The following is a 72,089-nucleotide window of genomic DNA, read 5'->3' as shown; positions in this document are numbered from 1 at the left end:
TTCGGGTTATGTCGGTTTTGACCGTTTAAGCCATAAAATGAGTTTTACACATCCTTTTGACCCGAAACCTTTTTCTACTGATTTTAAATGTTAAATAAATTATTTTGAGCCTTCTGGAAATATAAAAATCTCAGCTTTCATATATAAACCCGGAAACGGCTCTAAATCGCATATTTAGCGTTTTAAGCGCATAGTAAGCGTTATACTTGTTTTAAACATGTAAGACTTATACCTACTGATGTAATTAGCATATTTTCATATAATAACAGTAAGTATAAGTATATGATCTCAGATTTCCAGTTTTGGCATTTTTAGCCCTTGTGAATTTACTAAAATACCCCTACGGTGCATAGTTTGATTTTAAATGATAAATTTGATATATGGGTCATACCCTACTGATATAATATGTTATATTAAGTATATTTACTGTATGAACCAGACCCGAAACTCAGATTTCTAATTTTACTCTTTTATTATCTTTTAAATGACCAAAATGCCCTTCTAAGGCATAAATTGGGTTTAAAATTATTCCGGGCAATATAGAACATAACTTACTGATATAATATCATATTTTAAGCATATTATCTCAGGAAACTTGCATTTGACTCTTTTGGCTACCCGTAACGCCCTTATTGCGTTCGGTTCGGTTTACGTAACTAGTTTGCGTAAATTGACCGAAACGGGTCAAACGATATCATTTTTATTTCAAAATCCAGAATGTATTTAGTATACCCATATTATACAAGTATTCAAACTTGTCGGGTCTAAATCACATTCTATCCGGTCTTTCGCTTAATCGTGCGTAAACCGTATCATTCTTAAAACTAACCGGTCAAAGCTTAGGCTTAAATAAAAGACCCGTTAGGAATCTAATAGGTTAATTATAAACCTTTGTTCCAGATTAGGAGGCCCGGTAAAAGCTACCGCACTTACCGTTTGTGTTACATACTTGCTCAGGTAAATACATTTTGACTTATTTTCCCTATACGGGCTTGGGGTACGGTATTTAAAATACCGCTTGATCGGGCGCACAAGTCCTGCTCCTTATGGGTGTACAGTCTTGAATAGCTTGTGCTACTTCGTTTAAACAGTCTTGTCTTACTTTAGGCTTTGAGGGGTTATTGACCGTGTCCCGGATATCCTTGGCATTATCTTACGAGATGGCCACGACCAGAGCACGGGGTGTAGGCGTACACTCGGCGTGTATAACTCTTTAATGTGGTGTGTCATTTAATTCTTAGCCCGGACAGCAGATCCCGGGCCACCAAAGATACGAGTGCATGCAAATCGTTCACAAGTTTATATTATATAATTATCCCAAGTTAATAAAAACATTTATGCCTTGTGCATTTAAATCAATTTTCAATCATTTTCAAAATGAGTCAGTCGATTTGTATTTACCAGTGTAAACTGACGTATTTTTCCCAAAAGGTTAAGTGCAGGTACTATACGAAAATAGGCTGGCTGTTTCCTAAGAGCGTCCACTATAGTCTCGCAAGCTCGGACGACAAATATTGGTTGAACAATATTTTATCTTATTTGTATTTGATCCGCCTGTGGATCCGTTTCAACTACTGTGATATTTATTATTGCAATTTATTTAAAAGTTGAAATGTATCTATTCTGCTTCCGCTGTGCATTATTATATTGTGTTGATTGTCTATGACGATGCCAACTACGTCACTGTACCCCACACCGGGCCCACCGGTGACACGTGGAAATCGGGGTGTGACAGGCTCCAGCGTGAACAACCTCCCAAGAGTGAACTGCGTGAACAGATCTGGACCCTTGATTTCCTTTTTAGTTGTTAAGGGTAGGATTGTAATTATATAAAAAATTAGATTTAAATCATTATTTTAATAATTGGATTAAGTTACATCTTTCCTATTTTAAATTCGTTATCCACATTATGTTTTATTTATTAATAAGATAATTATCAAAACAAACAACAAATCACCAGATTTCAATTTTAATTTTCATTTCAGATTTCATCACCAAAATTCAAAAATTTTAATTTTTAAGATCCACATAACCTTCATATTTCAAACGGTATAAACATGTGTACCTAGATATAAATAGAACGGTACACATGTGTACTCAGCATCGTACATATGTGTAATTAGCTACATAATACATACATACATAGAAACAAACAATACCTGTAAAATTATTTATATTTAACAAATTACAAGTTCCATAAATGTTTTCCAAACCAAACAAAAAAACATATAATTACAAGTTCTAGTTTCATAAAAACAATAAACCCAACATAATCGAAAAAACAAAAAAAAAACATAATCATCCTTTTCGACCAAGCAACTATTCGCCACGTTGTATGCTGAATCATCCTTTTCGACCAAGCAAACGAACATATGTGAATCATCCTTATCGACCTCATACGTGAATCATCCTTATCGACCTTCCATCTCCACTTTTCTCGTTAACGATAGCTCCTATAATAGCAAAAAAAAAAAAAAAAAAAAAAAAAAAAAACTCAGCAACGAATACTTTGCATAATTCACAAGTGTACATCAACAACCTTACACATTCAATAAACAAAATTCTGAGATATCACAAAAACAGACGCTATACACATGTGTACATCGCGTTAAAATCAGAATACACATGTGTACATCACATTAAAAACAGAGCAAAATCAGAATACACATGTGTACATCGCGTTAAAACCAGAGCTAAATCAGAATACACATGGTTTTAACACGATGTACACATGTGTATTCTGATTTTGCTCTATTTTTAATGTGATGTACACATGTGTATTCTGATAGAGAATAAATACTTGGGTAGCCTGATAGAGAAAGAGAAATAAGATCGTGAATTTCAAACCGAATAAACAAGAAGGTGAAGTTACAATATGATATAGACACTTGCATTTTTGTTGTTCTTTTGCATGTTTTCATATGGGTATCCAACAATAAAGGCAGACAGAGACAGTTTTGATATCTGCATACAAAAGACGCAAAAATAACAAATTTTAGATGAAAAAAACAAATAGATGTTCGAAATCAAGAGCCATCAGGAATAAAGTAGAAGTTGGTAAACTAACCAGACGTTCGAAATCAAGAGCCATCGGACCGATATTGTTTTCTTCCTAACTAAAACGCTCCAGCATATAAAAATGACCAATATTATCTCATGCATACTGCAAGCACGTATGAAGCATATACTAGAAAGTAGAGTGACATTATCACACTAGTTATTTCATTAACCATAAATATTCTATTGATAATTGTGCAAGTGTAACAAGTTTAAACCTTAATGGTGAAGCAACTTTATTGTCGAAAATCCGAAACCACGAGGCCAACATATCTATCACCAACATCCAAACCAAGAAATCGCCCTCGATCCACAGCACGCAGCTTCAACAAGTCCTGGTACAAGTTGAGTGGCTTCACAAACTTCATCTATCAATCCATCATTCAGACATTAGTGCATTACATGAATTACTCCCGATACTCAATACTTAAAGTTTTAAACTCGGTAACTCACATTTCCTTGAAAAAGAGACTTAATTTGTTAAGATGTTAATTACCGAATGTAAGACAAGACACAAACTGTTTATATATACTTAAGTAGTACAAAAGATGCAAACTTTTCATACTTGAAATCCAGAAAATCGTTTAAGAATCCTTTTCCCAAATTCAGATTGCATTCCACTTTAAATGATTTTCTTGAAAATTTCATTTTCATGAAGATTCTCAAAACAAAACTGAGTCACAAACTAGATGGGAACATTCTGTAAATCAAAATCCAATTGAAACATAAACACCAAAGTTTGAAAATTTATGTGGGTGTGGGTCAAGCATTTCTACAAACAGTACATTAATGGCGGTTTCATCGTCTGAAAAAACCCTAAATCAAATTCTTAAATCGAGAACTTCACCTGTTTGTTCGATTCAGATTCTGATTTCGTCGTCCGGCAGTTTGTTCTTCATCGAGATCCGGCAATGAAACGACGATTCAGTCATCCGGCAGTTGTTCTTCATCGAGATGGATTATTTTCATTAGAGGATTTTTTTATATAGTGTTTATCTTTGAAACTGATACAGATACTTTTAGGGGATTACAAATGACAAACTTATTGATTAGTTTCCATATGTTAAATATGAAAGTTTCCTATTTTACCCTTTAGATTAAAATTTAAATTAAATTTATTATACCTTTAATTACAATTGTGCCATTGATCTAAGATCTATCATCTATAAAATCAAGGGTCCAGATAAGTTCACGCAGTTCACTCTTGGGATTTTGTTCACGTTTGAACCTAATCCTATATATATATATATATATATATCACACTAGTTAGACTAATTGAAATTCATTACAATGTGTCAAAGTGGTTTAATAGCTATTTGATAGCCTTTTAAAAGTCTATCTCTGAATCCCTAAGCATCAAGTGTGTAGTTTATTAGAAAGATACCTCTGAATGAGTGTAACACCACGTAAAAACATGTCCAATTATACATAGACACGTGTCCTACACTCTGATTATGCAAAAGATTGAGTTTAAGGGACTAAAATTGACAACGAGTGAAAATATGCAAACGAAAGGACTAAAAGTGTCAACATGCCAATCTTGGGCCTCTAAATGACCACACGTGAAGAAAATATTCTTAAATGGGTGATCGATTGGGTATACGAAGCCGTTTGTGAAAATAATCGGAAGATTATAAATTACAAGGGTTAAAAGTGTCAATATGTCAATTCTGACCTTTGAATGGCCTTTTAACGAAACCGAGGCTTCGTAATATTCAAATATACTCCCGAGAATATGTGGTAAAAATTTCACGTGATTCCGAGATCGCTAAGCATGTTTTCTAAACATTGGGTTAAAAGCGTCAACTTGATGAAACTTGCTTTCATGAAGAAATTTAACGAACCCGAGCCTAACGAAGTTTGTTTATACATCGTTGGGCCCCAAGAAATTAACTACAAGGGCCTTGATTGCCAAAAATGGAGTTAAAAAGGGGTTTAAACGAGCAGGGACTGAAGCTGCCAGCTTTTAAACTTGTTTTCCCGGTTTAACAGGTCCACGCGGCCCGCGTAAGACACCCTTAAGTCTTACGCGGCCCGCCTCAGCATGCCCAGATCAGAAAAACACCTGCAGGTGCGGGTTTGGCCTGTTCCACCGCCTTAACCTAGTTTGTAACGACCTAGGGAGCTGTAAGTCGGTTTATTTCAGTAGCTTGGACACCTGGATCGATCTCAGAGCCCCAAATAACACCTGGAAGTGATCCTTGATCATTTCATTCACTATATAAGAAAGCTAGTTCATGTGTTCTTGACACACATTTGCAACAATTGCTATTCTACTCATCTCCGGAGCTTGCTAAGGACTTGGAGAAGATTTTGAAGTGTAGAAAAGATTGCTAGGACTATTAGTAAGCTTCTAATTACTTATTTAGTTGTTTAATTTAGTCTACTTACTCAAAAGTCAAACTTAGTGTATAATCAGTTTGACTTTCGTTTTAATTACATGTGGTTTAACCACTGATCAAATTGAAAGTGGTTATGAAACCACATTAGTATAGGTGATTAACCCTTAAAAGGGTGTCTCTTAATTATCTCGTTTGACTGATTAAATGTCGGGTTAAAGTAGTTTGACAAAAAGTCAAACTGGACAGAAATGACAAAAATGATTTTAATTAATAAACCAGAGGTTCTAAATTACATTTTAACATTCTAATGACTTGGTAATGACTATCTAAACATGTTTTATCAGTCCTAATCCGACAATTAATAGTCTAAGGGCAGATTATAATCGAAAGTCGCAAAAGCTTGACTTTTGCTTGACTTTCAGTTCTGACCCGTTCAAGCTTATTCTTCCATGTTTTAAGCTTCCATTAGGACCATATTACATTGTAGTATAACCCTCTGAAGTTATATTGCATGGTGCCTAATCGTTTGTAAGATATGCTCTTGATTGTAATTATGCTCATTAATGCCTAAAACGACCTTTTTACACAAAACCGAGATTTTTAGCAATGTGAATGAACTAAAACCTTTGCTACTGATATTTAGACATGTCCCGAAAATTTGACATCAGTTTGAGGTCTAGAATAGGAGTTATGCTCAATAGCGTAATTAAGGAACTTTTTAGTATTTAAAAGGCGTAATTAGCATGAAGCCTATCTTAACCTGATTTTTGACACCAAACTTTCTACCTACTGATGTTAAATAATATTTTGGGATTTTTGAAGATTTTTATTTATTTTTAGGCTGAGCATAACATAGTATTATAGCTTAATTTCGGTAAATGCCGGTTTTACCCTTTTCATCCATAAAATGAGTTTTACATAACATTTTCAAGCCAAACTTTTTGCTACCGATTCTATATGATAAATATAATATTGTGAACTTTTTAAACTGATCAAAATCTCAGATTTCCTATTTTTACCATAATAGCCCTTTAAATCGCATTTTAGCGTTTTTAGCACCTAGTATGGGTCAAGACTATATTTGTCATATAAAACTCATAACCTACTGATGTTTCAAGCTAATCTACATAATATTACAGTAAACTAAAGTTTTAAAACTCAGAAGTCTATTTTAACCCTTTTAAGCCTATGTAAAATTACCAAAATGCCCATACGGTGCATAGTTAGTTATAAAAGGTATATTTTCATATATTAAGTATCTTACTGATATAACTCATTAAAATACATGCTTTTATTAATCTAATCAGATCTGGAACTCAACTTTTTAAGTAAACTCTTTTATAAGCATCAAAATTACCAAAATGCCCTTATGGGACTTATTTTGGTTTAAATTACTTTTTGGGCATAAATGTTGATATACTACTGATATATTAACATATTTTGAGCATAATAATGATTAAGACCTGTATTTAATTTATTTGGTTACCCGTTACGCATTGACGCGTTCGGATCGGTTTACGTGACTAGTTTACGTAAAATAGCCGAAACGGGCTTAACCTTCTCATTAAGTTCTCATTTTCCAGAATGTATTTAGTTTACCCATATTATACAAGTATCCAAGCTTCTCGGGTCTAAATCATGTTCTAACCCGGTCTCCGCTTAATCTACCGTTAAGTCCATAAGGTTTCCTTCTAGCTAGCCGGTCTATGTCCTTGACTTAATTAAAGACCCGTTGGCATCCTAATAGACAAATTAAACCTTCCATAAAAAATTTTTAGCTTCCGGTAAAAAGTGCCTTTCAAGAACCTTAGGAATTATTAATCTGTATTATTTGATAACATAAACATTTGGGGGTTAACGGCCGTGTCCTGGATATCCTCGGCTCATTTAAATTATTAATGGTCACGACCTATGCACGGGGTGTAGGCATGCACTTGACAGATGCAAATGCTAAATATTAAATTACCCACAAGTTGGGGATAACTCCTTTGTGGGTTCTATAAGTGGTGAGTCAGTTAATCATGTCCGGCTTCCAAACCGGCCCCACTTGTATGACAAATATGTAAAGCTGTATACAAGATCTTAATAAAGATTGTCCCAAGTTATAAAGGATTTGTGCCATGTGCATCTAAATCGATTTTCTTAAATGTTTTCAAAACGAGTCAGTTAAATTGTATTTACCAGTGTATACTGACGTATTTTCCTAAAGATTGAATTGACAGGTACTTCTCGAAATAGGCTGGAGCTATAGGGTGTTATAGAGGATCTTGCAAATCCCATAGATACCCGAAGTCTGTAGTTTATTTTTCTTTGTACTTTATGATCCGCCTGTGGATCTTATTACATTCCAGTCTGTATTATTCATGTACTCGAACATCGACAGACAGTATGGTTTGTAATAGTTTATTTACCCAGCCTTCCGCTGTGCTATATTATTGTGTGTGTTGACATTGATGATATCAACTACGTCACGATACTCCCCGCCGGGCCCACCGGTAATACGTGGAATATTGGGGTGTGACAGGTTGGTATCAGAGCCAACATTGAGTGAATTAAACACTAACCTTTTGTGTTTAATCTCAATGACACAATAAGCACATTCCTTAGACTCTCGAGTCTAGGCAAATGACCTAGGATGCATCTTTACTTTTCCTTTGTTGTTATTATGTTTTGTTTTATTTTATTTTTGTTTTCTTGTTTTAGCAGGAAATTTACCAACATGCCTCCAAGAGTAAGAGGACGAGGCAAGGGTCCCATGCGTGGAGAACCGTCGTCAGCTGGACCATCACACAGACGCACTCTATCGGCGTCTCTATCCTCCTCCGACTCTCACGATATGTGGGGTCAACCTTACGAGCCGGCAAGACACTCAATCTCGCTAAGCTCTTCACCTTCCTTTCATCCGTCTTTCGGGCCGTTTGCTCCAAATGAACCTGAACACTTTCATCACTCTCAACAATCTCACCATTCGCACGAGTCTTACCCATCACATAACTCTTTGCAATCTCACTCGTTTCATCACTCTGACTCCCCCTACTCCCTGGGACAGTTCAACCCAGCCGATTATGTTAATGATTTTCTTGGCTATAACCCATCGGGCCCTGAGGACCATTTCTCTCAGGAAATGGAGATGGATGATGACCCTGACCCGGAGATGCAAACAGGAACCCCGAGCCACCCTATCAGCATATCTAGTGGGTCTCTGTTTCAGGGATCCCCTTACCGTGGGCCCGACTCATTCCAGGAGAGGATGGGTACCTATGACTAGTTCTTTACCCCATCTTATCATAGCTCTCCAACCCAACCACCTTTGGAAGATCCTCAACTTCAAGCTGTCTCACCACCACCACTCCCAGTAGAGGAGCCACCGCAGCCACCTCCCGAGCCTCCGAGGCGAAGGAGGAACGCACGCATGTCTGTAAGAGGAGGACCCCGTTTCAGTTCTCCTCATGGTTCGAGTTCCTATCCCCCTATTCCAGAGGACCCCCAGATGGGTGGGCCCTCAAACGCGGCACCGGAGGCTAATCCTCCGCAAGCTTCTTATGCACCACCTCAGCAGGTACAATCCTTATGAGAACCCATCGGGGTACCCTTCGGACTATGTATCTCAAGACCCGTACCTTACGGCTGCGCAGTATCACCACCTCTATCCTTCTACTTACCCTTCTATGCATCCAGCTGGATACCCGGGTCAGGGTTACCAGTACCCGCCGTACCAGCCGCCTCCTCCCCAGCAGCTTCAGCAACAGCAACAAACCCAGGAAATTCTGGAGAGGCTAGCTAAGGTTGAGAACAAGGCTAGGAAGAACAAGGAAAGGCATACTAGCTTCATGAAAGGCCTTGCGAACCTTATCAAAGGGAAGAAGAAGTAGAGGATTGTTTTGTTTTCTTGGTTGTTGTAATCGTGTCCCTGCGTGGACATTTGTTTAGTTTCTGTATCAAGTCCCTGCGTGGGCTTATTTTCCTTTCTGTATGCCCCTGCGCGGGTAGTTTGTCTTTTTCTAAGTCCCGTTTAGGGCAGTTGTACTTGTTTTCAGCTTAATGAAGTTTTAACTTTGGTTTTTAATTTTGTATTTTATTACACCCTGTTATCTCTTTTCAATTTATAATTGATCTGCCAAAGAAATTCTTAGAGGTATAACCTAGCCAAAGTATTAATTGGCTATGATGGTACAACCTTTTTAAGATAGCAAATTTCTGTTAACATCTGAAAACATGTTAACATTCCTAGCTGTGTGGTACGAGAAACCACACAAGCTTCCAAAAGGTACTTGGATTTCTCCAAGTCACATAAAGCTAAAATGATCAATGCGAATCATGGCTAGTAAACATCAATATGATGTATACACCAAGACATCCATTTGAGATGCATGCTTTTAAATCAAAGGTGTAAAAATGGCAATGAAAGTACAATTTATAAACTTCTTGTCAAAAAGGCGATGAACTTTGTTCAACCCTTAAAAGATCACTGGTCTTAGAGATCGTTAGATAGATCTTAACTCGTCCTTGTGACAAGCTTCCTAAGCTATTTAAATGTCCGTCGAGACGAGTTTAATAATGAATAAAAATGTCTTTTATGACATTGGCAGTTGTGAAATTTCTATCCTTCCCCTGCCCAATAAAGTAAAGAATAATGCATTCTATTAACTTTAATTATGATTTGAAATGGTCTAAATGGTTTAATAATACCATGACCATTGGATCATCAATGCGATGAATTTATATGTAATTTAAAATATTATTATTGTCTATATTATAGCATTCAGAAATGGCTGGCTCAGACGAAGCAAATAGTCATCCAGCAGAGGGCAACACCAGAATCAATATTACTGGTGCCGAACTGCAAGCTTTAATCACTGCTGCAGTTTCTCAAGCGGTAGAGGCTAAGTTTAAAGAGCCGAGTGTTGTTCGGTCTCAAACTCTTTCGAAAACCCATTCTCAACCACATACTCACAGGAAAAGTGAGTCCCTGCACTCGTCTAACCAGGGTAGTGTACCCAAGAAGCAGGTTGTTCCTGAGCCTACCCTTAGGCACGCCAAGGGTTGTACCTACAAATATTTTGTCTCTTGTAAGCCAAGAGACTTTACAGGAGAAAAAGGGGCGATAGACTGTATGAAGTGGTTAGATGAGATGGAAACGGTGATAGATATTAGCGGTTGCGCTAAAGAAGATGTGGTTATGTTTGTCTCCCAATCTTTTAAGGGCGATGCCCTTGCATGGTGGAAAGCGCTTGTACAATCCAATGGGAAAGTGCATTTGTATAATCTCTCATGGGAGAGGTTTGTTGATCTGGTTAAGGACACTTATTGTCCTCAGCATGAAGTAGAGCGCATAAAGACTGATTTTCTCACCCTCGTGATGAAGGATCTATACTGTAGATCCTATGTGACTAGTTTCAATTCCATGTCGAGGCTTGTACCGTATCTAGTCACACCTGAGCCCAAGCGCATTGCGCGTTTTATTGGTGGTTTAGCCCCTGAAGTTAAGGGGAATGTTAAGGCTTCAAAGCCAACCACCTATAGATCTGCTGTGGATCTATCTTTATCCCTCACTTTGGATATTGTGAGGAGTAGGGCGAAGAAGAATTCTGAAGAAGGGAAGAGGAAGAGAGAGGATGATCAGTCCTCCCAGTCGAACAAGAAAGGAAAGGGGAACTCTGGTTCCAAGAAAGGGCAAACTGGTGATAAGCCCAGATGTAAGACTTGCCACAAAAGGCATTTTGGCAAGTGCAACCAGGACCCACAGGCCAAACCATGTGGGATTTGTAAGAAAAAGGGACACAAGTCTGTCGAGTGCCGGAATATAAAGGATGCAACCTGTTACGGTTGCAATGAAAAGGGGCACATCAAGACCAATTGCCCCAAGAATGCGAAGAAGCCTGAGGAGGCTAAGAAGAAAAATGCCAGGGTGTTTCAGATGCAGGCACGGGAAGCAGTGAATGATGATAACATAATAACAGGTACCTTCCTCATCAATAATACTTATGCTAGAGTCTTATTTGATTCCAGTGCTGATAAGTCCTTTGTAGATCATAAGTTCTGTAAGTTGTTGAATTTGCCTATTAAGACTCTAGACATAAAGTATGAGGTAGAGCTCGCTGATGGTACCTTAGAATCAGCTTCAACTCTTCTTGATGGATGTTCCATATCCATTAAGAACCTAACTATCCCGTTGTCCCTCCTGCCAATGAAATTGGCTGGTTTTGATATAGTTTTAGGCATGGATTAGTTGTCACATAACCAAGCCCAAATTGCCTGTGATAAAAAGCTTATCATTATCAAAACCCCCTCCGGTGAATCAGTCACTATCCAAGGAGACACACAGTATGGGTTGCCCAGTAATGTGTCTATTCTTAAAGTATCCCAGTGTTTGAAGGGCGGATGTGTCATTTACATGGCACAAGTGACTGTTAATGACCCGAAGCCGAAGATTGAAGATATTCCAATCATTTCAGAATATCCAAATGTCTTTCCTGACGAATTACCTGGATTACCTCCTTAGAGGCAAGTAGAATTCAGGATAGACATCCTTCCAGGATCTGCGCCTATTGCACGAGCTCCGTATCGTCTAGCGCCTACCGAGATGAAAGAGCTCAGAACTCAATTGGATGAATTATTGGAAAAAGGTTTCATTCAGCCCAGCTCATCGCCTTGGGGAGCTCCAATTCTGTTTTTGAAAAAGAAGGACGGATCAATGCGCTTATGCATTGATTACCGTGAACTGAATAAGGTAACGATCAAGAATCGTTATCCTTTACCCAGGATCGATGACTTGTTTGATCAACTCCAAGGAGCGAGTTATTTCTCAAAGATTGATTTGAGATCTGGGTATCATCAACTCAAGGTCCGAACTGAAGATGTTCCGAAGACAACATTTAGAACGAGGTATGGACATTTTGAGTTCATAGTGATGCCTTTTGGGCTCACTAATGCACCTGCAGCATTCATGGATCTCATGAATAGAGTCTGCAAGCCGTATTTGGATAAGTTTGTCATTGTCTTTATAGACGACATACTTATCTACTCGCGTAGCCAAGTGGAGCATGAAAAGCACCTTCGGTGTATTTTAGGACTGCTTCGACAGGAGAAGTTGTATGCCAAATTCTCCAAGTGTGAATTTTGGCTTCGTAAGGTCCAGTTCCTTGGACACGTTGTCAGTGAACAAGGTATTCAAGTAGATCCTGCCAAGGTAGAGGCTGTTATGAATTGGGAAGCACCTAAGACACCTACAGAAATTCGCAGCTTTCTGGGTTTAGCAGGATATTAGAGAAGGTTCATCGAGAACTTCTCAAGAATAGCTGCACCATTAACCTCCTTGACCTGCAAGAATGTAAAATTTGTCTGGGGTCCCAAGCAGCAGGAATCTTTCGAGACTCTAAAGCAAAGATTGAGCAATGCTCCGGTTTTATCCTTACTAGAGGGTATAGAAGAGTTTGTTGTATACTGCGATGCTTCACACACTGGCATGGGGTGTGTACTTATGCAGCGGGGCAATGTAATTGCCTATGCATCGCGACAGTTAAAGGTGCACGAAAAGAATTACACCACCCATGATTTGGAATTGGGTGCCGTGGTATTCGCACTAAAATTATGGAGACACTATTTGTATGGAACAAAATGTGTAATCTATTCAGATCACAAAAGTCTCCAACATTTGTTCAACCAGAAAGAGCTCAATATGAGACAACGCCGTTGGATGGAAACTTTAAATGATTATGATTGCGAGATTCGCTACCATCCCGGTAAGGCGAATGTGGTCGCAGATGCTCTAAGCCAAAAGGAAAGAGTTAAACCGATTAGGATCAACGCAAAGAGCATTGAATTGAAGAATAGTCTGAATGAAAGACTATTAGCTGCACAGAAGGACGCTGTATTGGAAGTTAATCTTCCAAACGAAAAGTTAGGTGTGACTGCTGAACAGATAACACCTGGAAAGGATGGAATTCTTAGAATGAACGGTAGAATTTGAGTTCCTATTCAAGGAGGACTTCGGGATGTGATCCTTCAGGAAGCCCATAACTCTAAATATTCGGTTCACCCGGGAGGTGACAAAATGTATCAAGACTTAAAGGCCAATTACTGGTGGATAGGTTTGAAGAAATCTATTGCCACCCATGTAGCTAAGTGCCTGACATGTGCTCAGATTAAGGCTAAACATCAAAAGCCATTAGGTCTTCTACAACAGCCGGAACTTCCCACTTGGAAATGGGAAATGGTAACCATGGATTTTATAACCAAGTTACCTAAAACAAGGCACGAAAATGACACTATATGGGTTATAGTTGATAGACTGACGAAGTCAGCACATTTCTTGCCCATCAAGGAGACTCATAGCTCCGATAAGTTAGCCCAGTTGTATGTTGATAAGATTGTAGCTCTTCATGGAGTACCGGTGGCTATTATCTCTGATAGAGATACTAGATACACCTCTCATTTTTGGAAAAACTTCCAACAATCTTTGGGTACACGTTTAAATTTTAGTACTGCTTACCATCCTCCGACTGATGGTCAGAGTGAGCGTACTATTCAAACCTTGGAAGACATGCTTCGTGCATGTGTTATTGATTTAAGTGGTAGTTGGGATGACCACCTGCCATTGATTGAGTTCTCCTATAACAATAGTTATCATACCAGCATTCAGGCTGCGCCTTTTGAGGCATTATATGGTAGGAAATGCAGAACGCCTGTCTGTTGGGCAGAAGTAGGAGAAGCCGATATCAGGACCTGATATATCCTTGAAACGACGGACAAGATTGTCCAGATTCGTGATCGCCTTAAAGCTGCCAGGGATAGGCAGAAAAGTTATGCTGATAAGAGGCGAAAACCTCTCAAGTTTGAAGTGGGCGATAAAGTTCTATTGAAAGTGTCACCCTAGAAATGTGTGATGGGTTTTGGTAAAAAGGGCAAGTTGAGCCCTAGATATATAGGACCATTCGAGATCATCGAGTGTGTCGGCAGTGTAGCTTATAAGCTAAACTTGCCAGAGGAGCTGAGTGGAATTCATGATGTGTTCCACGTTTGTAATCTCAAGAAATGTTTAGCCGATGAATCTCTAGCAATGTCTCATAAAGACGTACAAGTTGATAAAAGCTTGAGGTTCATTGAGAAACCTATATCGATCGAGGATCGACAAGTCAAAAAGCTTCGAAGGAAGTATATACCTATAGTAAAGGTTAAATGGGACGCTCGTAGAGGTCCCGAGTATACGTGGGAGGTTGAGCCCACTATGAGATAGAAGTACCCTCACTTATTCCAGTAAATCTCGGGGTCGAGATTTCTTTTAAGGGGGTGAGGATGTAACACCATGTAAAAACGTGTCCAATTATACATAGACACGTGTCCTACACTATGATTATGCAAAAGATTGAGTTTAAGGGACTAAAATTGACAACGAGTGAAAATATGCAAACGAAAGGACTAAAAGTGTCAACATGCCAATCTTGGGCCTCTGAATGACCACAGGTGAAGAAAATATTCTTAAATGGGTGATCGATTGGGTATACGAAGCCGTATGTGAAAATAATCGGAAGATTATAAATTACAAGGGTTAAAAGTGTCAATATGTCAATTCTGACCTCTGAATGGCCTTTTAACGAAACCGAGGCTTCGTAATATTCAAATATACTCCCGAGAATATGTGGTAAAAATTTCACATGATTCCGAGATCGCTAAGCATGTTTTCTAAACATTGGGTTAAAAGCGTCAACTTGATGAAACTTGCTTTCATGAAGAAATTTAACGAACCCGAGCCTAACGAAGTTTGTTTATACATCCTTGGGCCCCAAGAAATTAACTACAAGGGCCTTGATTGCCAAAAATGGAGTTAAAAAGGGGTTTAAACGAGCAGGGACTGAAGCTGCCAGCTTTTAAACTTGTTTTCCCGGTTTAACAGGTCCACGCGGCCCGCGTAAGACACCCTTAAGTCTTACGCGGCCCGCCTCAGCATGCCCAGATAAGAAAAACACCTGCATGTGCGGGTTTGGCCTGTTCCACCGCCTTAACCTAGTTTGTAACGACCTAGGGAGCTGTAAGTTGGTTTATTTCAGTAGCTTGGACACCTGGATCGATCTCAGAGCCCCAAATAACACCTGGAAGTGATCCTTGATCATTTCATTCACTATATAAGAAAGCTAGTTCATGTGTTCTTGACACACATTTGCAACAATTGCTATTCTACTCATCTCTGGAGCTTGCTAAGGACTTGGAGAAGATTTTGAAGTGTAGAAAAGATTGCTAGGACCATTAGTAAGCTTCTAATTACTTATTTAGTTGTTTAATTTAGTCTAATTACTCAAAAGTCGAACTTAGTGTATAATCAGTTTGACTTTTGTTTTAATTATATGTGGCTTAACCACTGATCAAATTGAAAGTGGTTATGAAACCACATTAGTATAGGTGATTAACCCTTAAAAGGGTGTCTTCTAATTATCTCGTTTGACTGATTAAATGTCGGGTCAAAGTAGTTTGACAACAAGTCAAACTGGACAGAAATGACAAAAATGATTTTAATTAATAAACCAGAGGTTCTAAATTACATTTTAACATTCTAATAACTTGGTAATGACTATCTAAACATGTTTTATCAGTCCTAATCCGACAATTAATAGTCTAAGGGCAGATTATAACCGAAAGTCGCAAAAGCTTGACTTTTGCTTGACTTTCAGTTCTGACCCGTTCAAGCTTAATTCTTCCATGTTTTAAGCTTCCATTAGGACCATATTACATTGTAGTATAACCCTCTGAAGTTATATTGCATGGTGCCTAATCGTTTGTAAGATATGCTCTTGATCGTAATTATGCTCATTAATGCCTAAAACGACCTTTTTACACAAAACTGAGATTTTTAGCAATGTGAATGAACTAAAACCTTTGCTACTGATATTTAGACATGTCCCGAAAATTTGACATCAGTTTGAGGTCTAGAATAGGAGTTATGCTCAATAGCGTAATTAAGGAACTTTTTAGTATTTAAAAGGCGTAATTAGCATGAAGCCTATCTTAACCCGATTTTTGACACCAAACTTTCTACCTACTGATGTTAAATAATATTTTGGGATTTTTGAAGATTTTTATTTATTTTTAGGCTGAGCATAACATAGTATTATAGCCTAATTTCGGTAATTGCCGGTTTTACCCTTTTCATCCATAAAATGAGTTTTACATAACATTTTCAAGCCAAACTTTTTGCTACTGATTCTATATGATAAATATAATATTTTGAACTTTTTAAACTGATCAAAATCTCAGAGTTCCTATTTTTACCATAATAGCCCTTTAAATTGCATTTTAGCGTTTTTAGCACCTAGTATGGATCAAGACTATATTTGTCATATAAAACTCATAACCTACTGATGTTTTAAGCTAATCTACATAATATTACAGTAAAATAAAGTTTTAAAACTCAGAAGTCTATTTTAACCCTTTTAAGCCTATGTAAAATTACCAAAATGCCCCTACGGTGCATAGTTAGTTATAAAAGGTATATTTTCATATATTAAGTATCTTACTGATATAACTCATTAAAATACATGCTTTTATTAATCTAATCAGATCCGGAACTCAGCTTTTTAAGTAAACTCTTTTATACGCATCAAAATTACCAAAATGCACTTATGGGACTTATTTTGGTTTAAATTACTTTCTGGGCATAAATGTTGATATACTACTGATATATTAACATATTTTGAGCATAATAATGATTAAGACCTGTATTTATTTAGTTACCCGTTACGCATTTACGCGTTCGGATCGGTTTACGTGACTAGTTTACGTAAAATAGCCGAAACGGGCTTAACCTTGTCATTAAATTCCATTTTCCAGAATGTATTTAGTTTACCCATATTAGACAAGTATCCAAGCTTGTCGGGTCTAAATCACGTTCTAACCCGGTCTCCGCTTAATCTACGTTAAGTCCATAAGGTTTCCTTCTAGCTAGCCGGTCTAAGTCCTTGACTTAATTAAAGACCCGTTAGCATCCTAATAGGCTAATTAAACCTTCCATACAGATTTATAGCTTCCGGTAAAAAGTGCCTTTCAAGAACCTTAGGAATTTACTGCTCTCACCAGGTAAATACTTTTAACTTATTTTCCCTATACGGGCTTGGGATACGGTATATTAATACCGCTTGGTCGGGTATGGGATTATTTTGTCGGATTGTGATTTAATAAATCCGCATAACCCGTTTTAATCTGTATTATTTGATAACATAAACATTTGGGGGTTAACGACCGTGTCCTGGATATCCTCGGCTCATTTAAATTATTAATGGCCACGACCTATGCACGGGGTGCAGGCATGCACCTGACAGATGCAAATGCTAAATATTAAATTACCCACAAGTTGGGGATAACTCCTTTGTGGGTTCTATAAGTGGTGAGTCAGTTAATCATGTCCGGCTTCCAAACCGGCCCCACTTGTATGAAAAATATGTAAAGCTGTATACAAGATCTTAATAAAGATTGTCCCAAGTTATAAAGGATTTGTGCCATGTGCATCTAAATCGATTTTCTTAAATGTTTTCAAAACGAGTCAGTTAAATTGTATTTACCAGTGTATACTGACGTATTTTCCTAAAGATTGAATTGACAGGTACTTCTCGAAATAGGCTGGAGCTATAGGGTGTTATAGAGGATCTTGCAAATCCCATAGATACCCGGAGTCTGTAGTTTATATTTCTTTGTACTTTATGATCCGCCTGGGGATCTTATTACATTCCAGTCTGTATTATTCATGTACTCGAACATCGACAGACAGTATGGTTTGTAATAGTTTATTTACCCAGCCTTCCGCTGTGCTATATTATTGTGTGTGTTGACAATGATGATATCAACTACGTCACGATACTCCCCGCCGGGCCCACCGGTAATACGTGGAATATTGGGGTGTAACAATGAGTCAACAAGTCTCTAACCCATTAAATTTCAAAATGATATTGAATAAAAATTTTGCCACTTTATCTTTTTCTGTATTCATAACCCTCAGCCAGCAACTAACGCACCACCCCCTTAACCAACCATCTCCTCCTACACCACCAAATAACAAGCCTCTTATTGGCTCAGAGTCTCTCACAAATTCAAGTTTCTTACTGGTGTGCAAATGTTTCCAAACAAACCCTTAGTTCATTACACTTTAATTGAAACACTAGTGCTAATACCTGCGAATTTCGCAGTGTTGAAAACTGATATGTTTCTTACTTTTAGAAAAGAAATTACGTTATTGATCATAAAGAAACTATACACATGAACTTATTATGGACATATCGAAATAGAGATCTTAACCATTCAGACTCAGTATAATACTTAATCATTGAGAAACAAATGTCTGAACCATTCTGACATCTGCTCACGAAACAAACAGTCTAAACCATTAAGTGTTGAACCAGTAGCGAATAGTGTTCCTCCTTCCTAAACAAACTTACACTTTAATTAAAAATTTAATTAGGGACCTTTTGGCAACTTTTGAATGGTTAAGGGCTGAACCAGTAAGAGGTCCGAACTATTAATTGTTGAACCAGTAAGAGGTCTGAACCATTAAGAGCCAGTGTAATGTTTAACCGTTCAAAGGCAAATGTCTGATCAATTCAGATTAGAGATCTTAACCATCCAGACTCAGTATAATGCTTAGTCATTCAGAAACAAATGTCTGAACCATTCTGACATCTGCTCACGAAACAAACAGTCTGAACCATTAAGTGCTGAACCAGTAAAGGGTCTGAACTATTAAGAGCCTCATTAAGAGCTAAACAAACAACTTCTTAGTGTGCTATTACTATTAACTCGATTATTTTGAATTATTTTAAACAATCAAATAAAATAAAATAATAAACTAGCGAGAAACTAGCGTTCCTCCTAGTTGACTTCTATATTACTCATTAATTGAAACATTATTAATCTTTTCTTTTTTTTAACCATAAATTTGGATCAGTGATAGACCACTGGAGTATCATCATGCCACCAGCGGAACCACACCATCATATCCATCTCCACTAGACATAATGTTTATACACCAACTAGGTTATAACCCGGACATGTCCGGGTAGGAAAATTTAATTAACAACAAATAAAAGTATTAAAATAACACTTTTTACCTCTAAAGTATCTTCTTTCCCTTTTCTCCACCATAAATTTTTAATTTGGTTTCTTAAACTTTTTCTTGTTGTAAAGAGCTATAAAAACATACAAAAACAAGATGAGTATATATAATGTTAGGAGTCTAATCACAAATTCTGTGATAATTCTTAATCCTTTAATTAGTAGAGATGTGTAACTTGTTCAACTCAAATTGATATAAAAGTTTAAAAGTTCAAATTTCAAAATTTATTAAAAGACAGTCAAAAGAGCTTCAAAGTTTAAGCTTCAAACTTGAGCAAGAACAACCCTTGCAATCTATGTTGTTTGGCTTCATGTGTGAAGAGATTTTCTGATCATTATCGGCCTACAATGATCAAAATCGACAGGACTGACTAACCTACTCGGAATTATAAATTAAGAGCGAAATCAAGTCACTAAAATAGATTCAAATAGAAATTTATTTATATTCATAATAATTTTAATTGATTAAAAAGAGTTAATTACATAGTTAGTCCTTGTGGTTTGTACAAAGTAACATACTTAGATATTAATAGTTTAGAATCACATTTTAGGGTATTAACTTTTCATTTTGTAACGTTTGAAGGTATTAACGTTATTTGTAGGCTTAAAATCACATTCTATTAGTACCTAAATATGTTATTTTGTGCAAACCACAAGGACTAACTATGTTAATACCCTAGAAGTTAATATCTCCAAACGTTACAAAATGAAAAGTTAATACCCTAGAAGGTGATTTTAAACTATTAGTACCTAAATATGTTATTTAGTGCAAACCACAGGGGCTAACTATGTAATTAACTCGATTAAAAATTAATACAGTAATACTAATAATAACTTAACAGGTGAATGAGATATTAACTGCTTAACACATTTTTAGACCGGTCTAGCTACAATCAATGAACCAGAAGCAAATGAAAAATTCACTAAACGTATCTTATATTGTCAAACCATAGCTTCTCTTTTGCCTTTTGTATTTATATTTCAACACAAAAAGCAAATTAACTCGCTACCAAAGATCAACAATGTAATCATGATTGAAAAAAACACCTTTGATGTCAAAAAGATTTACATATTAATGTCTTGGCTATAAGAGAATTATATACTTGTCTTCAACTTAATGACAAACTGTGAAGTTTTAGGCAGACTTGTAAACTTATCAATTTATGATTCAGATTTATAATTTACTTTGTATTAAAATTTTAATGATTAACAAAACAATTGAAAATTAGTTAAAGTATATCAAACAGAAAAAAGGCTATTAAAATATTTAAATGATCACAAAACAATATGATACTAAAAAGTGAATAAACGAATGAAAACATTAAGAAACTTGAGACAATTTTAAACTCATGCTATATGTTTTGGAGGTTTTGCAACCAATATCTTCCCTTTGCTCTTTGACTATTTAAAAACACAAATATCACCAATCGACATGTCCTTGCCTCTCATCAAATAACTCCAACCGATGACATATTAACCTGTTCGCTACAAGCCGACCACAATTCGAATTAGTATATGCATTACATATATGATGTACAAAATATATTTAAAGTATTCAAACCTCATAACCTTCTTGTCCAAAACATCACAAGACCCATCTTCCTGCTCATATATGATGAATGGTTTTTCAACCTTGGACATTGCACCGCTATAATACCATAGATGATTAGTACTTGTAGAGGTAAGTGTTTCAACAATAACTTTCCGGACATAAGAATATTTAGATAAAGACAAAAAGTATATTAAACTTTTAGACCTAAGAATATTTAGATAAAGAAAATAAGTATATAATATTATTAAAACGTTACTAAATAACATAAAAATTATTATATATAATATTATCAATACATTAAATACTTTATTGAATAACATAAAAAATTATTATATATAATATTATCAATACATTAAAGACATTACTGAATAACATAAAAAATTATTATATATAATATCACAACCATAACCTGTTAAGAGACTCAACAATGGTGTCAAACTAATTAAGTTGACTCAAATACAAAAGGCATGGACCGACTCAATTACAAATCTGTTATTTATATTATCCAAAACAATTTGTTTCTAATTGCCTAACAACTCATCCGGATTAAATGCTATCATAACCCTCTCATCGGTTGTTCGAATGGGACATTCACTTAAGACTGAGCAACCCTATAGGTCAGTATCCGAGTCCAAAGCGTAGGATACACGAAAAGCTTTGGTCTGTGGGAGGACTTGTACTAAGGCCATATTCAACCTTGTTTTTTTATTAACGTACATATAATTAGCATAAACTAATATAAGCAGTCTCTCTATTCCTACGGGATAGAGGTAAGGCTGTCTACATCTTACCCTCCTCAGACTCTACCTTAGCTTTGCTATTGGTCGGATATACCGAGTATGATGATGATGATGATGATGATGATGATGATGATGATGTACAATGCAATTAAAACAACTGATTGAAATCAAAGAACAATCAAATAGTAAAATCCTACTTACCGAAGATCAAAAGCTCATAACCTTGATTCTGGACCAAATACCCCATTAACAATAAAAACCCAAACCGCCTCCGCACCGACCTATAAATGCTCAATTTAGGATAAACATTTTCAAGTTACGTTCAACAACAATTTCACATAACCACATCTAATTCGAACTAAAAAAAATTAACCTGGTGTAGTGGCCAGTGATCGTCCATCGAGCATGTGGCAACCGTAGTAGCAGGACTGTGGAAGGACATCGGCAGCGGCGACGCGTTGCCCAGGAGTAGTGGCCGGTGTGGATGGGCTGACTGCTTCTTCGTTGCTGCTTGTTTGTCTTACTTTTAGATATCTTGTCACTTTAATAAAATACATGTACTTGGTGAGAAAAGGCATACACCATGGCGCGCTCACACGCTTGTTGGTTTCCTTTCTATGTTGTATCTTAAAAACGATGACATCAATTCACTCAATTCCACTGCACCATTCAGCCTACTTACAATAATCATAATAAATTCATAGCTCGATAGTCTATTTTACTTTTCAATAGGATCATAACGAAGAGTTGCATATTGCATACATAGTTATACAAAAAAAAAGATTGGAATAACAATTCTACAAACCCTGTTGTGGCCGAGTTATTCACATGCCAGTTGTCCCCCACCTATATTTGAAGTAGGTACATTTCAAAATTGCCATGAAGTTTAGAAATTCATGAGAACGATTTGCTATGTAACATGATAAGTGTATTTTGAAATATAAAGACACATTAATACCATATATAAACTTTAGAAATAAGTTACTTTATGAATTATAAAAAAAAGAGGGAGAATAAAATATAAATTACCCAAAACTTGAGTTCATGTTAGTTTTGTGTATAGTATCCATGTTAGTCAAAATTGTTACATAAAGTAGTTGTCTTGTGGCCACTGTTATGAGGTCTAAAAGCAACCTTCTTTAAACACACAAATTCATATTAACATTCACATATAGCAGTATACGTATAAAGTTATTAAAAGTCTTACGTTAAAACATAAAAAAATATTAAGATATATAATAGTAACCTGACCATCTTATGTTAAAAACAGTTCAACTGCAAACACACCAGCACCTTCTATCTTGTGTGCCCATTATAACCTGTTACAACACATTATATCCAAAGATAGCCAATTAAGATGTAAGAAAATATGTGACAGACACCCGAACCATTAAAAATAGCTGATATCATAAGAATTAATTGATAGAACATGTCATAAAATTATGGCAAGAACGATAATTACCGCACCACCCACTCGCCCACTCGCTTGTCGTCACGATGCCTGACCACCGTCAAAGAATCAACCCAAACTCCATATTTGAAATCCATCCTTCTTTAATGAATGCGTAGATGCAGCTGAAGTTTTATGGTTTTGGTTTTTTGAGTTACCATTATCCATGAAGCCATGTTTGGGCTCTGTAAATTCAGAACCAGTATAAGACACACCGGATTTGATGAACGTAAAACACTAACCTACTCTTGTCGATCTTCTCCATGAGCACCAACTAAGAAATTTTGTGTAGCAGCTGGAAAATGCCGAATCACAACCTCTGTTCCACCCAGTGAGCCCTGCAATCGTATTATAACTTATTTTTTCACAAATAGAAGAAAAAAATCCCTAAAAACTATTCAACATGAGAATTCAAACAAACTTTTTACAAATATACTTTGATATATATTAACAACATAGGCTACCAACAAAGGGGAACAACCTTGAGAAATCATACCTTATACCAACTCCATACCACCGCCACACAACTGCTTAAAAGCTTAGCCATCCACCTTCAACTTTGATGCCAAACAACCTACACAATAAAAACAAATTAACAATAACAACCTTCTACATTTAGACACACACATAAACGAATAACTCAAACCAAATTAATCAAAAAAGCCCCAATAACAAAACCCTAATTCCTAAAATCTACAGTCACAAACAATCTAATCAACAAAAGCAATAACAGTTACCAGGTCAAAAGGTTGAAATAAATCAGCTCCATAATCAGCGGATTGATTCTAAACAGGTCACTCCCAACTGATGCACATGGTCCCTCCAATGCTCACATCGTCATCATTCAGCAAATCTTCGAAATTAAATAGTGTAATAAATCTTCCTAAACTTATGTACCAAAACATACTTCAATATAGAATTAATAAATTGAACCTGTCCATTTGAGTTCGCAACAAAGACATCTAAACTTTCATCACCTAATATGCCATCACCTATTACAGAGCATAAGCAAGACCCTCGAATTGATTGATTCTTTGATGATTCTCTATGTATGGTTTGGGATGAGAATGAAAATCATACCTTTTTTTACAATCGATTTGAACAACAAACCATTATATGAAGGAAAGAAATGGCGAAGATGATAGATGTAGAGATTGCAAAGATGGGGGCGTGTTAGGGTTTGGTAAGGAAGCTGGCAAATAAAACCCTTATTTTGCATTGCTTCTCTCTGATTCAATTCTATCTGAAAAAATAGCAGATCTGTAAGTCAAGAAAGGCAAAGGATTATAAAATGGAAACCTTAAACACACCTCAAATAATCGAAGCGGCTTCAATGGAGAGGAGAAAACATAGAGATATGAAAAGAATGAAAGCGGCGATGAGTTTAGGGTTTACAGAGAGAAAATGTTCTGAGGTATTGCCTTTTATACAGATCCAATTCAAGGTAACGGATGACCCGAATTCAACCGGATCCCGCGTCCAAACAATAAAAAGAGATGGAACTTTTTGAAGCCAAAACCAAATTGTAGGTTGCCTAAGGTAATGCCACATCATTTTCCAAGCCCTCACAACATGACACATCAGCCTTTATTTATCATGTTTATTATATATAATAGATTAGAGCATCTGGTTGGGCTTCAAACTTCAGTCATCAATAGGAGACCTGGGTTCAAAACCGGAGTACATCCATTTAGAGCAGTATCATCTGACCCTTCAATCTACCTGTTGTCATACGCATACAATAGTGGATATCATTAGGCTTGAAGGTCAAACGCATGGGTAGAGTCCATCTTGTTGCGATAGGAATGAACAAGAACAAATATGTTTTAGCTAATGTAATATTGTCTTCAAAAGAAACCACACAACTAGTGGGTTGTGTAAAACCCCCCTCACCTTAATCTTTTAATTCGTGTGCTATTAATATTAACTCGATTATTTTAAACAAACAAATTAATTATTATTATTAAATAAAATAATAACGTAGCGAGAAACAATAGTCTTCCTCCTTGCTGAAAAACATGACTTATCTAGAAAAGATAAAAGTCATAGTCAAACTCCATATTCGACGCCTGAAAAAAAGATACAAAATAAAAGAAAAGTACATGGTCTACGTTCAACCCAAACTAAGCACGTGATGTAAAATACCACAAATTTTCGCATTTACAATGAAAGACTTATTGGAATCTATATATATATATAAATGAGATGGATTTGGGCTAGGTGGCATTTGTATTTGGCCATCTTGGCTGATGTGGCAACTTGGTTTAGGAGGGAAATCACACAAATTCACAATGGACACGGGATCCAGAAAGCATCGGGTCGGACTTTTGGATTTGGATCAATCATGATGGATCCTTTATATATGTCTTTTTTTCTAATTCTTCTTCCATACTCTTCAACAATCTTCACAACCCTAAAACCAAACCCTAGATCAACTCAACCTTTCTGGACGTCACATCGATTTCTCATCTCTCTATTCAGATCTTCTTCCGCTATTGAAGGTATGTGGTTTTACCCTTCAATCTATTTTTCTTAGCCGTAGATTTTAATTTTATTCTTTTGATTTCTCTTTCTGATGTTATTTTGTTTCTTCACATATAATCTACCTCACATTTTTGTCGTTGTTGTTCCATAACAGATTCATGTTAGCAAGATATTTTGATGATAAGCACCGAAAAAATTCTACCTGCACGTCTATTATATATGTAGTACTACAGATTCGATTCTGGTATAAATGTCCGATTGATGTTAACTTTTTTTGTATTCTTATTAATTTTATGGAAATTGGTTGATTAGATCCGTGATGACTGAATGTTAATTTTAGTGTAAAATGTTTGAAAATGTTTTAGTTTTTGGATTGCACGCAAGGTGTTTGATGAAATGCTTGAATGGGATAACGGGTTTTTTTTCATAATTTATGAGTTAATATTGATGGTTCTCTATGTTTGTGGTGATTTAGTAGAGTTTTTGATGCACTTTTTATAGATGAATTCATGTATGTTTTGCTTAGATCTAAAAGATTTTATATTGAAGCGTCACATTGAGTTTCAGAGACATGGCTTCTGGGTTAGTTTTGCTTAGATCTGATCTAATGTTGTTCCGGTATATTGAAGTTCTTCAGTTTTAGACGATATTTAAGTTTTCTGAAAAAATTTATTATTTTGGCGGAAAACTGATAATTTGAATCCTGATATATAGTAGTTTTTCGTGATTTTTTGATTTTTTTTGTTGTAATTGTTGTAAATGATTGTTTTTATAAAGATTGTTTCGATTGCTAAAAACCATTTGTTTTCTCATTTCTGTAGATCCGATAAAAGAAATTAAAGGTGTTTTGTTTTTTATGTTATTCGATTGTATTATAAAAAGTTGTTTTTATGAATATTGTTGTGATTGCTAAAAATCATTTTTTGTCTGATTTCTGTAGATCTTATCAAAGAAATTAAAGGTATGTTTTTATTTATGTTGTTCGATTGTATATAAAGTTCATTTTATAAAGATTCTTTTGATTTCTAATAACGTTTTCTTTGTTCTGATTTCAGTAGATCCGATCAAACTTTATCTTTTTCTTTCTTTGGATTTCTAATAATCTTTGTTCTGATTTGTAATAACTTTTTCTTTGTTCTGATTTCTGTAGATCTGATTTCGGACTCCGATAATTCGTCAATCAAAAGAGGTTAGTTAAGTGTTATAGTTATTTTATCCTTTTTAAGTATGTAATATGTAATTTTATCCTTTATGTTCATTATTTTTTTACCTATTAATATATGTTCTGAATGATTTATGGTTTGTATTTTCTCATGGTGAACCCTCAATCTTTTTTGAAATTCGGACTCGGATTGTTAGTCTACCAAAATAAGTTATGTTGTTCTGAATTTTGTAGATCCGATCATAAAATTGAAGGTATGTTGTTTTAGTTTGTTGTTTATCTACCGTGCATCTTTAATCTAAGCGATTGAACATTTATATTTTTTTTGCAAATAATATCAAGATCAGAGGTTTTGTTATCATCATCTACATTCTCTGATTTATGTAGTGTCTATGAACGTTAATCATGTCTTGGACATTTATCAAACTTACTGATTTTTGTTTATTTTGATTTTCATGTGAATCCCTAAATCTTGGATAACAATCGGACTCCGATCATTCAACAAGCAACAGAGGTTAGTTGAATGTTATAGTTGTTTTATCTTTTTTAACTTTGTAATGTTTGATTTTATCATTTATGTTCGGTGTTTTTTTTTTCAAAAATTAATAATATACGTTCTGAATGATTTATGGTTTGTTTTTCTCATGTTGAACCCTCAATATTTCGTGACAATCGAACTCGGACAGTTCGTCGACCAAAACAGGTTAGTTCAATTTTCTTGGTGTTGTTTGTTTTTTGATATCTATAGTCTTTGGTTTTAAATTTTGTCTTTATGCTATATTTTGAGAGTTTATGTGATTATCTTTTGAAGTTCATATGGTTTGTTTTGTCAGTTATATTTTTTTGCTATTTAGTTATGTTGTTAATTATTTAAGGATACTTTAATGTCTTTTAAAATTGTTTTTGTTTCTATAAACAGATGGCCATTTTTAATGTTAATTTTTTGTATTCGAAATTATTATTCAGTTTCTGTAAATAGACATTGTTTCTATAAATAGATTATCTTTTAAAATTATTATTCCTTTGCAGTTATGGATCCTAAAAACAACGCTCTTTCGTTGTTAAAGTTGATTGATCACTATAATCCTAATTTTTTGATATGTTTCTTTAGTTTTCAGTTTTTTTTAAATTAGAAATATATGTTCTGAATGATTGATTGTTTGTATTTTTCCATGGTGAATCCTTAATCTTTTTTAAAATTCGGACTCGGAATGTTCGTCTCCCAATAAAGGTTAGTTAAATGTTGTTGGTATTGTTTGTTTTTTGATGTCTATACTCTTTCTTATTTCTTATTAAATTTTCTGTTTATGCATAATTTTGAAACTTTATGTTATTATATTTTAAAGTTCATATTGTTAGTTTTGTCAGTTATGAGTTTTTCTATTTAGGTTTAAGATACCTTTTATTTATTTCTAAAGATGTTTTTGTTTCCATAAACACATTACTGTTTTTAAGGTTAATTTTACTATTCTCAATTATAACTCTGTTTATGTAATTAGACATTGTTTCTATAAATAAGTTGTCGTTATATTTTTTAAAAAAATTCCTTATTCCTTTGCAGTTATGGATCCTAAAAACAATGCTCCAATTGTTTTTAAAGTTGATTGATGACTATCATCCTATATTTTTTGTATGTTTCTTTGGTTTTCATTTTATCAACAGGCAAAAAGTTATTTAAGCTTATAAGTTTTTTTTTTTCGATTCATAGGAAATACCGTATGATGAGCCAGCTTATTGTGGGAAGGAAAAGTTCCATATGCTCAATGTATTGAACTTATTGATGATGACTTATGCAACTGCAGGAGTCTGAATCTTCTTCGAACACAAGAGGTTAGTTTAATTTTATAGTTTTTTTTTGGTGTTTTTTATCCGGTATAATGATAGTTTTCATCGTTTATGTCAATCTCTATAATTTTTAAGTTATTTTGTTTAATATTTTTTTTCGCAAATCTAACTATGATATTTTTTGAAATTTGAAAATCTTTGTTTTTTTACTAATAAATTTTGTATTGTATTAATATGTATTAATGATTCTTTTGTTTTGGTTTTTTATTTCTGTTTTTTTTCATGATTAACTAATAAATTTTATATTCTGTTAATTTTGAATCCATTAAAGATTATGTAAATTTTTAGTGTGTGATATGTTTTTTTCGGAATATTGATTGTGTTTCTAAAAATAAATAGGTTTTAAATTTTTTTGAAAGCGTTCCTTTTTAATTATTTGTTTTAGAAGTTTCTCCCGATACTATAAGTTTGTTTCTATAAATAGTTTAGCCTTTTAATTTTTAAAAAGCCTTCATTTTTAATTTCCATATATGGATCAGAGTAACAACTGTCCTTCATTTTTAAAGCTTATTGAGGAAGATGTCTCATTACTTTTGGTATGTTTATTTGTTTTTTATTTCTGTTTTTCTTTTTTCATGATGACTATGATCCTATATTTTTTATATGTTTCTTTAGTTTTCAATTTTTTTTTAAATTAGTAATATATATGTTCTGAATCATTGATTGTTTGTATTTTTCCATGGTGAATCCTTAATCTTTTTTGAAATTCGGACTCGGAATGTTCGTCTACCAAAACAGGTTAGTTAAATATTGTTGGTATTGTTTGTTTTTTGATATCTATACTCTTTCTTATTTCTTATTAAATTTTATGTTTAGGCATAATTTTGAAACTTTATGTTATTATCTTTTAAAGTTCATATTGTTAGTTTTGTCAGTTATGAGTTTTTCTATTTATGTTTAAAGATACTTTAATTTCTTTCTAAAGATGTTTTTGTTTCCATAAACACATTACTGTTTTTAAGGTTAATTTTTATATTCTCAATTATAACTCTGTTTCTGTAATTAGACATTGTTTCTATAAATAAGTTACCATTATTTTTTAAAAAAAAAATTCCTTTATTCCTCTGCAGTTATGGATCCTAAAAACAACGCTCCAATCGTTTTTAAAATTGATTGATGACTATCATCCTATATTTTTGGTATGTTTATTTGGTTTTACATTTTATCAACAGACAATAAGTTATTTAAGCTTATATGTTTTTTTTCGATTCATAGGAAATACCGTATAATGAGCGACCTTATTGTGGGAAAGAAAAGTTCCATATGGCCAATGTCTTGAAATTATTGATGATGACTTATGCAACTGCAGGAGTCTGAATCTTCTTCGAACACAAGACGTAAGTTTAATTTTATCGTTTTTTTGGTGTTTTTTGATCCGATATAATGATAGTTTTCATCGTTTATGCTAATCTCTATAATTTTTAAGTTATTTTGTTTATTTTTTTTGGCAAATCTAACTATATGAACTCATTTGTAACAGTTAGCAAGCGAAGGCAACTTTCCGAGTGAGCTGAAGGCATTGATAAACAAGAGGTTTGCGTTTAAGATAGCCATAGCTTCGTTTAATATAAAATAGAAATCAGATGGCTACTCTGTTTCCAAGTTGACTGAAAATCCTTCCATCATCAAAGATCTTGATACTCATTTTGATGTTTACCAGGTTCTATATATACCCTAAACGTTAACTTAAATTTTTTATTATAGAAATCTTATACCACTTATGAATACTTATTGGAATTTATGAAATACATACAGGCTGCTGATGAAGAACCTTTAGATCCTGTTGCTTCTGATCCAAATCCAATTGTTAACGTTAACATCCGGGTTTGTTAAGCAACTTCTTTATAACAGTAAACCTTTATTATTGTTTTGTATTCAACTTTTATGTCCATTTATATTTTTTACTTTTTAAATTTTGTTGTACAGGATTCTGTTTCCCGTGTCGTTGATGAAGACACTCCCATGTCCAGTTTGAACAACAGCATCTTTACTACACCCTCTGGAGCTCATAATAGTTGTTCTTCAAAGATGCTGGACAATGAGCTGAAGCGTAATTTGGAGACGGTTTATGATGTGGATCTTTGTTCTTCTCAGTCTTCAACTAAACCGCGTCAGGGTGATTGTGAGAACAATGAAGGTTTGAAGATGAAAGCAAACCTGGAAAATTAGTATTAACATTTAATAGTCATTTCAGTTTTTTTCGAACAATTTGAGATGTTTTCTTTTGGTTAATTTTTTCCGGAACATTTATTTTAGTACTTGATGTTTGGTTTCATATGGATATTTCGTTTATTATCGTGGTATTAAAAGATTATTTGTTTGCTTTAATATTTATTAAATTTCCTCTTCTCTATTGCATTAATTCAAACCTTTTTCTTTTGTTACATGTAAATTGAATAGTTTTATGGATTAAATTATTTTACATAAATTGTCAAGTTAATTTATTTTGTTATATAACATTTTAGTTTACACAATTATTTGTTTAAAACTCAATAATATAATTTACAGGAAACATTTTGAGATCAACGGATTTGACTAACATCATTTTTTCGCCTAAAATTCCGAAATCACATCTTATTGGTTTTAATATTCGATCATCTATTCCATGCGATTGTATTACAAAATGACCCTTTCATTGTTTTATGTTACATGGCATTCTTTTAATGAATTTTTTATATACTTTTTAAAGCTTTCAATGAAATCTTAAGCTGCAATGTTATTTGATGTTATTATTTACATATTTTTTATCTACATCTACATTGTATATATATGATATTAATTGTTCGATATATTTGAACTGTATTAGACTTTTACAAAATTAAGAAAGATTCTTTCCTTCCCAACTTTTTTTTAAAAAGAATATTTTTTTACGATTTATAATACACGTATTATAACATATTAACATTTGTTTGTAAAAAAACATGTTATTCGAAATGTAATATTGATGATATAATATTTATCCGTTATTTGATTAATTTAATTGATTAAATACCAAAAAACAAAAAAATACTTTAAAATATATATAATTTTAAATTTCGAAACACTTATTAACCATTAATCAAGATGATCTACATAAATCTTTCATAAGTTTTTCATTATTTGATAAAATCGTATATTAAAAAATTAAGGTTTCCAAATTAGATTTCCACTATATGATGAAAGTCCTATAAATACCCATATTTCGTGTAATTCTTACTCATTAGAAAATTCATATACGTAACACCTCCACTTACACGGTTAGTTACTTTGTACTGTATTATAAATGTTTAATCTTCCATTGATAATTATCAATTTTTTATACAATAACTTTGTATTCAATCTTTTTTTTTTATTTATTTTTTCAGATTATTAGGAATCATGGAACTTATTGGGGATGACATCATATTTGAAGAGATCTTATCGAGACTACCTGCAAAGGCAGTTTGTCGTTTCAAATGTGTTTCTAAACAATGGTGTTATGAATTATCCACACCAAAGTTTGTTTTCATCCATACTCGGCGAGTTGGAAATTCAATACAAAAGAAGCTGCTCTCCTTGAAAGAAAGTTCCATAGTCGTTGACGACATAGTATCTGGCAACTTAGAAGTCGATACTAGCAAAACCGTAAATTTTCCATATGATGTCCATCCATCCTTTTTAAGCATTATATGTTCGTTTAATGGTCTGATTTTAGTTTGCATTAAAAGGAATCCCAATGAGCTGGTCCTTTGGAATCCAACGACGAGACGTTTTAAGTTGATATCGGACGACTACTTTATTCGTTATTTTGGTCGACACTACGATACTGGTGGAATGTACTTAGACGAGGACAACGATCTAAAAGTGCTTCATATTAATTGTTACTGGGACGTAGTTACTGCTCGTGTATATTCACGACGTCATGACTCATGGAGGAAATTAAACTTCTTGAACGGAACTCAATTCGCTTCAAACTTTTATTCATGGTCTTCTGGAATTTATTCCGGCAAAACAATATATTTCATTGTTTCAAGCTACTGGATTCCACCTGGTGAAAGGAACATAGTTGCTTACGATGTTATCTCTGAATCTTTCAGTTTACTTCGTTTTCCGGAGCGTATTGAAGTCAATCCTTGCCAAGTACATTTTCTAACAATTTCGAACAAGCTCCATGTCATTGTTGTTCATTATGCTGGTGAACTAATTGCAGATTTGGTCAAATATGAACATGATGACTGGATCAAGGTCTTTTCTTTCAATAAGGCTCGCATAGTTCAACATTTGGAGCCTCAGCAAAGGACAAATGTAATTCAAGACAACAAGTGGTTGATAACCAGTATTTGTGGAGATACTGTTGAAGTTCTACTTTGCAATGATTCTTTTAACTACATCCAACATGTTGACAGCTACAACGGACCGAAAGGCGCATTATTTTTTGAGACAATTGTTTCGCCTTTCGATTAAAAATTAGGAATTAATTTGATACTATTTCATCTTTTGTTTCTCGAACAATCTAATTTGTTTCAATTATCTGAAATTTTATCCTATCGTTACTTTAATAATAAAAGAATTTAGTATTATTTTTCATCTTTTCTTATATCCAATTAAACATTACAGTAAATTACATATTTTAACATTCACTGTGGTGACTGCATTCTTTATTACCAAATACCATCATTGATTAAGATCCATCCTAAAAAAATTACAAATCTTATAATTAAAAAAAAATATCTTTGATGTTTATTAATATAGATAATAGATTGTAACACCGCCATAAGCATTAACAATAAATATGGAAAACTTTTTAAAAAAATTCGTATATTTTGATTATACAAAATAAGATATGTAGTTCAATAGTTTAGAAATTATATATGTATTTCAATACAAAATATGCTGATCATAATTTCCATAATCAACTTTTTTTATATGCAGTGTCTAAAGGTGTTTCTAAACATATATAGTAATCAAATTATAGGAACTATTACATATTGTTGTTTACTGAATTTATGATTTCATATGAATAAATAATTAAAAACATACACATGACGTTTCATGAAGAAACTATTACATATCTATTTTATATTATAAGATGTTGTTCACATATTATTTATGTTGTTAGTAATATTTTTTTATAACTAATTAGATGCGGTTTCTTTATGTAACGTCCTTTTGTAGGTATTTTTTATGGCTGAAGGTTCATCAAGGTATTTATTTTTAATTTTGTTACTTTATGTAACATCTAATTTGTATTATCTTTGTTTATTTTTTCATATTTTTTTATTTTTCTCACACTAACCTTTACTTATTACTCTTTATTAATGTTGTAATTTTTAAATTAGTTTCAGAGGATACCGGTTCTGTAGGCTAATGAATGTAGCGGACGAAGTTATTTTGGTATTTTGATAACTTACTTTATAATTCATATTTATTATTTTGTTTTTTATCATTATTAAATACACTTTAATATTATTGTACTGTTTATATATTTCTTATTATACTAATAATTAAGAATGTATATGTTTGTTTTTTTAGTCTATTCCGGACGACGCTGCGTGCAAAATATGGGGTGTAGACCAAGGCCCTACAAATGTCATGATACACACTGAAGATGAGTTTATTAAAAGCTGGCCTATCAATTAATAGAATATACATGTGAATACTATGAAAATATGCACATCTTATTTGTTAACTTGCTTTTTTTATACTTTTTGTGAACATATCTTTCACTGGGAGCTTAGTTACCTTGTGATGTTATTTAGAATTGTCTTTTAACTTGCAGATCTATAGTGATGGCCGCAACAAGATATTATAGATGGCTCTGAGAAAGAGTAACTGTTGTTTGTCTGGAGACACTTTAATTCTTAACAAAAGTAAAAAAATTTATTGTTTTTTACTTTAGTGCATTTTAACTATATTTTCATATTGTTAACAAGTAATTTATGTAATGTGTCACTTTTATATTTGTATTTATATTTATACACTTTGTGATAATGTAGATAAAATTTTCCTACCCGCGAAGTTCGCGGGTGATAACCTAGTATTATATAAAGGTGACTATGGAAGATTCGAAAAGGCGATATATACAACTTACATGTTGGGGGATATGGAAAGCGAGAAATGAAAATATATTCACCGGGAAAAGAGTTAATATATATGCGATTTTCGAGAAGATGCAAGCAACAACGTTTTTATGGATCAAGGGGAGAGCGAAGCTGAGCCAAATGGAGTGGAACAAACGGGTGCGGTTTGATGTATTAAACTAAATGTCAGCATGGTTTAATTGTGTCCTTGTGTTTGGTGATGTTTTAGTTTTATTTTTGTAAGTACTGGGTGGTTGGCTTAATAGCTTACTAACCATGTATGTTGTTTCGAATAATTTGGTGATGAATGAAATTGTATTTTGCCGTTAAAAAAAGTAAAACTTTTTAGCATAAATAATTTGTCAAATTATATTATATTTTGTTTATTTGTTACCAGAGGTGACCCCAAAATATATAACATGTGTATTTAAGGTAAATCATAGCCATTCATATGATCGCGTACCATTTTTTAATTAAACTATATATAACCAAAAACAATCATACATCATCAATAACAAAAATATTGATAGTTTTTTGAGGGTGAAATGAAAGCAAATCTTAGTTTAATTCTTAGTGATAGACTATAGACTAACATGGTAAATATTAATAGAAAGCTACCTAATATTACACACGTGTGTTAGTAAAAGAATGACGTATGTGTTAAAAAATATAAACATGGCAAATTAATTATGTGTTAGGAGTTGTTTAGCAACTTCTACACCAATAACTGTTGAGTTACTAAGTTGTTTGAATGAGTAAAAGACTCTAAGTCAGTAAGAGGCTTGTTTAGTGGCAGTTGATGGTGGGGGAGGTGGTGGTTGATCGAGGAGACGGTGCATGAGTGGTCGGCTAAGGGTTATGAACACATGATGTGAAGGGACAATGGAGTAAAATTTTTATTCAACATCATTTTGAAACTTATTGGGTAACAGGTTTTCTAACCTATTCTGAGATGTTTTTCTTGTGAACCAAACACACTTAACGCTAAGAAATTCAGGGGCAACCTCCTAATGGAATCATTAAGAGGCTACCAAACAACCTCTTAGTAAAAAAAACACATGTGTAAAAAAAGATCGTTGCTTTTTACATGTGTGTTATTTTTTTACTAACACATACCTAATTTGCCACATACATATTGCTTTGGGGTTTTTTAGGGGTTTTATGGTTGATTTTGTTCTCGTTTAGTTTGGCATTTTTATTGGTATAATTTTTTGCGTTTCATTGTTTTCCGGATGTATTTTTGTGTATCTAGCTTCTGCTAGTTTGATGGTATGAAAGTTTCGTTAAAAAAATACTTATTACACACACACGCACTAGTGGGAAACACGTGCGTTGTGGTGGGGTCAATAATACGTGACGTGGACATTATACGATCAGGCAATCAGGTGGTTAGTGGAGTGATGATGTCATGGGAGGTCGTTGTACAACCTAATATAGATATCAGATTTTGTTATTCAAAGGATTTATCCGTTTAATAGTGTAACAAAAATATCACATTTTTTACAACGCATCGATATAAATCAGGAGTTTGGCGACAACAATTTACAACACATTTCTTGTTTTCTGTTAGTTTATTAATTATCTCGTGATATATTATATAGTACTTCTTTCGGTAGGAATTGTCTATGCATTATGGTAGGCATTCGGTCGATATCAGTGTTGGTGTTTAACTTTTCTCAATATGCATTTGTGCCCATTTTTATCATACTTGTTTTGGTTTTAGTGATTCAAAACGTTTTGCAATAAAAAAACTTAAAAAATTCTTAGAAAATTTTATAAAAATATGTAATAGATTTTAAAATTTAAATTTCTCAAGTTTATGTTGGGTACTTTTATATAGTCATTAATCAAAGTATTTCCACAAAATGTGAAAATCTTTTAAGTTCATAGAAATATCTTTTTAAATAGTCACCAACGAATGTTTTTTAACAAACAAAACAAAATAATTGGCAAAGGCAAAAAATTTAAATACCTGTGTTTGAGAGGGCGAGATCTTGGGTTCAAGTCCCACAGACGACATGAACTAAAAGAATTTTGTCATTCAAAAAAAAAAAAAAAAACAAAATACAAAAATACAACTGTTTCCAAAATATTTACATTTTCGTAATTTTCGTAATAACATTTATATAAATCAAATTTAAACTCATTTTTTTAAAAACACGCATGCACCCATATTTATAAAGTAACAAAAGAAAATATAGATGTAAATGTTTCAAGATATAAATGCAGACTATTAGGGTATTGGATATGAATAACTTTAACTTTCATCAGGCCAATAGCCTTCCTTATTATTATTTTTTTTTTTTTTTGGTGTTTCACTCTCAAATGAAGTCTTAAATTGGTAAGGACTTCTGTTTTGGAGGAGTTACAATGTTTTATACGTCAACTGTAAGCTCTTTCACATTTGTAAATCATGCAGGTTTGATGTAAAGTATGTTACAACTTCCACATATTAATAGGTAACATAAAGAAGCTTATATAACAGAAGGATGTTAGGGTGGCATTTTGTTGAATTTTTTGCATAAATAGGTGGTTTAACATGCAAAAGAATACTTATAGGTGGTCAACAAAAATGTTTTCAAATATAGGTAAGTCGCTGTGTGAAACAGCGACCTTCTGCACATCTTCTGACAGAATTCTGTGAAAGCTGCAGAAATTATAAGGTCGTTGTTTTGGTTCACAATCTTATAAAAAGGTCGCTGTTTCATGTTAACAACTAACATAAGGTCGCTGTTTCAGTTATATATGTAAGGTAAGATTGTTGTTTGGTGTTTAAATGTAATATAAGGTCGTTGCTCCAGTTGAAATTGTAAGGTAAGATCGTTATTTGGTATTTAAATGTAATATAAGGTCGCTGTTTGATATCTATAAGTAATTAAGATGGCTGTTTCAATTTCAAATGTAATGTAAGGTCACTGTTTTATCTGGAAAAGTGAAAGAAGATCGCTGTTTGAAGTGTATATGTAAAGAAGATTGTTGTTTGAAGTGTATATGTAATTGAAGTTTGTTGTTTGGTCGTTCAGTATTTTATATATCATCTATCATGCATGTTGGTCTTATATCACCAAATATGAACAAACTGATGTACAAGAAGCATCCATTCTGTTAATAATAATATCATGTTGTTGTTGCAATTGTGTTGGTGAAGTGTTATGTTCCTTACAAAAGTTGTTCGGGGTTGGATTTTTCAGGCGATATCAAAATCTGATCAAAGTATGCAGGAAGATCATTCGGGACATCATTCATCATGACGTTTTTCTCAGTTATAAATTTCGTATACCAAGTGAGAAAACCTTGTGTGGAGGAGAACGATCCTTCTCTTCTACCACCTTCTCACGTAAGGTGTACGAAGATAATGACTCAACTGCTGCTGTGTACTGCGGCTATTGAGTCTTCTTGAAGATTCAGCTGCCCAACTGGTTGGGCGGTTTATGACATTTCTCTGAGCTTTAAAGGATTCTGCAGCTTCTGGTGGGGGTATGAGCCTGTAGAACAATCATCATCTCCCCCGTTTTCGGTAGGAGATTAGGATCATAACGCATTTGAAGTCGCATTTTATCGCATGTGACTTGGAGACAATAATGTGTTAATTAGATCCTATAGTAATGTTGTTCGCTCATACTGCATCAGCCTGGTTTTTGGTCACCCTCTCCTCTCACGCGTATCCAGGCTTTTGCAACTCACCAAATATCATTGAAGCCGCAAAATCGTCATAAAAGGTGCGAACAACCCGTTCCATATCACTTTATGGGTCGAAGCTGGTGACAACCTTTTGACACTATAAGGAAACTCGATATACAAAGAAACCGGACGGGTTTAAATTCATTTAGTTTTTGTTTGGAACCTCTCCATTAGAAATGCTTTGTTAAGTAACAGTGTATTTCTGCACACAACTCAGCATTTTAAATGCATTTCTATTCAATTAAAATAGTACTGCATGTATGTAATGTTGCAAGTTTGATAGATCCAATTGTAATGTTGTAATATTGTTGAATTACTTAATAAAAAGTTTGTTAAATTTTGTGTTGTCACATGCTGTGTTTTTGAGAACCTGGTATAAACCTAATAATTAAAACCGAATAATTAAAAAGGAGTCGTGAGAAATCAACCATTATAATTTGAAGCATGGTTCAAACCAAATAATTAAAACCGAATAAACTATATGGTTCTCAACATGATAATTAAAATCGAATAACAGATACTTGTTCAAACGAACGGGGCCATATATGGAATATATATTTATTCTCAAGTTTTTATTTAAATATCACCATATTATATTATATTTATACCTAACTTAAACTGGTTGTAAAACAAGTTTTATTTATTGTTTTTAGAATATTCAAAGATATTAATTATATTTATTTTAACCCACATGATGGTGGGCTCCACCAAATCTCTGGGTCCTCAACACTATAAATACCCATAGGATTAGGTTCTCAACCCACACCAACTTTCTTTAAAAGAGATAGTATACAAACCATATTCAGCTTACACAACCCATCCTAAACAATTCCCTTTCTTAGTTCATGGATTCTTTTCGGCCATACTTTGTAAGGCTATATTGGGGCTGTGTGTTTTCCTTTGTAAACGGGGTTGTTCAGTGTGACCAATCCATGCTAACAACCTCATTCATTATGCGACAGAAATTGTCGTATGACGAATTAGTGGATTCAATCTGTAATCATGTTCAACTACAGAAAGAATCGGTGCGCCTTTCTGTTAGGATCTGAGTTTGGATTGATTGTGATTTGTGTTTGAATTAAGATGAACAATGAAAGAGTAGTGCAGCGGAAATTAATGGAAACAAACTTTTCACAATCAAACAGAAGAAATGCTTTCAAACATACATTTTCAACAAAGAACCAAATGCTTAAATTTATTTTAAACTTTGATTACAATTGCATGTATGCTTTGCAAACTCCCCCTCAGCCCGAGCTCAGTAATTTGTTCGTGCAGGAAGAAGATGGTGAAGAGCTAAACAGAACAGTACAGAGTACTGTTCTATTTATAGGCACTAGCAAACCACTGAGCATCTAAGCTGACGTCACCATGAAAGTGACATCTAACCTCCTAACAAACTCTTAACAACTGACCTATACAAACACTGCTATGCTAACTACTGATGTTACAATACATTATATAAAGTAGACATAAACAGTTGCTGCATCCTTCCACTGCTGTGAACCCAGCAGTATTTGTCATGATCAGTAGTGCTTGAAACAAGGCAGTAGATTGAGCAGCAGAGCTTTAGTTCTTCAACAGTCTTTGACTTGATCAGCAGTTTTAGGTCAGCAGTTTGCATGATTAGTGGATAGGAGGTCAGCAGATGTTGAAACCACTTTCAAGGGGAGAGATTTGCATGCATAACATCTGCTTATTCTGGATGCACTGCTCTGATCCAGTTTTGGCTTTTATTATCTGTTCCTTTGGCAGGGTTCAATCCCAACAATCTCCCCCTGGAACAGATAATGCCAAAACTCTCCATTATTAGAAGATCTTTATTGCCTCATCAGCAGTTCCCTTATTTGCCCTTTGAGTTGCAACTCAAAGGTTAAGGCATCTGTATCATCTTCATCCCTGCTAAGTGGAAGATCAAGGAGATCCTGCAAATCTTCAATACTCTGGCCAAGAGCTTGTTCCCTTGTTAATTTCTTCACTTCTCCACTAGACTTGAGCACAGTCAGTACGTGGGTCTGTTTATCAGTTTTCCACTTTAGTACTTTTGAACCTAGTGGGTTTCTTGGGAGATTTTTATTGGATGAGGTATTTGGTGATGCAGGCCTATTCATGACTGGCTGAGCAGTACTTGCAGATTGTTCCAATTCAGATTCTTCTTTCATCATTAACCTAATGCCTTCTTTTACAAGGTCATTACCAGCATTTAGATCTTGAATTGTTTCAGCACCTGACTGGTTTTTACTCCTTCTTTTGTAGATGGCAGCACCAGCTGGAGCAGTGTTTCTTTTAAGTTGCAGCTTTGGTGGTCTTTTTGAGGCCTCTGCTTTGGAGTAATCAGGCTTTTGTGGAGATGTTGGATCTTTCTTCCTAAGTTCCTCCAACCTTTTATAGGTGGCCCTGACCCTAGCTTCTCCCCACTTTGACATAGAATTCTTTGACCCATAATCAGCTGATACCAGCTCCTCTTTCATTCTCTTCAACTCTAAGGCCTTGTCAGCTTCAAATTGTTTGAAGTTTTCAGGAGGAGTCTGCTTGACCTTATTTTTGATCATTTCATGAATCCTGGCTACTTCTTTTTCAAGCTCAGGAATGGTCCAATTTTTGTACATGTGTTTCTCCCCCTTGTATTTCTTGTAGGTCATGATGTTTTCAATGTAGTCTTTTCTCAAGGACTCATCTGCCCTTTCAGAGATTTGCTGACATACATTTTTGGCAAATTGCTCCATAGATCTGACCTGTGTGAGTAGAAACTGATAGTTTTGCTGAAATTCTCTATCAGATTTCCCTTGTTTATTTTTGATTGAGATATCCTCTGCTTGCTTGGCCTTGATTTTCAAATATTCTTCAATATTATTTGGCCTGGAATATCCTTCAACCGATGGCAAACTCCTTTTGGCAGGGTCATCCTCATAATAGAAAGATTCGATTTCTTCCCTAACTGATGTGAGTTCTAAAGGAAATACAACACCTGCAGGAGGTAATGGCTTTTGGATTTGAGCTGAAGAGAGAGGAATGGGTTTTGGAATTGTGACAAGTGCTTGGGATTTTGAAGCTGTTGGTGGTGGTGATGGAGAATCATCATTTGATATTATAATCCTTCTCCTTTTTATTTTAGGAGAGGCAGATAATGTTTTGGGTGGAACAGTGGAGGTGGTTTGAGTGGCAGTTGTTGAAACAACTGGTGTTTCAACCAATGTTGTCATTACAACAGATGTTGTAACATCTGCTGTCTTCTGCTTTATGGCAGGAAGTGATGGTGGAGATGTTGTTTTTGGTGGTGATAAGGCAGTGGTAGTGATGTGTGTTGAAGTGGTGTGTGTTGAAGTGAAAGCAGTTGTTGAAACAACTGAAGTACCAGCAGATGTTGATACAGCAGGAGTTTCAGCAGCTGTTTGGATGGAGGTTTGATGTTGGTGGCTTTTGGATGGTGGTTTTGAAGTATGCTTTGGAAGACTGGATGGTGTGGACTTGGGTTTCCTTACTTTTCTAGTAAGATTTCTTTTTGAAACAGGATTTTGAACATCCTTTACACCAGAACAACCCTGAGCATTCAGCTCCATGAAAGCTCTCTTCTCCTCATTCCACCTTGATAAATCCTTTGCCGCTCTATCCCTTTTTACACTTATGACACCTTCATCAAGTGCATTCTGTGTAACATCAACCTTTTTGCTACCATCTGGCAAGGGAATGTTTCTGAGCATAGCATCCTTTTCAGGCTCAAGATACAGACCCTTATCAATCCCTTTCTTCCTCCACTCCTAAATTTTCTCCCCCTTTTTGGCATTATCTGGGGGGAGTTCATCAATAAAAAGAACTGTTGGAGGAGCAGTGCCAGTGGTTGTCAACAGATGGGCCTTGATAGCCTTGATGCCATCTTGTGTGTTCTTAAACCTGGACTCCATTGTGTTTCTCAGCTCTTGGACATGTTTTTCATGTTGCTGATTAGCCACTTGTTGTTGTTGTTGGAGAAAATGTTGAAAAAGGTTGCAGAGCTCATTTGTAACATCTACTGTGTTGGAGCAGGTGCTTGAGGTGGAACAGCAGTGGATTGTACCATTTGAACTGTCAACAAGTGATGCAGTATTTCTTTGATTTCTGCAACAGAGGTATCCGGTTTTTCAATTCTGTCCGTCAATTCCTGGTACTTTAAACCATCACCCAACTTAATGGGATCATCTGATTTCCCACTAGCAGTGGTTGTATCAGAGGTTGAGGTAGGGAGTGTACTCCAAACATCAACAACTAATGCCCCTTTTTCTTCGTACTGGGGTCTTCTTCCTTCAACACTTGATAATCTTTTGATGGAACCAGTGGTTAAAACAAACTCACTAGCAGATAACAGAGGTGTTATAGAAGGAATTGCCTCCAAGGAAGTCTTATTGATGTAACCACTGTCCAAGTGTAAACCTGTAGGTTCAACACTTGTAGTGGCTGCTTCACTTGGATTACCGCCAAGAGTTAGTTGTAACACAAGGGGTGTAACCTCCTCAGGTTGTGTTGGTGGGTTAGCAACGATTGATACATCAGGCCCAGTCCCTTGTTCAAGTATATTCTCATGAACAGGTGATTGAGAAGGACTGGTTTGTGCCAGGTTCAAATCAATTGCATCCAACAAAATTTTGGTATTTGGGGGAATTGGGGATGTGAGTTTTGGTGTAGAAAGAGGATTTGCCCCGGGCATTGGGCTGTGGATGATGGAAACAAGTGCTTCCAGAGCACCATGATGTGGTGACCCTTGTTGTACAACCTGTTCTTTTTGTGAAGAGACATGAGGAGTTTCAGCTATGGTTTGAGATATGTTTACCAACTGCTGTGAGGAAGTAGCAGCAGTGGTTTGATGTGACTTTTGTGTTGTCACAGGCAGTTGCTCTGGTATCTCATCTTCCAGAGTTGCCTTTTTGATGGGTTTGGGGGGTTTTTGGGTTTTATTTTTCTGTGGCTTTTTGGTGATTTTAGGTGTGGGTTTCAAGGCAGTTGTTTTGCTACCTTGATCACCTTGAGCAGTGGGCTCAGCAGCAGATACCTGAGGAGCAGTGTTTGCTGCTAAATTCTGCTCAGGCACCTCTGCTTGTGTTTTGCAAGGTGTTGACATTCTTGTAAAAGTTTCAGCAGTTAAGCTGTGCATTTGTAGAGCTTCACCTTGGTTTATTACAGCAATATCATCCTTACTGAATTTTTTCTCAAAATAATAACTTAGAAATCTTGGAAACAGTAAGAATGATTTTGTTTCAACATTTTTAACCAAATCATTGAAGATTGCCTAGAAATAATTAAAGTTTCTTCTTGAAGAATAGCATACCCCAGGTTTTGAATCTTCAATGGTATTTCATTAAAAGAAGTGGTTTTATTTGAAACACACATGAGGAGGGTATGGAATAAAAACCTTGTTGCAGGAGGGAAGAAACCTTTTTGTAAGGTATCCCTCTTCATCATTGTGTCTGCATACCCTCTCTCAATGAAGTCAATTTTTACTCGTTTTTAGGGAAAGAATCTTTACCTTCCTGATCATCGAGCTGAAAGACCTCTGAAATGGTTTTCGGTGTGATGTTGACAGCTTTGCCCTTTAGAGAAGAGGTAATGGTAGTGACAGTTTCGCCTTGCTTTTCAAGGGTTGCATTTTTCCAAAACTCTCTTTGGGTTGTCAAGTAAATTGGTGCATCAGCAGTCAACAAAGTTTTGTACTTTGAAGCCGTGACTAAATCAAGGATGGAATCAAAGGTATCAACAGTGCCGGGTTTTGTGAGAAGTCCCAGAAGATTATGAGAAATTTTGTGTGGTATTTCGGTGGATGTAGCCTTTTGAGAGGCAACTTTTGATGATGATTTTGCGGAAGATTTTGATTTAGTCATGTTGGAGAAGACGATTGAAGAAGTTGGTGGATGAATTTGATGAAATGTGAAGGAAACTGCTTTGAGAAGAGAATTTTTGTGAATTTAATTCGACAGTAAAACCTTGTTTGGGTTTTGAAGGGGGTTTTATAGAAGAAAAAGTGAATGCTGACGTGGCAGCGGTTACAAAACGTTTGACCACTATGTACTGTCCACGTACCATCCCCATTTGGTGAAGTAATCGACCGCAACGATGATGAATTTTACTGCGCCTGGCGCATCAGGAAATAGGCCAACAAGATCGATGCCCCATTGTTGAAATAGCCAAGCGGATGTGACCGGTACTAGCGGATTTTTTGGTCGGAGCGTCTTTGGCGCGTGACGTTGGCATGCTGTGCATTTCCGTAAGATTTCTACCGCATCTACGTGCATTCCCGGCCAATAATATCCTGCGCTCATTATTTTGGCTACTACCATACGTGGACCAGCATGTATTCCGCACAAGCCTTCGTGGATTTCTCTGATCAGGTATTGCGCGTCTGTCTTGTCAACGCATTTGAGTAATGGTCCCATGAATGTCTTTCTGTATAGAATGTTGTCTGCCATTTCGTAGTTTATTGTTTATTCTGAATTTTCCTGGCTTCTGCTTTTTCCTCCGAGAGTTTCCCGTGCTGTAGGTACGAAATGATCGGGGATATCCACGATGGACTGCCGATCTCTATGATGTTGAGTTGTTTGAGAGGAACAGAGGGATTGGACAGTACCTCTATGCACACTTCTTTTGCTAAGTGCTTGAAGCTGGTCGCGGTCAATTTGCTCAATGCGTCCGCATGTTTGTTTTCACTTCTGTTTATATGATTAACCCTGAATATCTGGAATTGGCTGATTAATGCCCGCGCTTCTTCAAGGTATAATGCCATAGCTTCTCCTTTAGCATCATAATGTTCATTAACTTGCTCGGCCACTAGCTTTGAATCGACGTTGGCTTCAAGGTTTCTTGCTCCCATTTTAAGTGCTAAGCGGAGACCTGCCAATAATGCTTCATATTCGGCTTCGTTGTTCGTGCTTTGGAAATCCAAGCGTATAGCATATGTAAGTTCGTGATCATCGGGACTGACTAATCCAAGGCCTGCGCCGGCTCCGTCGTTATTGGAAGCTCCATCTGTGTGTAGAGTCCATACCCTATCATCGAAAACAGGAATAGGGTTCTGGATCGCCTCGCACTCTTGAACTTTGTCGATGGGAACTTCTGTGGCAAAGTCTGCTAGAACTTGCCCTTTAATTGCTGGTCTTGGTCTATACAAGATATTATATCCCCCCAGCTCAATAGCCCATTTAGCCATCCTTCCCGCCACGTCGGGTTTGGATAAGATTTGGCCTAAATGATAATTGGTGAGAACTGTGATGACGTGGCCCGAAAAATACCTACGTAGGCGTCGTGATGCATGTACTAGTGCTAAGACTAGTTTTTCTATCATCGAGTAACGAGTTTCTGGGCCGGTGGGCATCTTACTTATATAGTAAATTGGAGTCTGAATTTTTTCTCGTTCTACCATCAATATTGCACCTACCGCTACTTCCGCAGCAGATAGGTATAAAATCAATGGTTCTTTTTCTTTTGGCGCAGTCAGCATTGGTAGCTGAATTAAACATTCTTTCATTTGTTTGAATGCTGCTTCTGCTTCAGGTGTCCACTGAAAGTCGGTTTTCTTCGCGCAATTTCGCAGCGTGCTGATGAATGGGTAAGACTTTGCCGCATGATTAGCCAAGAATCTGTTCAAGGCTGCTAAGCGCCCGGCGAGTCTTTGCATCTCTTTTATTGTTGCAGGTGATGGCATTAGCTGAATGGCCTGAACTTTTTCTGGATTTACTTTAAAACCGTCTCTTGTGACTATAAAGCCCAAAAATTTTCCCTCCTCCATGCCGAAAGAGCATTTTTTGGATTCAGTTTCAGGTTTACGTTGCGCAAAGAGTCGAACGTGCGCTGAATATTGTTAAGCATTGTGTCTTACTCGTGGCTCATGATGACGAGGTCATCCATGTATACCTCGACTGTCTTGCCAATGTCACCTCTGAAAACTGCGTCCATCAAGCGTTGGTAAGTTGCGCCCGCATTGCGCAAGCCAAAGGGCATTTTAGTGTAACAGAAGATGCCCTTATCTGTGCGGAAAGCAGTTTTATCTTCGTCTTCTTCCTTCATCTGGACCTGATGATAGCCTTTGTAGCAGTCGAGAAAACACTTCCATCTGAATGACGCTAGAGAGTCGACTTTTTTGTTTATCTCCGGAAGCGCGTAGCAATCTTTTGGGCACGCTTTATTCAGGTCTTTGAAGTCGACGCACATTCTCCATCCGCCACTGTGTTTCTGTACCATTACTGGGTTGGCAACCCATGTATGGTATTTAACTTCGTGTAAGATTCCCGCACTGAGTAATTCTGTCACTTGTTCGTCCATGGCTTTCGCTTTTTCTTGACTAAAGCTACGCCTCCCCTGAGCAACAGGTTCTACTGATGGTTTGATATTCAAGCAATGTTGCGCTATGTCGCGTGGAACCCCAGTCATGTCTGTCGGGCACCATGCGAATATATCTTTGTTGTTGGTCAACAATTCTTTTAATTGTATTCGTGTTGTCGGTGAAATGGCGTGTCCTAGCAGGATGGTCTGTTCTGGATATTCGTTGTTCAGGACCTATTTCTCCGGTTCGTTTGATGATGAAGGTTTGGCTACCTTTGCCGGTGGTTCGTCATCTACGTACATGACCTCTTTACTTGAGTATAGAATTGCTACTCCAGTCTCCGTTGGAAATCCACATGCAGCGTTTGGGATAGAGGTGATCATGCTGAATTCTCTTTGTGATCTTCTTCCAAGCAGGACATCATGTCGTGATGTTGCCGGCATGACCATGAAATTTACTGTGACTGTTCGTGAATGCTCACCATCCGATAGAGTCACAGGGAAAGCTATTTGCCCTAATGGGAATACAGCTTCATTGCAGAATCCGGTGAGAGGAAAATCAACCGGTTCTAAACGTGCTTTGTCTTCTGGATCAAGCTGTTTGAAGCGTTGCTCGTATATGATGTCCATCGAGCTTCCCGGATCTATAAACATATAGTCTATCCGGTAGTGGCCGAAGATGCCAGTAATAATTACTGGTCGTTCTTCTTGAGGGCCTCCAGGAACAATAGGAAATACGACTTGTTGTTCCCTCCAATGTTGATCATGGTTCCACTTATTTGGTCTTCGTGACGGACCTCCTTGAACCATGTTTATTTGTTTTGGTTTAACTCTCTGATAACTGCTATTTCTGGATTGTATATCAACATTACGACTAGATTGGATGGCCCTCCGACAGGGTTTTGGTGGGTCCAATACTACAGTGTTGATTTTTTCACCAGATCTGATGTTTGGGAATTCGGATCTGGTGATTTGCATAACGATTGTGTTTAAAGCAGTCTGGCATCTGTTGAACCAATATTCTGGGGATCTCGCTATGATTAGATCTGAGAAATTCTTTCTGTCTGAATGACTGTTGTTTTTGTTTGCTCCATTGATTCCGTTAATCTGGGTGTTTTGGGTTGTGGAACCCTTGGATTCAGATCGGGGATCTGATGGGTGAGATAATGAATTCTCTGCCATGTGAAAAACAGAGAATGAAAAGGACTGAATCGAAACTAGATGAAAACTAAAAAAAACAGAGGAATCGGTGGGCGCCAATGAAGAAACACTAGATAAATGGTCGGAACCGAGATATCTAGGGGGTTTGAATCCGCATAAAAGGTTGGTTTCCACTCGATTGATTCAAGTCTGACTGGGCTTCTTCTCCGATAACTCTGCAAAAAAGAGCACCGTTAGCCTCGCCAAGGGGAGAAAAGGGGCCTCTCCTTGACCCGACTCCGGTGTGAGAATAAGTATTGGTAATGAAGAAGAAGATGTATTTTGTAAGTGTGTGTAACTTGAAATCATACCTGGGTTGCTTCTCATATTTATAGCCGGGAGTCGTTTTAGGCGGGAAAACCCATTAGTGAAAAGTTGACGGAAGATGCTAACCCCGTAAGCGGTTACATTTCCTTCCGTCAATCTTCTTGATCCGACGTGAGAGCACACGGATCGTGGCTTAGATCGAAGGCTGGGAATTTGCCACGTGTAAAGTGATCAAGTGGAGATTGCTTTCCAATTGAATGCTTCCGTTGTGAATTCAGGGATGCTTGAGATGGTGACACGTGTCCAGACGGTTGTAACCGTCTTGGTGGTGCACGATTGTATTTCTTCTAGAAGATTACTGCTGTAATCTGGTGTGGCACCTTATCGTGTGGAGATAGGTGAATAAATAAATCCCAAGTCTGGGTAAATAATATCCAGGTCTGGATATTTAGGCGGGAGTGTTTATTTCAGGATTTTCATCCTTTGTCTATGGGAGAAAGCGCAAAGGTTTATGATTTCCTTTGGGCGCGCAAGTGTTGACAGTTGACTGTTCTTTAAATCTCTTTTTGTGAGACCAGTGCGCGGCCGCGCAAGGTACAAGGCTGATCAGTAAGGTTTTGGTATGGTCCCAAATATTTATTATGAGGTTTTTGGGACCTTACCCCTTCAATTTGGAATCATTGTTATTGTTTAAAAAGTTAAACAAGGAAGATTTATTATTGGATGTCAGACTAAGTTAGATTACGTATTTTATATATTCTATATTAGAGAGTATCTAATTGAAACATTCATCTCTTTATATAGAGATCACTAGTTTATAACCCCGTGTTATACCCGGGTTGCATAAATTTAATTTTATATAATAAGCAATATAGTTATATCTTTAAAATACTCCGTATATTGCACGACTTAAATAAATATAATGTAGTCGATTAACACATACGGTCGCTGAAGGGGTATGGTCCCTAAAACCTTGCGCAAGCACATATGACCATACCACAACCTTATTCCAAAAAACATCTTGAACAAGACCCTGCGCGGTCGCGCAGCGGTCCTAAACAGGATTTGGAAAGAAACAGTTCAATAATGAATTATGGCCCCCAAAACCTTGCGCAGAAGACCATACCATAACCTCACTTCTAGAACATTTTTAACAAAACCATGCGCGGCCGCGCAGTGGTCCTAAACAAGTTATGGAAGAGAACAGTCTTCGGTAAACATGCGCCGGAAGAAGGGAGAAACATTCAGCTAACACCCTTGTGCGGGCCCGCACAAGGAAACAGGTAGACTTAAAGATAATCTCAAACATCTCCGTGCGTCTAAAATCAAGACTTGAATAAAAGTATCTTTTCTGTTACAACAAGATAGACACATGGCAAGGGCATAACAGGTTACAGCTGTAGATCTTCTAGAAGCCTTAGATGCTCATCGAGCATGACCATTCGGTTATAACTGGAAGATGGCGTGGCATAATCCTAGACACTCATCTAAATCACGATGATGGCACTAACTTGGAGAAGGATCTACCCAAAACCACTTCCACGTGGCAGCTCCCCAACCGTTGATCAAGGCCCACGATCCGTGTGAAAAGATTAACGGAAGGGAAAATAACCACCGAACGGAAAAGCACTTTCCGTTACTTTCTCCGTCGCACCAGTTTCCCGCCAAAACCGGCTATAAATAAGACGTTGCAGGTATGATCTCTCAAGTTACTTCCACTTCACTCTCACTTTACTACTTCCTCTTCTTCCTCGAGATCACTGTACTTATTCTCACGCCGAAGGGTGGTCATGGAGAAAACCCATTATCCCCGTGGCGAGTCTAACGGCTTTCTGTTTTGCAGTGATCGCCGGGGAAGGAAACCAGCTAAACCCCAAATCAATGAGAGGATTAACCCTTTTATGCAGAGACTAAACCCCCGATCTAATTCATTCCGGTCAATTCAGATCACTGTTTCTTCAATCGCCAATATATGTATTTAAATGATAAATTCTATGTACTATTTACTTATTAAAATTTTAATTTGTTTTTTATTTATTATTAGATTAGAAACATGTGTATTACATGTGATAGAACCAATGAAATATTAAATGATTATTAATAAGCAAAAAAATAAATAAATAGTAAATAAATAAGAGAGATCCATGAAGTTTGTGACTTAATATAATTTTCTTATTTATGTATCCTATTTAATATTAATTAAATCTAATTTAAATGAGAATAAAATTTGAAATTGAAAAATAAGATAAGGAGATTATTAATTCAAAGTTTGATAAAAAAAATTATTAACCTTATCTAAATTATATTTAGTTAAACTATTGCTTAATAGGAAAAGAAATTGAAAAATAAGATTAGAAAGCATCAGAGATTGACACGTGTCAAAAAAAAAAGATTTTCATTTATTAGTATAGAAAGATTGTAATCAAATACTATTATCACTTATCAATAAAATACGTGGTTTCTATTTGGTATCAAGAGCCAAATCTCAACCCTAATTTTTGTCGCCAACTCCTAATACGCAATTCCCTCTTTTTTTATCTGACCAACCTGTTGCGTATTATTAACATGTTGCTAATCTATTACAGCACCCAACCAGAAGTAACTTGTTGTTCCTAATCTAATTTACCAGAAGAAACCTGTTGTCACTAGTCTACGCCAAACCATAAGCAACATGTTATCACTAGTCTAAGCCAAACATGTTGTTGCTAATCAATTTTCTTTTACCCTCTTCCCTACTAACTATGGATATTGGAAAGCTATGGTGGAACCATTCCTCATTTCCAACAATCTGTTTAGTTATGTGGATGGCCATGTCTGTCACCCAAAATTCGAACCAATGAGACGACAACTGGTAACCCTAGCTATCCCAGATGGATAGCTAATGATGCTTACGCCCGTATGTTGATTATCTCTACGGTTTCTAAAGCCTCGTTCAGCATGTTCAAGGCACAACTTCTAGGGATGTGCGACTTGCCTTGGAGCATGGTTATGCACCAAAAATACTGTTTCTCATGAGTATACTCTAAAATCCAAACTTCTTAAACTAAAAATGATTGGTGACGAAAAACTAGGTGACTACTTAACCATAGCACAATAATATGCTACTGCGCTCGCTAATATTGGTGAACCGATGAAGAATACCGATCTCGTTATGCTTGCTATTTCTGGACTTTGAGATGACTATAATGGCTTGAAAGCTAATCTTTTGGCTCGTTCTCCACCCGTTGTTTTTATCGAATTGCATGGCCTCCTACATGATCATGACTACATGATTAACAAATTCCTTACTACCAACCCGCAAGCTTTTTTCGCCACTGCTACCAATCTGACACCCAATCTTGGCGCAATTCAATCTCAACTCAATAGTTTGCAATCATTAGCTGCTCAATTAGGGTATCAACTAAACCCTATTCCACCACCAAACTCTTAGCCGCAAGCCTACTATGCACCACGTTCCTTCAACAACCGAGTTAATCATCGTGACAATACATGAGAGAACTCATATGGTTATTCTAACAACAAGAGCCATGATACAAGTGGTGGTGGTTCTAATCTAAATGGAGGTGGTAATGGCTCTAATCAACGTTTTCATGTGCTTCCACTCAGAATGCTATGTATGTCCACTGCAATCGATGTGGTATAGCTCATCTTCCATCCTAGTGTCCAAATCAGTCAAGTTCATCTTCAAATCAGCCTCCTCATGCCAACTTTACCAGCTATTCGAATCATGGAGCAACATCCGGGACTACTTGGTTTCCTGACACTGGTGCTAACGGCCATGCTTCTCCTGATTTATCGAATATGGAAAAATCTGATGTTTATAAGGGTAATGACTCACTCCATTGTTGTGACGGTAAGCCCCTTCCCATATTTCACATTGGTTCATCCAAAATTTACCCACCCAACAAAACTTTTAACTATTCCAATATCCTTCATATCCCTGCCCTTCAAAAGAATTTATTATCTGTTCAAATAATTTGCTTTGATAATAATGTTTACTTTGAGTTTCATTCTTCCTTTTTGTTGTGAAGGACGAGTCTACACGCACTATCCTCCTCATGGGTCCAAGTGAACAAGGTCTCTATTCAATTCGCCTTCTGCAACTTACGCCCATTTCCAGAATCACTTTCACTACTACCAAAGCATCTTCCACCATCTGACATCAATGTCTTGGACATCTACATCAACGTGTTTTGAAGTCGGTTGTTTCAAATTGTTCTATACCTATTTCTACTAAATTATCATCTTCTTTATGTACTTCCTGCCAGTTAGGAAAATCATCTAAACTTTCTTTATCATATTCTATTTTTCTAAGTAATAATATTTTGGATTTAATTTATTTGGATGTTTGGGGACCCTCACCCACTTTATCTTTTGATGATTTTCGTCTTTTTATGTTGTGTGTTGACCATCACTCTCGTTACAGGTGGCTACTAAAAATCTGATGTTTATTTTAGATTTTTAATTTTTGTCACAATGGTAGAACGATGATTTAACACTAAATTAAAAGGTGTTCAATTGACTGGGGATGGGAGTTTCGAAACTTGGCACCTTTTTCATCGACATTCCTACCCTCACACAAGTGAGCAAAACGGCATTGTTGAGCGTCGTCACCGCCATATTGTGGAAACGGGTTATTGGATCTAAGCATGTGTTGTGTGTATTTTTCATGGTGAAACAGTTAATTAAATTGGGAAATTAAATCAAACCGTAATATCTAAACATATCAAAAAATCACAAAATGAACAGGGAATGATTGCAGATGATTCATTAAGAATTCAACATCTGTAATACAATCAATCAAGTACAAAGTACTCCCCCTCACCAGGTGATCACACTCTCACTAAGTTTTTATGCTCTTTGGGTTTTAATGTTAACTAATTATAAAGATACTCAAAACTATATATAGGAGGTATAAACTGCTAGTGATGTCATCATGACAGTGACCTTCAACAACTTCATTAATTGTTGTAACTGCTAGCATTTGTAAAACTGTTGGATTGTTACACTGTTTCATTGAATTGCTGGATCTTCAGAGAAATATAGTGAACTGCTGGATTTCTCAGAAGCTGGTTGTGACCCAGGTCTTCTGGAAATACAGAACTTCTTACTTTGACTTGTTGACTGGTCTTTGGGTCTTCAGCCTTTGACTTTGCTTGACTTGTTGACCAGGTTTTTTATGATCAGCACTTGCTCTCTTTAGTCTTGAAGGCAGCAGTTTAATGAACCAGGAGTTGGGGTAGCTATGTTGTGAAGCTTTCAATGGGAGCGAAACTGCTGGACTTGAATATTTATTTTAACTTATTTAGGCAAGGATGATAGATCTGTTGATGCCAAAGCACACTTATTTGGGCAAGTCCTTTATTCTTTTATTTTGTTGATGGAGAGTCCTTTGAAGAGATTTGTTGCAGTTGTGAACAAGGATAATTCCTATATCTTCCTCTTAGTCAACCATCTTTCACTTTACAGAGAAAAGTTCTTTGTCTTCACATCTTTTAATCTATGAATAGATTCTTGTCTCTAGGTCTCTGGGATAGGGAAGATTAGGAACTGCTACCCTTTGGATGTCTGAAGATCGGCAGACACTCCTTTCTTCTGAGAGGTGTGGGATTATTAAGAATCATCCTTTGGAGATTCTTCTAAATCTACTGTGTATGTGCCAGCCTTTTGATTATTGTTAGTTTTGAATACATGTGTGGTGTCTGGCATACATGACACAGGTAGAATCTTCTCTTCTTCATCAAGACACACAATCCAGTTAGCATAACCATGTTTTTCTTTTAGATTGTTTAGGTAATTCTCCATGATTCTTGATTGTATGAGAAGAGTTCCTGGGGTTTGAAAGCAACAACAACAGACTCCTTCTTCTTTTGAGCAAGGTAGATCTCTGTGTTATCCCAGTGTAGCCTAGGTGGTAATTTTTTCTGGATTTTCTTTCTTGCATCCATGTAATCCATGAATTCTTTTGACATTATAGTGTCCTTCCACCTTGATATTGAGCTCTTTGCAGCCCATTCAACCATTATTAGCTCCTGCTTCATTTTGAAGATCTTGGTAGCCTCTTCTAGAGTTGGCTTTCTCTTACTGCCAAGCTTCTAGTTTGGAGGTGTGACCCTCATTATTGGATCAGCCAACATCTTTTTCACCCTGGCCACTTCTCCCAATAGATTTCATGCATCCCACTTTTGGAACACATAAATTTTTTGACAGGATAGGGAGCATTTTTCTTGAGCCATTCAATGCTTTCTTTCTTTCTTTTTTTTTTTTGAAGTATTGGCTGTAGATTGTGGCTTATATAGAGGGATCTTGGAGAGTTCTTGTGATTTTTGAAACATATGTTCTTTATGGATTCTGGCCTCCCTCGTCCTCCTATCCATGATGTGCCTTCCTATATATCATCTTTTCTTGGTTCTCTATAGATTCTTTGACAGCTTCTTCTTCCATTTTCTTTGTATTTTCCTCATAGTTGAGTTTTTCATCAATCATTAGAAGAGGTAACTGTTGCATTGAAGCAAGACGAGCCACAAGACCAAGTTTTGGCTAATCTTTGAGGCCTAACCTATATACCATGCGGGCCAACAAAGATATTCTTGATAAACGATGGTTGATCACAAGATGCGTTTCCATAAATGGGTTAACCACTTCTTTAAGATCGGATTTCCCTTATTACTATATGGGTTACTACACGCCATGAGTATACTAATAAGCTTCTCCTCCTTTGGTTATCAAGAACTCCCACAAGATCAAAGACTAAAATAATCACAAGCTCATTACAAAAGAAGAAGGGTAGAAGGAATTATTAAAGACACAACATACCTCTTTGCCAAAGATTAAACATTTAATTTTTACCAAGGTTCATCTTCAACCCAAGAAACACAAAGGGTTTAGCTAACAATGGCCATATCTTGTCCACAAACAATGATCATAGAATGGATCATGACGGATCAAGTACGATAAGATCAAGCAACTTGAAGAAGGGTTGTTGATTACAAGTTCTCTCTCTCTTAAACTAATTTATTATAAGTGATTTTGGGAGTAATCCCAAAACTCCAACAGTGAGTCTTGGGGGCATGAGAGCCCTCTTTGGGGTAAAGGAATTCTAGGATTCTAGGGAATGAAGGGATGGTTTAAAATGGGCACCCAAGGCCTCTATTTATAGTGAGATTTTGGCTTGGAGGCCAAGGAGTTCTAGATTCATCGTGTCCTCAAGGAGACAAAGCATGGTCCTTGTTCTCTTTTCTCAATGTGTCTCTTGCATTTTTCTCACACATAAGAACCTTCATGAAGCTTTACTCCAGGGGTGGAATGGGTATACCATGCCCAAACAATGCATAGCTGTGCTTAAATCGCATTGTTCTAAGATATCAGCAGACACACGAGCTTGCTTAAGGGGGCACGACCGTGACTGCCCCTTTTCCCCACAATTTCTTGTTTCTTTCCGATCCTTTCTATTGCATTCCTTAATGGGCATGGGCATGTCTAGAGATGTACGGTCGTGCATGAATAGGTGTCCAGACATTGCTTGAACACGTGGCATTCTTATCGGTTCTCGAAACTTTTACGATTTGTCTTTAGCTAATCACAAGCGTGCATAGGGGTGCATAGCTATGCCTGCCTTCTGTTGACCATTTCTTGGGTTGACTTGTTGACTTTATGCTCCTGGGTGTTGTGTATGGCCATACCCATAGCCTGGCACGACCGTGCCTATATGACAACTTGATGATTGCCTCGGAATCTTTGATTTTTGCCTTCGTTTTGCTTATTTTTCACTTATTTTCATCCAGAGACCTTACAAAACCTGCATTTGTCAAATAGGAACGATTTAGGTAGTATTTGCAAATAAAAAGTTATTAAAGTACTTAGATTAATGGGTAATCTATTATATATAATAAATGAAAGTGATTTGGGTCACGTGTCACTTAATTAAGGCATCCTTTTTCCCCTTTTCCCGCCCAGCAGTAACTACTTCCCTTTATTCTCACATTTTCACAAACCCTATTTCATTCTTCTCCTTCACCTTTCCATCACAAGATCCTCTTTCCCTCTGTTGTTCATCCTCCTCCTTCACATTTTCATCTCATCAACAACGTCCGGCAGAGGTTACATCTATTGGATACATCTGCATTTGAAACCTTAAATCATGTACCGTCGAGTAGTTGAAGAACATAATAATCATGTAAGATCTACTTTCTCATTCAGAAATTTTATTTGGTTTTATCTATTTTCTTATACTGAACACGATGAACCCTTTTGTACCTTCAGAAGAAGAAGAAGCTCTCCTAGGGTTACTTATCGTACACAATGAACCCTTTTGTACAAGCTCCTGTTAATCGGTGACCCTGGTATGTTGTAATAATGTTTTTATTATTGTTTATATGAATAACTTTTTATAGCTTCTGATTTTTGTGTTTTATTTTGTATTGTTTATTCAGATGCTTGCTTTGTTGTACCATTGAGTAGTTGAAGAACAGAATAATCATGTAAGATCTATTTTCTCATTCAGAAATTTTATTTGGTTTTATCTATTTTCTTATACTGAACACGATGAACCCTTTTGTACCTTCAGAAGAAGAAGAAGCTCTCCTAGGGTTTCTTATCGTACACAATGAACCCTTTTGTACAAGCTCCTATTAATCGGTGACCCTGGTATGTTGTAATAATGTTTTTATTATTGTTTATATGAACAACTTTTTGTAGCTTTTGATTTTTGTCTTTTATTTTTTATTGTTTATTCAGATGCTTGCTTTATTGTATCATGTGATTACGAGTAGATTGATTTTGATATGTTTGTAGTTTTTGTTTTTCACAATATGTTTTGTTGATTTATTCACCCATGTTAGTAATGTTGGATGCGCCTATGTTTCTTGATCCTCTGTTTTTCACAATATGTTTGTTGATTAGAAGTAACCTCTGCCGGATGGTTGTTGAGGAGTTGAAAATGTGAAAGAGAAGGAGAAGGACGGTAAATTCATTGTTAGATTGTTTATGTAGTTAACTAAATTGAGTCGCTTTACTACTCAATTACAGAGAAGTTTTTGAGATTGTTTTCACACTTTATTATTTTTGCAGCATGTTCTACTTGATTATTCATGTGGCAACTTTATAATTTCAGGCTTGTGAATTAAGGTTGGTTGTTACTTAATTTGTGTTTACTTTAATGATTGTTGCTATATAAACGCTAACCTCAATTGGTCTGATTTATTTTTTGGTATTTGTAACATTTTGATTTACTATTTATTGATGCATTGATTCATTTGTAATCACTTGTAGATCACCCGTCATCTTACTTTGAGCAATTAAACGGAGTTTTCTTAAACAACACGATAAGTTTCGTTCATTAATCCATGCATTTGTTAATTCCTGATGTTTTTTTATTCTTAATCGTTGATTCTGTTTCAGGTACACTTTTTGTTGTTAGTTCCATGTGTTTATTTCAGATTAATTGTTGCTATATATATTGGTTTTGTTTTGACGAAAAGGGAAAACGTTCGAGCCGTTTGATCCAAGAACCGAAGAAAACATGTCGGATATTGCTCAAGGAGATTAAGATGATGTTGATCTGGCTATTGAAGCTGCACGTTGATCCACAATAAGCACTGCCCATCTAAGTTTCCTCTAATAACAGTGGTTATAACAAGTTAATAAGGCAAAACACTGATCTGCCTAACAACTGTTGGATATAAAGACTGTTGTACACAAAAACTGATGAGGATTATCCACTGTTGAAGACCAAAGCACTCATGAAGACCAAAGCTCTGTTGAAGACAAGCACTGATGAACCAAAGTTCTGATCAACCAAAGGTGAACCACTGCCCAACAACAACAGTGGTTCAGCATCAACAACAGTTATTCTACCTTTGTTTATGTTAACAGTGTTTATATGTAACAATATTTATCACTGGGGTGTGCACGGTTCGGTTCGGTTTTGAGCCAAAACCAAAACCGTAACCGCTATAATCGGTTTTTACATTTCTATAACCGATCGATTTCGGTTATTTCGGTTTTTTTTTTGTTTTTTTTTTGTTTTTTTTGGTTTCGGTTCGGTTTCGGTTAAATAACCGTTTTTTCCTTTCTTTACTTGGTGTGTAGTGTGCTATAATATGCAAGATTTGTGTACTAATAAATACTTGATTTCGAATTTAACTAGTTTTTACCATCTCTATTTCTAACTCAACATGCCTAGAGGGCAAGATATCCTTAATCGGTATGCTTTGTGATTTATTCATCAACTACACAAGACATCAGTAGATCAGTATGTATATTATATCATCAACTAAAAACTAACATGCATGTAACAAGGATTTCCATTAATATTTACACCATAAACAAAATATAAACGAAACCATTAGCGAAATAGCAACTGGTTGGCCAAGCAAATTACAAAAAGTGGATCACACGTGAATTTCATTGTTCCAGCCTTCAAGGTGTATCAAGTACGTAACCTTGTTCCAGCCTTCCAGGGTTTCAAAAACTTTTGAATTTCATTTGATTATTAGGATTAATGAGTTTTTATTAATGTTATGTATTGGGCTGGGCCTACTAGTATGGGTTAAAGGCTAACATATTAACAACTAGTATGGGTTAAACTGTTAAAGGATTAAGGCTAACAGATTAACAACTTAAACATAAAACATATGTATTGAGCCTTGTAACCTATCGGTTCGGTTTTTTTCGGTTATTGGAAATGGATATCCAAAAACCGAACCAAAATTTTCGGTTATTAAAAGTTAGAAAACCGAACCGTCGGTTTTTACTTCGTTTCGGTTTTTTCGGTTTGGTCTTTTCGGTTACGGTTTGGTTATTTCGGTTTTCTGCTCACCCCTATTTATCACATCAGTGTTTTATAATCTTTTAGGTTGTTAGATGTCATCACCTCAGTGTTTATATGTAACAGTATATATGACATCAGTGTTTATATGTAACAGTGTTTATCACAGCAATGTTTATATGTAACAGTATTTATCACATTACCTCAGTGGTTTGATCTGTACTGTAAATTGAACAGTTGTTTGATCTTTATACTAATAAATAAAAATGATGTACACTTGGAAACTGATGTATTCTTTAGCATAGTATTCTTGAAATTGGTCTTTTTTTGCAAACTAATGTTTATGGCTAAACATTTGTTTAAGGTCAAACTTCTGTTTAAGTCCAGACAACTGATATATAAGGCCAAACATATTTTTAAACCCCAACATCTGTTTAAGTCTAAAAAGATGTTTAACCAGATCCACTGCCTTCTCATCTTTTAACACTCTTCAAAATATTTAAAAATGATAGTTTTAATTAATCCTTAAAAGTATGTTACAACCACTGTGTTGGTTCAAACATTTGATTGTTAAAAGTTATCCACTGCTGAAAGACAAGCTCTGTTTCTTCATTCTTCATGTTGACCATTGACTAACTAAACATCAGTGTTTCAGTCACTGTTGGCTATCCATTGATAGTCAAAAAACAGCCACTGCTCACATTTTTATTGTTGACATCCACTGATATTGACCATCAGTGGTTTCCCTAAAGAACAACCACTGCTCACATTTTTATTATTGATGTGGTTAATTAGTGATAGAATGAAATTATGAAAAGAATACTAGAATTACAATGAAATTACCATTATACCTAATCGTTACATTCCAATGAGATAAGAGTTCCTCCAACATTGTTTTCATGATAAAAATTAAAGTTAAAATAAAAAATAAATAAAATACTGTTGATGGCAATTTGTTGCAAATCAAATCAGTAATTAATGCTAATTTCTTGAGCTTTGGACATTGAAAATTTGCAAAATGTGAATTTCAAATTGACGGTTATTACCTCTTAATTAAAGTTAAAATAAAAATTAGAAAAGTCATCATGACAATTGCTTTCAAATCAAATCAGTAATTACTGATAATATTAGTAATTTTGAAATTCAAAATATGCAAAATGGTAATTTAAAATTGACGTTCTCTCTCTTTTTTTCCTACTTTGCATATCATTTCTAATATTTAATTACTTTAATAAAGCAGGATATAAAGATATACACTACTTACCTTTCAAATTACATTTGCCACTGCATTCAATTAAAATTTTGAATGGAGAATCGGTAAGCTTGAATTCCAACCTTGATATTTTTTTAAGAACAACCATGCTTATTGTATTTTCATATTACGTTTAGCAATAGATATATTTTGCTTATTCTTTTTTTTATCTACAGTTTTCAAATGGAGGTTGCAAAGGTTAGCATGCTTAATGATCTTAATACATTCTCAAACAACTATTCGATTAGAGTGAAGATTGTTAACATGTCCAAGAAGATGATGAATGAAAACAAAATCTTCATAGATGAGATGGTACCGTATGTATTTGTCTTATAATTATTTTGGACATATGAATACCCAAATGTTATATAACATGTTTTTTATTTAATCAGATGTTTTATATTCTTAGGGAACTATGATACAAGCCAGCTGTCTGCATAAGATGCTAGGAAAATTCAAAGACTTCCTTCAGTTGGATGAATGTCTTCTTATCACCAAACCCTCTCTTGCTGCTAATAAGTCCTCTGCTAAGTATACCGAGAGAAATGACAAAATATCACTGTATTTCTATACTTCTGTTGAGAAATGCCTTGACTGGTCTGGACCGAAATACTGTTTTAATTTCGTTAACCTCAAGGATGTTGTTCAAAATAAAATTAAAGTTAATGCAGTTATTGGTATGTAAATCACTATATAATATATATGTACTGTTTTGTCTTATTGTTTTTTTTTTCATGTTATCGCTTCTTAATGTTGTTTTCTTTTAACAATATATTTTTGTTTATAGATTGGATTGGTTATGTGGAAGTTTGTTTCAATCTAGAGGATACATCAAAGAAGGATGGGAGCAAGGGCAAGAGACTTAATCTTAGAGTTGAAGACCTTGAGTGAGTTCTTTTTATTAAGTTGTTGCATTTTGACGTTTAAAGCATTACAAGGTTGCTTGATGTTATTATGTTTTCTGTTAATATTTTAGAGGGCAAAAGTGTACGGTTACTTTGTGGGATGCTTTTGCTATTGACATGTTTGCTTACATGAATGATAAGAAACGAGAGAAATATGTTGTTATCCTTTGTCATTTTGGTATGATCAACCTTTACAAAGGTACAATTAGTAGAAATTTGGTTTATTAATTGAAAATGTGACATTCTTCTACATTTATGGGTTTATGAATTCAGAATAACGGATGGATATATATGACTGTATTTGGCATGATGAATTGATGATGTTGTGTTTCATATTGTAAAAACCACGGAATTTTCAGATAATAGATTGCTTTGGCCGATTAGATTATGTGTTAAATTATAGTTCTTTAAGTCATTGTTTCATCTTCTTGAATTCTATGTAATTTTGTAAAGAAGTAGATCTTATTAATGGAAACCCATGTTAGGTTGAACAATGTTTTGAAGAGGAAAACAGTGTGAGAAGACAGTAGATCTTATTAAGTTAAACATTTGTTCAGGCTTAAACAGATGTTTGGCCTTTAACAGATGTTTGGCCTTTTATATCAGAGGTTTGGACTTAAACAGTTGTTTGACCTTAAACAGATGTTTGGCCATAAACAAATGTTTGATCTTAAACAGATGATTTTCCTTAAACAGATGTTTCGCCTTCTATATCAGATATTTGGACTTAAACAGATGTTTGACCTTAAACAGATGTTTGGCCATAAACAGATGTTTGGCCTTAAACCAAACATCTGTTTAAGGTCAACATCTGTTTGACTATTGGTCAACATCTGATTGACTTTTGGTCAACATCTATTTGAATTTTGGTCAACATCTTATTTTGTAAAGAAGTACAAAAACAAACATTTTTACAAAATCCCAAATCACCCTATCATGTAAGTGCATTGAAGTAAAAGTGGAAATGATATTATTCATGTTGTCCTGTTGTGCTTTTGTTTTACCTCTAATATGGGTTCATGATCTAATACGGTAATTTGAAGACATTGTTGTTGAATCCAATGGAGATGGTTGATGTAATGTGGTCGTATTAATAACAAATAGTAATTAATATAACTAAGTTTCCCGAGCCCGGGAAGCAATCCCGGGTAAAAACCTAGTTATGTACTAAAAATATGTATAAGTGATGGCACATCAGCTAGCTATTACAAGTTACAGAATGAACTATATATAGAGGAGAGAACTGCTGGTGACATCACCATGAAAGTGACCCAGACAACCCATTAAATGACGTAACTGCCAGGTGTTGTGCAAAACTCTGGACAGTTAGGGTTTAAACACTATTACATAAAACTGTTATATAAATAAAGAAAACAACTGGGATTCCAAAACTACTGGAAGGATTCTGGTACTTTTCAAATCCAGTACTTCTGGTCTTGTTTGACTTGTTGACTTGGTCTTCTGGTCATCAGTCTTGACTTGTTGACTTAGTTGACCCAGCACTTTTACTATCCAGCACTTTGTACTTGTTTTCTTGTTTCTTCAATGTAGCAATTATGTTCCGGTAGTTTAAGGAGGTTTTTTTAGAAGCCTTCAAGGGGGGAAACTTCTTGACTTTAGATTGTACTTCAACTTATTCCATCAGACAGGAAAGATGGTTCCCTTGGTTTTTGGCTCTCATCATCAGTAGATCTTACATAACCCAACAATCTCCCCCTGGATCCGCTGATACCAAAATCTCTCTTATTAGGGCCTGTGTTTTATTCTCTTATTTGCTTATTAGAACTTCAAAAACTAATCACACTGATTTTATCTTATCAAGATCAACCATCCTAACTTTTTAAGAAAATAGATCATCATTCTTGTAACCCGTAAGTGCTTGTTTTCTCACAAACTTTGGGTTAGGGAAGACTGGATGCTACCTTTTGGATCTTAGTGTTACTAAGTGGTATGAATCTTGTTCTAGAGGATCCAAGCTCATTGTGCGGTTCCTGCAGCCTCATCTTCATTTGTTCTGAATACATATGTAACTCCTGGCATACAATCCAACATGAAGAACTTTATCTCATCATCTATACAAGATGTCCAGTTTACATAATCATGTTTTTCTTTGAGATTATTCTTGTAGTTTTCACGTAGCTTGGAGTTATTGGAGATAATTTTCTCAATTTTGTAAGGAACAACAAATGACTTCTACTTTTTATCAGTAAGATAGATCTTTGTGTTCTTCCATTCAAGTAGTGGAGGGAATTTCTATGAATTCTTCTTTCTGGCATCCAAAAAGTCTTTGTATTATTTTTTAAGAGTGGACTCTTTCCATCTTAAAGTTGAGTTTTTCTGAGCCTATTTAGCTTGGATGAGTTCTTGTTTCTTTTTCAAACATTTTTTAATGTTGATTATGGGGTTGGCTTTCTCTTCCAACCAAGCTTCTAGTTTGGAGGTGTTACCTTAACATTTGGTTCAGCAATCAAATTTTTGACCATCTCCGCTTCATTCAACAAGTTCTGAAGACTCCAGTAGTTGAAGATATAGAAGTTCTTAACTGGTTAAGGAACATGCCTTTTATGCCAGTCAAGACATCCTTCTCTTGATATTTTTACAACTGTTGGATCTTTGAAAGGTGTTATTTGTGAGAGCCTTTGAGATTCCTCAAACATATGTTGTTCATAGGCCCTAACTTCCTTCATTCTTCTTTCTGAGATGTATTGTGTCTTATTGTTGGTCATCTTTGATTGATTTGATGTGAATTCCTAGATAGCCTCTTCCTCCATGCTTTTTACATTCTCCAACTAGTTCAGTTTGCCATCTATTTTGAGTAGAGACAGTTTTTTTAGTTCAAGAATGAACTTTGGAGATGGAAGAAGATCTTCAGTTGTTTGAGAAGCTATTGGCTTGAAACTCTTAGTGAAAGTGGTAGTTGAAATTGGATCAGTTGTAGTTACTTCAGTTGGTTTTGATGAGGAATCTTCTGGATTATCTTGCAGAACCAACATCCTTTTTATTGTAAATGAACCAGTGGTTTTGTTGATTTATCTTGAATTGCTGGTCTCTGACACTGTTGTTTACCAATAGTTTTAGCAACAACTGGTTTTGTACTAGACTATGCCTTTGGAGTTGAACTTCTTGTTATTATAGGTTGACTTGATGAAGTTCCAGTAGTTTTACCTAGTCCAACTGTTTGAGTTTTTACTCCAACCGTTTAACTTGGTTCAGCTGTTTGAGCCTTAGCTCCAGCTGTTTAACCTTGGGCAATTAGAACTTCTGGTTGAGCTTCTCTTATTTTAGCTTCCAGTTTTGCAAGTGTTTTGGTTCTTTGGATGATAGTTGGAGGCCTCATATCTACTTTGACTGTCTTGGTGATATTTCTGTCTGTTCTTGCAGCTTTTTCCTCAGCACTTTGCCTTTCTATCTGATCTTTTACCAAAGCAACACGTAGACCTCTTTGGTCTCTTTTAAATAGTAAACCCACCTGAGTTGAGAAAACCATACAAACTCTATGTTACAAAACTTTTTTTGTTTTTGATAAAATTAGGGCATGTAATATACATGATTTCAAGCATTCCGAGTCAAGAATATGAAAAAAAACGTCGAGTGTGTTTTTCCAGTGTGGTGATACTATTTATTATTTTGATGAAGATGTTGTCGTTTGTTGCTTTTGTCAAGTGTTTGTTTGAATTTGTTGTTGTGGTCTGTTACTTTGATTATGACGATGATGATGATGATGATGGCTTTACTTTTTACGCTTGGGCCTTTTATGGGGTTGATGTTATGTGTTCGATACCATAGTTGTGTTCTTTTTGTTTTATTTGTATGCTTTATTTAGTTTGATGATGATGATCATGATGTTTGGTCTGTTTTGGTTTCGGACTTTTTATGGTGGTGCTACTGTTTGTTCGCTTATGTTTTCGCTTGGGTTGGCCTTTTGTGGTGGACGTACTGTTTGTGCAATTTTGTTTTTGGTTGTGGCTTTTGGTGGTGGTGGTGGTGGTGTTGTGTATTGATTATACAGTTGTGTTTTTTTATCGCGAATTGTTAGTTTGATAACGATACTAATGATGTTTGATTTGTTTTGGCTTTGGGCTTTTGGTGGTATTGTTTGTTCAATTGGTGGGGTTGTCTTTTTTGGGTCTCTATGAAGATGGCTACGACTTCATCGGGGAGACCCGCGTAGTTGACGAAGATGATCATACACTCATCTGAAATTTAGAACATTTCGTGGCTACATTGGCTATGATGTTGTTTAGTCATTTGGCATGGTAACCTAGGTTGCAGCCTTGGTTGAAATCGGAGCCACAACTTGTCCTTATCGGCTACGATGCCGTTTTGTCATTGGGCACGACAACGTCGGTTGCAATCATTCCTGAAATCTGAGCCGCATAGCTTTGCTTTGTATGGTTTATTTTTGTGCATTTGGAACTGTGATTATGATGTCTACTATTCGTATGATAGTTGGGTATATGTATGTGGCTTGGTTTGTTTTAGACATTGGCTTCCAAATCATTATGTATATGTTACTTTGTAAGTTGGTTTTACAATAATGTGTTTTTCATGTTGCATATTAGGTATTTGTGTTGTATAATTTGTGTATATATATATATATATATATACTAGTCCTCTACCCGCGCGATGCGGCGGAGTGGCGATTTACAATAGGATACTCGTTTACCGTTAGTTTATCAGTCGTCTCCTGATATATTGTATAGTACTGAAGTTAGTTTTCTTATTCATAATATGTTTGGATGATTAGAATTATGAATGATCCTGTTGGGACTTTACCATCTGAATTCTGATGATTAATATTATAGGCTTTTGCGATTGGAATTTATGTAGTGATCTTAGCTTAGTTCACTGGAACTATTAGATTTGAACTTTATGTTTTCTAAGATTACCTACGTTTCACTTTATTTATCTGCACATATTTTGTTTCTTTGTAACAAATACTTTCTCCATACAGGTGGATAATGTGATCGTTGAAGTCGCGGAAGGCGATCCTAGGAATGTTCTAAGTGAAGCCGTACTCTTCATGTTTTGGGCTTCATCTTATTATTCTCATGGTGTCTATGGAAAATTTAAGGTATCGTTTCTTCTAAAATTATATAAAAAAAAGAAAAAAACATTGGGGTTCGGAGATCCCGACCCACTCTATGTGTGCCCACCCTTGTTTGTCTATATGTATCGATGTATTCTTCTTTGCTACTTCTTGGATGGCAAACCTGAGATCAAAGAACTAAACCTGAAGGAAAAAGGCCAATAAATTGTTTAAAAAATACCAAAAATGAGGCATATAATATTCGAATCTGGGTAACATTTGTGAAAAGACAATGTAATTACCAATCGAACCATGTATTTTTTGTTAACTATGAATGACCAAAACGATTTAGATCAAAAACTATAAAAGACCAAATGTAATGTATGATGTTAAAAACATAATTCTTCATGAAATGAATCGTCTATTGTTGATGTTCGTGGTTAATTTCTTCTATTCATGAAATGAATCGTCTATTGTTGATGTTCATGGTTAATTTCATCTATACTGCATATATAAATTTCATTTGTTCATAACCGACCTATAATAATCAAACATACATCCTAATCCTTCCTTTCATTCCCATAACATTCATCACCAATCAATCACAATCAGAACACAATCTGTATACATGTTTGTCTGATATCAAACCATTGAAAAATCAGCTCAAATTTTGACCTACTAAGCTCCAATTCATCAATAATCAATCATAACCTAATCTCTACTTATTCATCTAAAATCCACAAATTTAAAACCGAAAAAGCTAATATAAACCGATCATTTTGTCAATCTGTGTGAGTTCATCCAGAGCCTTTTCAATGAGTTCATCAACCTGAGCACAACCGAGTCGCTTCTCAATGGCCTCCCAATCCGTTTCCTCTTGGCACACACTCAACCGGTGGCGCGTGAAGCACTCATGGGCTAACGGTAGCCTTTGCCCTCTGATACTCGTTGGATCTCGGTTAGGGATCTGTAACTATACCGGTAGTACGTATTTTAGTCAAGGGTATATTCGTATTAGGGAAACTGTTGATTGTAGAGATTTTGATTAGGTATCTCATTATTACATGCTCAAAACGTCAGGGATTAAAAACTTAAATTTAAATTCGTGACAGTTTCTATTTTCAACGGTTAAAAGCTTTAACGAAGAGATACCTTGCGATACGAATGGATGAGAGTTATTTCCAATTTCTTGTCAAGCTTCTTCACAGTTAACCCATTGCAAATACAGAAAATGATCTAATAAACTAAATTATCCCTTTTAGTTATTCAATAAAACAGATATTTAAGGAACACCAAAAGATCAACTAAGATTAAAGCATCTTTCCTACCACTCAACTATGAAAGCTATTAGAGCTGTCATGTAAGCTTCAACACACTGTCACATAATTCATAGATAAAATACCAAATGACCTACCTTCCCTTCCAAACCATCAACTTCGTTACCCTTTAAAGAAAAAGGTCCCTCAAATTTCTTTGTCATTTAAAAAGCTAAAAATATATAATAAAAATTAATATATATATATATATATATATATATATATATGTATATAAATCCAAATCTGACTCGTGTAAGAGTGCTATCACCATCTCTTTTAACTATTGCAAAAAAAAACACGATTACTAAATTAACTTCGCATATAAATATACCCTTTTCGATCATTTTTGGATTCATAAGCAAGAATTAGATCTAAACAATGCCAACCTCCTCTCTTTCGATAAAACCGGTACGTCTTAGATCATATAGCCCAAGGAAACTCACATTTTATTTTATCTTCTACTGGATCATTAGGATGAAAAACGCCTAATGATCGAAGAAACTCTCCAAAATCAAGAACTCCGTTACATTTCAGATCAAACAGATCGAATATCTACAAAACAGAACAGAAATTCTTTTTTTTTTTTTTTTTTTTTTTTTGCAAAAAAGGCAACTTTATAGGAGATTTACATGCTATGCATATAGTTGTTATTCATGACATTAACGTACCCTGTCTGAAAATAGATTTCGCCTGTTTCTGTTTCTGAAAAGCGCAAGCTGGAATTCTTCCTGGATACAATAGCATCGTAATCTATTATAATGTCTTAAAAATGTGGTATGAAACTGATGATCCAAAATTTAGTTCCAAATAATATATATATATAGGCAAAAGATCAAATACAAATAATCTTAACATACTAAACATACAAATTGAAGGAAAACCCAAAAAGACAAGGTGGCATTTTTGTAATTACCACCAACTATCAAAGTTACAACCAAAAATACCTAAAAAAACACAAATTTTTTTTAACGAAATGTAGCGATTTTTTAATAAAAAATGTTAAAAAAATAAAATAAAATGATTTGTGTGTTTTTTTTTATTTTTTTAGATTTTTTTAGGTTTTTTGGGGGGTTTAGTTTTTAGCATTTTAGCTTGGGTGGGGGGGGGTTAGGTTTTTTTTAGGTTTTTGGGGGTGGGGGGTGGGGGGTGGGGTTAGGTTTTTTTAGGTTTTTGGGGGTGGGGGGGGGTAGGTTTTTTTAGGTTTTTGGGGGTGGGGGGGTGGGGGGTTTAGGTTTTTTTTGGGGGTGGAGGGAGTGGTTAGGTTTTTTTAGGTATATTTGTAGAGTAACTTTGATAGTTATTGATAATTACAAAAATGCCACCTTGTCTTTTTGAGTTTTCCTTCAATTTGTATGTTTAGTATGTTAAGATTATTTGTACAAGAACTTTACCCTATATATATATATATCCGAACACCAGATATAAATATATCATTTAAGATAACCTTGTGAATGAGACCATCATTGATGATGGAGCTACTCAACTTCTTGAAAAGCTCATATAAAGCCTCGACTTCACTCATGCTGGCTACAAAATTAACGGTTAATCGACTGCAAAATTTAAGATCTTTCTATCTGATAAAGACTCAAAATTCAATCTTTCTATCTAATACTTGATGTTTATTCAGAAAAGAATGAAAAAATCATCTAAATGCATGTTTTTACCAAGAAAAGCCTCTCCTTTTAGTCCAATCGCAAACCAACCGAGACCAACGGCTGCAATGTCAACACAACTCGAGTCCCACCAGTTTCCACGCACGCGAAATTTCTTTCTTACCCATCTTCCAATCTCCTCAACTCTTTGCTTCCCTATTGGTGGCTAAGACAAAGGGTAAAAAAGGAAATTGTAGATCATATGTGATAATTAAAGAATTAGTTGTTTTGACTGATTTATATGTAAAATGACGCCTAAATAATCAAATAATCAGAATCATTTGTTTCAGTTATTTCTAAGCAAATTATCAAAACCTAATCAACAACCAAAAAATAGCTAGTTAAAATCAGTTTAACAATACCCAAAGTCCCAAACACTACAAAATGATTATATGCAACTTGAAAACACAATAATCATATACTCACTTTCAAAGTGCAATGCCAAACACCCCTGCAGAACAGTTGAAAACTATGGGTTCTAGTCATGCTGGTCAACAATAGTCATACATGAAATTATAACTTCAAAGGGTTGTATCAGATAGTGAAAATAGATGAAACGGAACCGCTTATCAAAGTGAGTGTTGGTTAATCAAAGTTAATAGAAAAATCAAATAAACCCTTCATTGGTCTCCATGTAAGGGGACAATGTAAAAACTTTAACAGAAAGCAAACACTTTGAAACAATTAAACCCTTCATCGATCTCCAAGAGCTCCAACAAAAAAAGAATGCACGAATTGTTAATCTTATCGATTGAGGATCCCAATACCCGTCTCATATGTCACAACAAAAAAAAACCCTAAAAATCAAAGAAGGAAATAATTCAAAATTGTCGTTATGCTCGTGAACCACATCTTGTAAAACCCTAATGAAATTACATGTTAACTCAACAGGACTTCTCCGTCAAGTTAGATGAACAACAAAAGGGTAGAAAGCTGAGTACAACGAAAACAACCAGTCCATTTTTCTGGTAACATTTAGACATTTTAGGGTTTGATTACCTTTGTGTTTGCTAGTCGTTGATGTGGAAGAAAGCCGAAAGAAACCACAACAGAGATGACCAGACAAACCTTCAGTTAGGGTTTCTTCAAATCGGTGTTCAACCCTGTGTGTTTTCAATTTCATTGATGTTTGTTCTTCATCTCCGGTTGTTCATCATCTGATTTCATCTCAAACCATCAGCACTCCAGACATCTTTCATCACGGACGACGAAACCCTAGTCTCCTCCACCGGTGGTTCAAACGCTTCCGATCTGGATCTGAGAGAAAGAGAGAGAAAGAGAGGAGAAAGTCTGATAAAGTTTGTGAGATGTGAGTTGTGAGAGAGGGGGAATGGAAAGGGCGATCCGTGTGAAGTGAATATCAGCCGTCCAGATTGTGATCCGTGTGAAAAATTGAAAGAAATGGACGGTTGATGATGAATCAGTTGAAGGGTAAAAAGTTTGTGTTTTCTTATGCTTTAAATCTTATACATTGTGCATTAAGTGTGTTTTCAACACATTCCTAAATGACCATTTCTACCCTTCCTATATGCTTATTAAAGTAGTATAGATATATATATATGGGTATAAAGGCAACCACGTAAGAGATTGTTGCGATGTTGGGTTGTATATGTTGTAAATTTGGTTAGAAAATATGTTTGATTTGCCATAATTCGTGGCATTGAGGTGTTGTAGATGTTGTTGGCTTGTTTGTGCGTAAAGTTGATATATATATATATATATATATATATATATATATATATATATATATATATATATATAGGGTAAGGTTCATGCGAGAACCACCTTATTGCGAGAACCGCGAAAACCAATGTGAACACAACCTAAAATAGCTAAAAAAAACCTAAAAGAACCCTAAAAAAAACCTAACCCCCACCCCCCACCCCCCACCCCCCAAAAACCTAAACCCCCCCCACCCCCCCCCCCCCCCACCAAAAAAAAATACCTAACCCCCCCACCCCCCCCCCCAAGCTAAAATGCTAAAAACTAAACCCCCAAAAAACCTAAAAATCAAAAAAAAAATAAAAAAATAAATAAAAAAAATCTAAAAATTTTTTTTATTTTTTTACTATTTTTTATGTTCAAATCGCTACTTTTAGTAGCCAAAAAAATTTTTTTTTTTTTTAAAAAAAAATTTAAAAAATTTTTTTTTTGTTTGGATACTAAAAGTAGCGATTTTTATATAAAAAATAGTAAAAAATAAAAAAAAAATTTTGGGTGTTTTTTAGATTTTTTAGGTATTACTGTTTGTGTTCACACTGGTTCTCGCGGTTCTCGCAATAAAGGGTGGTTCCTAACGGATCTTTGTCCTATATATATATATATATATACACATATATATACATATATATATAGAAACGGGATCAGGAGAAAACGCCCAAAAGTGTGAGAACGGTGAGAACGCATCCTGGCCCAACACGTGTCTTGCGTCATAGAGAAAGGCGGAGGGGCTTTTTTGTCCTTTCATATTCTTTTTTTTAAACGCGTGTCACATCACCTTTCCATTTTTTGGCGTTTAACAAATACGCGGCATTTTTATTGTTTTTATATCAGGATCATAGTAAATATTTTGGCGTTTTAACTAAGTATGGCTTTGATTTGTTGTGGCAAGTAAGAGGCAGGCCTATAATGTGATAGGCAATTATGGCGTTTTGAAAAGATAAATAAATTGCAATTATCCATGTAGTGGCTTTTAATATAATAAATGTTTGGCAATAATGTTACCGTCTCTTCATTTTACTGTTTTGCAATTAGTGTTTCGTTCAATTTCATCTTTCAATTAGTGTTGCTTTTTTAGTAATACTTTGTTTTGCGTTTTTTGGCGTTTTATATAACAGCATCGTGCTATGCTAGCATCCGTTCTCACAGTTTTCACACTATCAGGCGTTTTTGTGTTTGTAGTTTTTGGCGTTTTATATATACTCAATGTTTTTTATTAGTAGAGAAATAGATAATAAACATCAGAGAATTAGATAACA

The 72,089-nt window shown here is 35.3% G+C and overlaps 2 protein-coding genes, 4 long non-coding RNA genes and 1 pseudogene across 36 annotated transcripts; 5 read left to right on the top strand and 2 right to left on the bottom strand.

Annotated features, from left to right (window-relative positions):
- The first annotated feature begins 8,118 nt into the window (after nucleotides 1-8,118).
- LOC110901651 (extensin-like) lies at nucleotides 8,119-9,271 on the top strand. Its single transcript, XM_022148462.1, has 3 exons — nucleotides 8,119-8,603; nucleotides 8,691-8,958; nucleotides 9,035-9,271. Exons 1-3 carry the CDS (start codon nucleotides 8,119-8,121, stop codon nucleotides 9,269-9,271), a joined length of 990 nt encoding a protein of 329 aa, XP_022004154.1.
- An 11,454-nt stretch (nucleotides 9,272-20,725) lies between these two features.
- Nucleotides 20,726-24,666, bottom strand: LOC110899267. 31 transcript variants are annotated; one of them, XR_004877659.1, is made up of 11 exons: nucleotides 24,543-24,666; nucleotides 24,313-24,475; nucleotides 23,970-24,224; nucleotides 23,729-23,806; nucleotides 23,245-23,570; nucleotides 22,588-23,101; nucleotides 22,363-22,456; nucleotides 22,156-22,289; nucleotides 21,984-22,063; nucleotides 21,052-21,138; nucleotides 20,726-20,975 (listed from the first exon to the last, which is right to left on the bottom strand). It is a non-coding gene; the product is annotated as an uncharacterized LOC110899267 (long non-coding RNA). The 31 variants fall into 31 exon arrangements; XR_004877660.1 differs by having other exon boundaries at nucleotides 22,363-22,442; XR_004877649.1 differs by having other exon boundaries at nucleotides 22,156-22,456; nucleotides 22,588-22,628; nucleotides 23,029-23,101.
- Nucleotides 24,667-26,702: 2,036 nt separating this feature from the next.
- LOC110903222 lies at nucleotides 26,703-30,080 on the top strand. Its single transcript, XR_004877632.1, has 5 exons — nucleotides 26,703-27,392; nucleotides 27,565-27,581; nucleotides 28,587-28,708; nucleotides 29,794-29,862; nucleotides 29,939-30,080. It is a non-coding gene; the product is annotated as an uncharacterized LOC110903222 (long non-coding RNA).
- Nucleotides 30,081-30,210: 130 nt separating this feature from the next.
- Nucleotides 30,211-31,018, top strand: LOC110903221. The gene is made up of 3 exons (XR_002571754.2): nucleotides 30,211-30,383; nucleotides 30,479-30,547; nucleotides 30,650-31,018. It is a non-coding gene; the product is annotated as an uncharacterized LOC110903221 (long non-coding RNA).
- Nucleotides 31,019-32,080: 1,062 nt separating this feature from the next.
- On the top strand, nucleotides 32,081-33,145 carry LOC110901650 (putative F-box/kelch-repeat protein At1g12870). The gene has a single exon (XM_022148461.1). The coding sequence runs from the start codon at nucleotides 32,081-32,083 to the stop codon at nucleotides 33,143-33,145; it is 1,065 nt and encodes a 354-aa protein (XP_022004153.1).
- Nucleotides 33,146-56,169: 23,024 nt separating this feature from the next.
- LOC110903220 lies at nucleotides 56,170-58,388 on the top strand. The gene is made up of 7 exons (XR_002571753.2): nucleotides 56,170-56,365; nucleotides 56,452-56,531; nucleotides 56,622-56,669; nucleotides 56,756-56,835; nucleotides 57,091-57,151; nucleotides 57,259-57,315; nucleotides 57,460-58,388. It is a non-coding gene; the product is annotated as an uncharacterized LOC110903220 (long non-coding RNA).
- Nucleotides 58,389-66,861: 8,473 nt separating this feature from the next.
- On the bottom strand, nucleotides 66,862-69,273 carry LOC110901649 (annotated as a pseudogene).
- Nucleotides 69,274-72,089: the final 2,816 nt, after the last annotated feature.

Source organism: Helianthus annuus, chromosome 13 (assembly GCF_002127325.2).
Source record: "Helianthus annuus cultivar XRQ/B chromosome 13, HanXRQr2.0-SUNRISE, whole genome shotgun sequence".
Classification (NCBI taxonomy): Eukaryota; Viridiplantae; Streptophyta; class Magnoliopsida; order Asterales; family Asteraceae; genus Helianthus; species Helianthus annuus.
The sequence above is the reverse complement of the archived record's forward strand: the minus strand, read 5'-3'. Positions and strand labels throughout refer to the sequence as shown.

Excerpts from the sequence above, each read along its gene's own strand:
- LOC110901651 (XM_022148462.1), top strand. The coding sequence starts at position 8,119 with ATGCCTCCAAGAGTAAGAGGACGAGGCAAGGGTCCCATGCGTGGAGAA. Across the intron at positions 8,604-8,690 it reads AGCATATCTAGTGGGTCTCT|CTCTCCAACCCAACCACCTT; the intron begins GTTTCAGGGATC and ends ATCTTATCATAG. Across the intron at positions 8,959-9,034 it reads CTTATGCACCACCTCAGCAG|TATCACCACCTCTATCCTTC; the intron begins GTACAATCCTTA and ends ACGGCTGCGCAG.
- LOC110901650 (XM_022148461.1), top strand. The coding sequence starts at position 32,081 with ATGGAACTTATTGGGGATGACATCATATTTGAAGAGATCTTATCGAGA.